Here is a 72,089-nt window from a genome sequence, read left to right on the forward strand (position 1 = left end):
CAAGGAAACAGTCCAACGCAGCCAAAATCCAAAGAATTGATTCAAGGCATCAAAATGAAGCAACTTTCAAGAATGTATGACAAGAAGTGTGGAAACATAGAATTGAGTAATTGAACCCTCACTAGGTGTGTATATACTCTAATCACTTGGTGTCTAGGGTTTAATCACTCAAATCTCTTCCTAATCATGCTTTCAAGGATTTGTTTTTCATCTAACAATCAACAAACAAGTGATGCATAAATGCAATTATCATGAGGACTTCATATGGTTGTAATGGGGCTAGGGTTAAGGTGGGATAGATATGGCTAAGTGGACTAAATTGAATTGAATCCTTGATTAGTTTAAGTATCCAACTCAACCTTCATCAACCAATAACAAAAACATTCTAATCATCCATTACTTCTTTTCATACACGCCTTAGTTTCCATTCCAAACGCATATGCATTTCTTATTCATTCTTTTTTCTTTTCATTTTCTTTGGGATAAATTTTGTCCCATCCTATTTTTTTCTTCATTTCATTTTTTTTTCTATTTCTTTTTTCTTTTTCCATGACAAATGTATATGGTTAAAGCGAATTGATACATAAATGTGCACCCATTTTCCAAATTTTCAATGAAATACCCAAATTAAACACTTTCCTTTACTACCAATATTTCCCAAAATTCTCCCACACTTAAATGAAACACACTCCTCAACCTAAGCTAATCAAGGATACAAATCATGGTAAATCATGGTTTTTTGCTTAAGGTTGTAATGTGCTAATATCAAGAACAATGGGGTAAATAAAGCTCAAATGGGTTAACAATGATAAATACAAATGGTAGGCTATATGGGTAAAGTGAGCTTTTAACAAAGATGGCCTCAATCATGCTCAATGCAATTCAAAACATCAATCTTTGGAAATAAAGAATCAAGCAAAACCAAGATTACAATCATAGAATAGATATAACACACAATGAACAAAATTAGTGGTCAAAATGTGTAACCACTCAATATAGCTCAAAAACTCACAAGGTATTTGTTCTTTCCTCTTCTATATTCCATGAAAATCGCTCAAGCAAGTTTTTGAAAACAATTTTTCAAATCAATTCAATAGAATGCCCTATAACAAAAAAATTTTGGAAAATCCTTGTTGTTTTTCACCAAAGTTATTTCCTATATGTATGTATGTTGTGATGGACGCAAATTTTTCAAAATTTCATAGTTCTTTTCCCAATTTTCAACAAACAAAAATTAACATGAACAATTGGGATCAAAGTGAACTAAGCATATGCTATTCACATCATCCAATCACAATCCATATCTATACTATATACAATCCATATATATACCAAAATACCAAATAATAAACCCTAAACCATATATATACCAAAATACCAAACAATAGTGCATAAGTCAAAGTACTAAAATATCCACAATAGCATAATAAAGTTTAAAAAGAAGTAAACTAAATAAGAGTGTTCGAGAGAGAATGTTTACACCCAAAAAATAGTAGATCCTCCCCCATACTTAATTGAAGCACGGTCCTCCGTGCCAAGGAATCGGACCGGGGGGATCAACTCTGAGAAGCTCCATCGGCGGGCGGTGGTGGGTGGTGATGACGATGATACACAATGATGACGCAAAAAGTCTCTGTGGTGGTCTCAGCTACCGGCTCCTGAACTACCTGGTCAGCTGGCTCTGCTGCCATCTCAACGATCTGCTTGGCTTCAGCTGTCGGCTCCTCAACTCTCTGAACTAATGCCTGCTCCGCCCTCTCCTCGGCTCTCTGCTCAGAGGGCTCGACTGTCGGCTCCTCCTCAGCAGGTTCAGTCTCAGGCTCGGGCTCTGGTGTGTCCGGAGGAGGCGGCGCAGGGTCTCTACCCTCAAACTTTGCCACTATTCACTGAAAGCAGTGAGCATTGCGCCGCTCGTAATGGTGGAGGGTCTGAAGAATCTCCTGACCCAGCTCATATGGTGTCTGAAGTCGGAGTGTGGGTGCAGGAGGTGCAAGAAGTGCTGAGGGCTCTGCTGATGATGATGGTGGCTCTGTGGTCTTCCTCTTCTTCTGCGACAGTCCCTCATACTCACCGTATGGCAGGAATGGCTGGGTGCTGATGTAAACAGAATTTCGATCTATAGGACGTTTCTCCACCCCAGATAAGGTAGCCAATCTGGTGATCATGGAAGGGAAGAGAATATTGTACTTCTGCTGTTGGGTCACCTTCCACATCGAGTCTCTGATAAGGGGAAGAACAGAGACCCTCTTCCCCTCCAGAATAGCCCATAGTAGAACGGCCACGCGGAAGCAGATATGAGTGGCATGCGTGCTCGGCAAGATGTAGTCGGCAATGATCTGCTGCCAGATCTTTGCCTCTGGATTTAGGTCAGTGCACGCGATGCTCTGTGGGACTGCATTCTCCCTCCTGCTGTACTCCCATTTGGCCTCAGGCAGACCAGTCTTCTTCAGAACGACATCCAATGAAAGCTTGCCCGATGTCAAGTCCTTCACTATCTGAGGGTAAGCATCACGGGCCGGAGGAATATGCAAAATCTGCAAGAGGGCCTCTAAAGCATGGTCAGAGGTGTCCAGTGTGACACCTCTCAGAAAAACATTTGTGGCCTCCCTCTTTAGCAGATTTTCATAGAATTCTTTGACCTGGTGTTCATTAACTTCCACCGGGTCAAATTCTACGAATTTCCAATGGTAGAAATTAAGTCTGTTATAAATTAGGTTCGCATGTTTCTCAGGTATGTTCAGCTTTGGTGCGGAATTTACAACCACAAACTAACCGACAAGTACACCGGGTCGTACCAAATAATACCTTACGTGAGTAAGGATCGATCCCATGAGGATTGATGGATTAAGCAACAATAATTGAGTGATGGGCTTAGTTAGACAAACAGAAAATAGTGTTTTGAAGTTCGAAAGCATTAAAAAGTAAATTCAAAGTTGAAGACAGGCAGGTGAATAGGTGAGGAATAAAATATGGAGAAAGCAGTTAAGGCTTCAGAGTTATCTATTTTTCCGGATTTACTTTCCTTACTAACTATTTTAATCAAAACACACGTAAAACAAGGAAAAACAATAAAAACTCAATAAAAATAAAATAAATATGAAAATCATTACTACAAAAAATAACTAAGGATACGAAATTATCGGGTTGCCTCCCGACAAGCGCTTCTTTACTGTGACTAGCTTGACACTTGATTATTGAAGTTTCTTCCTCTTCTTCCAGTTGGTTAAAAGAAATGTCTCCAAGGGGGGAAAGGTGGAGATTAGTGCCCCCTGATATAAATTTCTCCTAACAAGCTTTCTTTTATTGTGATTAGCTTGATTCACCTTGCTTGTTGGGGTAGAGGTTGGATTGCTTTTTGCTGACCTTTTTTTCTTCATGTTTATTTTCTTCTGTTTCTTGGTCACAATCCCCCTTTCAGTGCTTTCCTTGGTTATCTTCACTTCTTTGATTTCAACATGTGGGTGTTATGTGATGGTTAGAGTGTACCCTTCTTCAAAAATTTCTTGAATTGGTGGTTCAATAAACTCACCCTCCATGCCACTCTCTACTTCATTGGAGTGTAGATTCCCATAATTGTCTTCATCCCTTGCAACCTCCTTTGTTTGTGCATCTTCCTTCTTTGTTGGTGCATCAACCTCTTTTGTTTTTGCATCTTCCTCTTCTTCCATGTGTGAGGGTGGAAAGTTCTCTAATTCACTGGAGTATAAACTCCTTTGATTGATTTCCTCACTTTCTTCCATAGGATCTTGCATTATATCTCTTGGGAAGAAATTTGCTTGCTCCTCTTCCTGTGACTTGATAATCGACTGCACATGTTTCTCTACATTTTTGACACTTGTCTTTATATCATGTATGCATTCTTTCATGAGAAGCTCAAGATCTGATGGTATTTGAAATGAATAAGGAGATGGTGGCTCTTGATATGAATAAGAAGGAGGTGATGGGTGTTGATAAGAGTAAAAAGATGATGGTTCTTGGTATGGATAGGGAGATAGTGTCTCTTGATATGGGTAGAAAGATGATGGTTCTTGATATGGATAGAGAGGTGGTGGTTCTTGGTATGAGTATGGAGATGATGATTCTTGATATGAATATGGAGATGGTGGTTCTTGATAGTTAGAACATGGAGCACCGAAGTTTCTTTAGTTTTGACTTTGCAAACTAAAATTTGGGTAGTTCCACATCCACAATAATATGAATCACTACTTGGGTGTGAGTAGTAATCCATATGATCTTTCTCCATTATTTTTCCTTAGCACAAAACACCAAAAAGTATTAAACGCACCATGTGATAAACAGGAAAGTAAAGAAGAAATAACAGAATTCTAAAATTAAAATAAGAAAAACTAAAATAAAACTAACTAGGAAACACCAAACTTAATTTCAGAAATTAAGAAAAATATTAGTACTATTTATTTATTTAAATTTTTTTTAAAAATTAAAGACAGAAATAAAATAAAACTAATAAAATATAGAAAAATAAAAAAATGTAATAATGAACGGAAACAAAACGAAATTAAAAAAATAAAAATAGAAAGGAAAATAAAATAAAAAAACGACGTAAAGTTTTGAAAAGAAAAAAATATTAAAAGGAAGTGAAACCAAACCCAGGGAGAGGGGAAACAAAACGAAAAGTAAGAGAAAAAAAAAACAAAGAAAAAAAATTTGAAAATAGAAATTAATAATATTAAAATAAAACTAATTAAAAGAAAAAGTATCTAATCTAAGCAATCAAACAATGAGTAGTTGTCAATCACAATCAATCCCCGGCAACGGCTCCAAAAACTTGGTGTGAAATTTACAACCATAAACTAACCGCCAAGTGCACCGGGTCGTACCAAATAATACCTTACGTGAGTAAGGGTCGATCCCACGAGGATTGATGGATTAAGCAATAATAATTGAGTGATAGGCTTAGTTAGACAAACAGAAAATAGTGTTTGGAAGTTCAAAAGCATTAAAAAGTAAATTCAAAGTTGAAGACAGGTAGGTGAATAGGTGAGGAATAAAATATGGAGAAAGCAGTTAAGTCTTCAGAGTTATCTATTTTTCCGGATTTACTTTCCTTACTAACTATTTTAATTATGTAGGATTTAATTTATAGCAAACTATATGTGACTAGACCCTAATTCCTTAGACCTTTCTAGTCTCCTCTAAAATTCATTAACTGCCAATTCCTTGGTCAATTAATTCCAATTAGAAGCTACATGATCAAATTCCCGTTTATATGCCACAAAAACTCTAATTACCCAAAAATAAAAGGATTATATGTCACGTATCCCGTTAAATCCAGATAATTAAAATTTAGGAGAATATATTTTCAAGCTGTTGTTCAAGAGCTTTTCCAAGTTATACAAGAACTCAAATAGAAAGAGGGTCATACTTCCGTTCCACCCAAATTCATAAGATAAAGAGCGAAAACAATTCTTAAATTATAAATCCATACATGAATTAAAATAGAAAAAGCAATAAAGTCAATCCATACAAATAGACAGAGCTCCTAACCTTAACAATGGAGGTTTAGTTGCTCATGGTTCAGAGTAGGAAACTAGGATTGTAAATTGGAATGGAATAATGTTGCCCGGAACCTCTCAAAAGAGAGGTTTCTTCTCCCTTTTATATCTAATCCTAATAAATTTAAAATCTAATTTTTAAAATTGAAATAATATCTTTTCCTAAAATTAATATTTGAATTTAAATTTGAACTAATTAACAAGTCTTTAGTTGATGGGTGGGGACCACTTGTTTAGCCCATTCTGCAGCTTCTAATCTGTGTTTTTCTGGGCTGAAAACTGGGTCAAAACAGCCCAGAAATCGCCCCCAGCATTTTTCTGCGTTTTCTGCACATGGCATATGTCACGCGTACGCGTCGATGGTATTTTCTGCGAGTCACGCAGACGCGTCAGGTACACGCATACGTCGTTCTGCAAATCTTCAAATCACGCGTACGCGTCAGTCACGCGCACGCGTCGCTCCTTGCTGCCATCTCCTTTGATTCTTATGCTGCAAAAACTCCATCAAATTCTGCCGAATGCTACCTAAAATAAACAAAATTGCAAAAGACTCAAAGTAGCATCCATATTGGCTAAAAGATAATTAATTCTTTATTAAACTCAACAAATTAGATGCAAATTCACTAGGAAAAGATAGGAAAGATGCTCACGCATCAAGCTTCCTTTCATAGTGAAAGGCTTTATTTTCTAACTTTTTGTACTGCTCCTGGGCTATTTCATTAATGAACGTGTTCGGTTGGGTGCTCGGACGTGCAGGAGGAGGAGCCAAAGGGTTGGCTTTCTCCTTACCTTTACGACGCATCCTGAAAAAGATAAAAACAGAATACAACTCAGGAGAAGCAGATAAAAATCACAGAGACTAAGAGAAAATAGTCAAATGAAGGATATTAGAGCCAATAAGGTAAACAAACACTCAATTGGGAAAAACATGTTCAAAACAAGTGACAAGCTCAAAAGGAAATCTATTTTTTCACAATCAAGCAACCTAAGAAATCAACAAAAGAGAATGAATAACAATTAAAACATATGTGACTTAGGTGTAACAATACAAGTGAATTGAATTCAAAGGAATTGATTAATTGCAATTTTGCATTTGAATTGAAAAGATTAGCAAAAATTGGCACAAAAAGGCAATAATCAATTTGACAATAAAAGCATGCACTTACTCATGTTAAGAAGGTGATAAATAATCACATGCACATGACTTCTTGTTTAAAACAATACTCGATTGAAAACAGATTGTATTGCTCAAAAACTTTAAGGAACAAGTGGCTATGTGTGTGGTTATCTATTTTTTTTTTTTTAAATTTCATGAGTAAGCAACAACATCAATTCACTAAACAAACCATTTTACGCACTTATAATGCACCAACAAGTAATCAAGATTGGAATTTCAAACCATGTTGGTGTTTAAGCAAAAATTGGTAATAAGTACATAACTCAGCAAATTACCAAGCTAAAGGAAAATATGCACAGCTAAGGTAACACCAAACAGAATAATCATACAGCTATAGATTCAAGTTCAGTTGGTGTTCAAGCAAAAATAATACAAGGTGCATAATCAAGATTTAAATTCAATCATCATCAAAATTAACAGAAAACTGCACAAGCATGAGTGACAATGCATAATGGAAGGAAAAGCCAAAACCTATACTGATCAGACACAGAAATTGAATAAAAAATCCATTCAGGCATTAAGCATGTTATGTGCAGAAGATTCAGACAGCATTCTTAGTACAATATAGCAGTAAAGCAACCCAGAAAATTCAACAATAATCAGCCAACAATCAACATTCAATCCAGAAAACCAGAAATAAACTAACCTAAGACCTTCTAATCACTAAAACAGAATTGAAAAGCAGTGAAAATAAAGGAAATGAAACAGAAACAGGGGGCAGCAGGTTACAGGGAAGGGAATGGAACCTGTGTTGGTGGGAAAGAGAAATAGACGGAGAAGGAGGGTGGTGGCGGATGTCGCGGCGGCACAGAAGCTCGCCACCGCTGGTGGTGTTTCTGCACTGAAAGACGTAGACTAGGTTGGCTGGCGCGGGCAGGGTGCAGCGCAGAGAGAAGAGGAATGTGGGAGAAGAAAGAAGAGAGAAAAGAAGAAGGAAGAGAGAGAGGGTTGGCGACGGTGGTCGCCGGTGGTGGCGTGGTCGGACGGAGGTGGTGCGGCGGTCGCAGGGTTGAGTGGTGTAGGGTTGGGGTGATAGTGTTCTTCAGAGAAGAAGGGAGAAGAAAGGTTTGGGCGGGTGTTTTGCATCTGAAGCGCGATAGCCCCCTTTTCGAATTAACGTTCGAAAAGTGACATGTGTGTACGCACAATGTAGTGTGCGGACGCACACAAGGGAAAAATGAGGGGTGAGCGCGCGCACAACAGCGTGCGGCCACTGCGAGCAGAAAGGGTAACAACGTCTGTGCGCACGTACAAAGCATGTGTGTGCACACACAAAGGGGAAAAGGGGGTTGTCCCCACGCACAAAGGGTGCGTGTGCTGCTACCAGAAGGGTTGCCCAAGGCTGTGCGTGCGCTCAGTGCTATGCGCATGCACAGATGGTTGTCTCTCCTTTTTTTTTTTAAATGAAAGGGTGAAGTGTGCGTACACACGCAAGGTGTGCGGACGCACAGGGAGAAAAGAAGGCAGTGTACACACGCACAAGCCGTGCGCGTGCTGTGAACAGAGTGGGTGTTTAGGAGTATGCGTGCGCACATTGCTGTGCGTACGCACAGGGACGGAAAAATAGGGGAACTGTGCGCGCGCACAAGGCTGTGCGTACGCACAGGACTCTGTTCCTGCAACAAAAATTATGCCTCTAAGGCATCAATCATGATATCCAAAACAGGTTTTCAAGTCCAAAAACACCATAAAACTCCAAAAACACATTATTCCACTAAAATTACCTAACAAACATTAAAATAAAACTAACCAACCAAGCAAAGCAACTAATTATTCATGAAACAAAACTAAAAGAGAGAAAGTTAGAAGGATATTACCATGGTGGGGTGTCTCCCACCTAACACTTTGGTTTAAAGTCCTTAAGTTGGACTTTTGAGGAGATCCTTGTTAGGGCGGTTTATGTTTTCACTCCTCCTTGAATCTTCAACCAAGTTTGCTCATGATTTGACCTCCGGGGTCCCAAATGAATTGCGTCGAACTCTTAAGAGATTCAAAGCTAGCAACTAGGATCCATGAGTGTTGACTTTTGAAACTAATGCCCGGATCCCATACTTTAGCTTCTTTATCATCTTCTTGTTGATTCTTGCTTTTGCACTTGGATAAACAACCTTCTAAATTTTCCTTGTAGCACTTAAATAAACCTTGCGATCCTTCCGATTGGACTTTGCACTATTTACACCTTGAATTTCTTTTGCAACCAACATCCACTCTTTCACCATGCACCAACCCAAGAAGAACCTTGAGTTGGTAATCCGTTTCCAAGAGAGCAAATTGATGTGGGCCTATGAAGCTCATTGAAGATATTGTTACCCACTCCATTTGTCCTTGAAACGGAATTGCTTCCTCACCAACTTATTCCTCCTCTTCCCCATAACTTAAGTCATAAGAAGGAAGTTGTGAGAATTTTACCTCCTTGTCTCCATCAATCTTAAAGGGAAGAGGAGATTGACCAAGGAGGACAAAAGATCATTAATGATGGAATCCTCATCTTGATCAATCTCCCTCAATTCTCCCTTTCTCTCCTCCAATTCCAACACTCCACTTTCTCCCTCTTGTTCTAATTCAAGCTCTAACCCTTCTTCTTTTCATTGTGGCTCCATGCTCTCCTCTTTACTACATTCCTTCATTGCTCCTCCACATTCCTCAAGGGGAATGTCTTGATTGCTTGAGCATATTGAGGTTAAGCGGTTCACCGTTTCGGCTATGGTGGCCATGAATTCCCCTTACTTCCTTCGGAACCCTTCTTGCTCTTGAAAGAATGCTTGAAGGTCTTGTTCTTCTTGGGGCAAGGGTTGAAAAACTTCACATTTAGGCGGAAAAGAAGATTTAAAGGTTGGAAGGAAGGTTGTATATGTGGGAGGTAGGTCATGTGGGTGGGGATATTGAGGTGGTGTATAAGGGGGTGATGGTTCATATGGTTGGTAACAAGGTGTATAGACATTTTGGTTCCATGGAGGTGTATGGTGTGGTGCTTGAAGGTTTGGTGATTGGGGGTTGTGTATGAGGTATTTCTCATATCCTTGGGGTTGATATTCATATAAGGGAGATCTTAGAGAAGGATTTGACTTGTTGTATGGTGGGGAAGATTGCTCCTCCCTCCATCGCTTCTCCCACTCCTTGATACAATCCCAACTTGAATTCATTATACCCTACAAAACAATCACAACCAAGCTCCAAGCAACAAGGGTGACATCTCATAGAAAAAGTAAGAAATATAAACAAAAGACATCAACAACCAAGAAAAATAAACACCCAAATATTAATAAAAACAACCAAATAATTAAAAAGTGAGATATTTACACCATCAACATATTTACGACAACCTAAGATATAACACCGATTGCATCCCCAGCAACGGCGCCAAATTTGATGAGCGAGGGTTTGTTGTTTGGTCTAGAATCGATTAAGACAAGAATTAATTCGTTAGTAGCATAGTCTAAACTAATAACGAATCCTCGTGATCAAATGTAAAGTTCAAATCAAATATAAACCGAGATCAAGAGTAATTCAACCTCAGGTCGTTCTCTCTAGGGATGCAATTGAAGTGTTATGCTTTCGGTTGTTAGGGCAAAAGAGTGGTTTCCAAATCAAAGAACGAAAGATTAAAAGAACTTAAGAAATAAAAGAACTAAGGGATGATCAAAATTGATGTTAATGCAAGTAAAAAGGAAGCAAGGTCAAAACTAGTGAAAATGCTAAAATGCATAAAAGAGCCTTGACTTGGGAATGAGGATCCAAGGAATCCTATCATTGCCATAACCACAACTATGGTAATTATCATGGGTTAATCTCGCTTAGTTAACCCCAAACATCGAGGAGTAAGTCAAGCAAGCATAATTGACCTTAATCCATAAGTCCTAACCAACTTACCAAACTAGTTGATAAAATGCTAGCTTTAATGGAAACAAGAGTCAACTAACTCCCCAAGAATTACCACTAAATGTCAGACATTATGACTCTAGTATCCTAGGAACTCAAACCCCTAAGCCAAGGTATGAAAATCTATTCAAAATTACCAAGTGACATTTTCACAAACACTTGGTGGGCATAAAACTAAAACATGAGAAATTTGCAAAGAAAAATAGAAAAGTATAACCAATTATCAACAAAACCAAATATAAACAAGCAATCAAGCATAAAGAAAGCATGAAACATAAAATTCATCAATCAAAACTTAAAGAAACTCAAAATTGCAATTATGAACAAGGTAACTTGAACCAAAAGGAAATGAAATTAAAAGTGCTATAATTAAAGAAGAAATTGAGAGTACTTACAATTAAGATGAGCAAAATCAAAGATCAAAACTTCTATAAAATGCTACAATAGAGAATTGAAAAACCCTAAGAAAGCATTCTACTCTACTCCTACTCCTATGGAAGCTTCCTAACTAATGCTACCTAATGAAACTTAGTCTAAAATTGAGCTCTCTTCATATGTGTTGAATTCCCCTTGATATAGCATCCAATTTCAGCCTTCAAGCCTTCCAAAATGGGCCAAAAGCCTTCAAAAATCGTGCAACACGTGTTTCATTAATGAAATCATGTGCAGGGTTTTGTGCGTACGCACAGATGTGTGCGTATGCACACTTGGCTGAACGTTCTTCTGTGCGTACGCACGGGTGCTTGTGTGCACGCACACTTCGCTGTGTGTACTTTTCCTTGTTTTCTTCATGTGTTCTCCCTTCTATATGCTTTCTTCCACTTTTGCTTTGCCAATCTTGCCTAAATGACCTAAAAATCACTCGCAAAACATATCACGGTATCGAATGGAAATAAAGTGGAATTAAATTGCTCAATTTAAGCACAAAAATATATGTTTTCACATTTAGGATCAAATTAGGGAGACATCACAAAAGTATGCTATTTTGGTGCTTAAGTGTGAGTTTATGTGATGAAATCTATCCAAATTCAGTCAAAATATATCATGAAATATAGACTCATCAATGCTACGACAGAGGAGATGGAGGTAGTGCAAGATGAGGTGAGGGAAGGTTAGAGAGGTGAAGATGAGATGGAGGTAGAATGGGAATTTAAAAAGTTGAATAGGGATGTTTTTTGAAAGAAAGATTATTAAAGTTTCAATTTTTGTCCCCCAAAATTTTAGTTTCTTGTATCCCCACTTTCTAAAGTAGGAATTAAAAATTTTGTATCTCGAAATTGAAATTTTATTTAGTCTCTAGCTAGCAAACATAATACTAGGTTTAGTCTTGGTCTCAATGTAGTACCCCATATCAAACGTAGCATAGAAAAGAGAGACTAACCCAGCAACCACTCACCCCCACCTTTTGTCCTTCTCCATCGCCGAACTTCTCTCTGTTGGCCAAAGGGTGCCATTGCCGTTGAATTACCCTTCAAAAAACTCTCTCTCTCTCTCTCTCTCTCTCATGTTACTCTTCTGCTACTACTATAGTTTGTTTACTCTATCATTGTTGCCGGTTCGTTGCCCAAATAGCCTTTTTGCTCGTCTCTCTATTCTCCGCCGCGACTGACATCACTGTTGGTCTCTTTGGCATCGTCGACGATAAGCTTCTCGCCTCTGACCTTGACATTCGTCCTTGACTCCCTGCATCGTTGCTGTGGGTCTTTTCACTCTGTTCTTTACCTGTGTTTTTTTCTTTTGTTTTTTTTATGATTTTATTTATTTTATCTTTTAAAATTATAGGTTAAACTAAACTCAAATAAATTTGTAATATGATTTTTAATATTATTTATTTGATTGCTGATAAAATAAAATTAATAATAAGATTTTGTGATATTTATTGTTGGTTGTTGATAATTGATAATAGTAATAGTAATAGAGTTGAAGTGAAACAAGATAGGTTTATGGTGTTTAACAATGTTCTGAAAATCGGACCGGACCGACCGGTCGAACCGATTTAACTGTGAACCAGTAATATTAACGGTCCGGTTAGGCATGTAAAACCGATAATCAGAAAATCGGTAAAAAAACTGTTGAACCGGACGAGAACCGGTCGGTCGGACCGAACCGGAACCCGGCCGGTTTACACAAAAAAAGGGAAGCTGCTTCGTTTCTTTCTCCCGTTCTCCCTTTCTTTCTTTCATTTAGAAAGAAATCACACAAACCCTAGCACTGTAAGCCTACACCACCGCCGCCGCAAGGAGTGGAATATTGCCGCCGTCCGTCGCACTCAAAGTTCGCCATCCGTCATCTAGCTCCCCTCGTGCTCCAAGTCTTCAACCCCTGTTCGCTGTCACCGATCGCGGCTGCTTCCTCGAGCTCGGCGTCCGTCGTCTTTGTCTGCTCAGCCGTCCTTCCGTCGTCGTTTGTTTGCCGTTCACGTTCACGTATTCGTTCAGCTGTCGTCTTCGTTCGCGTTCTTCGCCGTTCACGTTCGCTCGGCGTTCACCGTTCGCGTTCACTCGCTGTTCACCGTTCGAGTTCGTGTTCGTCTGGAAGCCACGTTGCTCCGCTTCAAACTCTGCGACCAACCCGCGCGCTCCACCCAGCCGTCGAACTACTCTCTTTTGTCACCGTGAGTTCCCTAAACCCGCCACCAGACAATACACTCACACAACACAAATACTCTTCTTCAAACTCTGCATCTTCTGATTTCTATTACAATAAGTAATTATTTGACTTGGAAGTGGTTTGGATTTTTTCATAGACTGAATTAAAGTTACAGTAGTTATGTTCTCTTCTCTGTCACATTGAAATTAAGCTTTGAATTCTCTTATTTCGTTTTAATTTCACCGCACTCAACATGTTTGATGAAATGCTTTAACCATATTTCTGGTTGGTTTTATAATTTCTAGCTCTTAGAAACTTAGTAAATTGATTGCATGTGAAATTAGAATAATTGGATCAACATGTTTGATGAAATGCTTTAACCATATTAGCATGATGATTCCACTTGCATTAATGTTCTTCTGGTAGATTTTAATTGTTATTGTGAACTTGTTAATTTGCTAAGTTCTTGTGTTCTTCTGTTACTTTTAATTTTTTTTGTTTTTGCTGTGATTTTCTGTTCTTGAACTTGTTAAGTTGATAATTTGCTAAATTTTTGGGCTGCTGTTGTTTTAATTTGCCAAATTGTTAGGTTGCTGCAACATAATTTGTTGGATTTTCTATTTAGGTCATGTTCTTGTTTATTTGCTAAATTGTTGTTGTGTATTTATTGTTTATTTGCTGGATATTGGTAATCATTGTCTTTGAGATTATTTATTATGCAGGTTTAGTGTCATCACTGTTTTGGAATGTTTTATAATGTACTAATGTTTGTTGCTGTTTTGTAATTGCTGGTTGCAGGTTTAGTGTGATTATTGGTTAATATTTTGTAATGTTTGGTGCTGAATGCTGATTGTTGAGTTCAGATATGGTTGTTTATTTTGACTTGGGTAAAGAGACTTATGGTCATTTTTTCCTGTCTTATACCAATTCAGATGATTATTTTCAGAGGATGAGCACTTATTTCTGTATCTTGAGAAACTGTCTTTGTGTGTTATGAGCATTTGGTGAAGCTTGTATTGTACCTATTCAAAGTTTAGTTTCACCAAATGGTCTTCAAAGCAACTCATCCAAAATGCTGCTGCACAAACCCAAGTCTGTTGTCTCTTAAAGCCTGTATGCACCTTCATTTGGTGAAAGCCTTTCTAGCACTAGTCCACTACCAACTTTGTTATTAATAATGTTATCAAATTTATTTATCCAAGTACTATGCTTATTTTTTAGTTGGATTTATGATAATTCATTTGATATTCTTTCTATTCTTGTCAGATATTTCTTTTTTGTGTACTGATGAGGAATTGTACTTCATTAGAAAACCTCAACTTAATACTTGCATATTTATAATTTATTATTCTATTCTAAAACGGTTTTTTTGGTTAAAACACTGGTTAGATCGGTTGGACCAATAAACCAGTAAATCAGTGACTAGAACGGTTTAATGACTGGTCCGGTTCTCAGAACCTTGGTGTTTAATAATATAAAAGTGCTGGATTTTGCTTTTAGACAAGTGCAAAATAAATTGTTTGCCCAATTGTTTTTGTTTGGCTTATGCTTAAGATTCTTATGTTGGACGCATGTTTTAGACTAAAATTTTAATTGATTTGTAAAATTTTTTATATATTTTTCTTTTTTATATCTTTATTTTTTGAATAGTTGTGGTAGATAATTATCTATAAAGACAAGCTAATGTTTCTTTGGTTGAATTGATTCAAATATTATGTGTTGATTATTTATGTGTATTTTGATTATTTTTAATTATAAATTTTAATATTTAAATTTATTTATAAATTTTTAATAATAAATTATAGATAAATTATTATGTGAAATTTTAAATTTTATTAATCTAACAATTATCAAATTAAATATTAAAATTTTAATAATTTTATTTTTATATTTAATTTAACGGATTTAATTATGGTTTAATTTTGATTGGACAATTCACTTAACCGGTTTGGTTTTTGCAACCTTGATTGATTCAGGCATTCAGCAACTTTTGTAGCTTCGACCCAGAAGATAAAAAAAGAAAGAAGAAAATCAACTATAGAAGCGGACAGGGCGCCGGAACCTCTCTCTCTCTCTCTCTCTCTCTCTCCGTAAGTCGTAACCATGGCTATGGCTATGCAAAGCGGGATCGGCTTTTCCAAGATTCTCATCATAGCTGGAGCTGGTCTCTCTCTCTCTCTCTCTCTCTCTCTCTCTCTCTCTCTCCTGAATCGGATATGCACCCAACGCAATCAGTTTGTTCTCTATATACCCCTACCTCACGTTATCTGATTCCACTGTGTTCTCACTTTCAGGCTACACCAGTACCGTCCTCATCAAGAACGGTAAACTTTCCGATTTAATTGGCGAGCTCCAGGTATTGCTTACATAATCTCACATCCTTCACTTCATTGTCTGTATCAAGTTTTCTATTTTTATTATTATTTTTATTTTTATTTTTTTTTTCTTTTTTTCTTCTTTGATTTTGAAATTCAATTGCAAATATGCTTTGATTGCAATCTATTTTTTTCTGGTGATGTATTTAGTGCACTGGTATTGAAATTGAGGAGGTTGTGTTTGAATAGGGAAATTAGGGTTTCGAATGATCGCTCTTTTTTTTCTAGGTTAGTGGTAGTTGTAACAGAGTATGGCTTCGGTTTCCGCAAATTTGAACTTTGGAGAGTTCGTGTCATACTAGAGCTATATAGTTATGTACCAGAAAAGGGAAAAAAAGCTAGTATATATAGTTGTTTTATTAGTCTCTGTTTTTTGATAAATTAGTTATAGGACTTGCACTTTGTCGTGCATATTGGTATTTGTTTCTGATTCTATACTAATTTTTTTCCTTTCTTTTTCTCTCCACTTCTAAGTTTTTTTTTCCTTTGTTTATTGTTTTTTTAGTTGTTGGTGAAGGGATGGGAAAAATCTGGCGATCACAGTGAAGGTGAAGGTGAATATGCTGATGCCATTGCTGCGCAGGTAACAGGCTGGTTGATCATGGTATAAATGCCTTTGTTTCCTGAATACACTTGAAAAATTATTTAACTTATTGCTGGATTTCTACACTAGGTGCGTCGATTGGCAAATGAAGTTCGGCAGTTAACATCAAGCAGGCCAATTACAGTACTGAATGGGGGTTCTGGAGAAAGTAATATATATAGTGGCATCTTTTTTCTTTTTTCTTTTTATTTTTATTTTGCCATGTGGTATTTTTTCAGAGTCTCTTATTTTGTCTGCCCCATTCCTTGTTTTTTAAGGGTTTATCCTTTTCTGCAGGTAACTTATCTTCACTTGTGGTTCCAGCAGCTGCATTGGGTGTTGTGGGTTATGGTTACATGTGGTGGAAGGTATGGAATTGGTTTTGGTTTGTTTTTGTCTTAGTTCCATTGGTATGTTGCTGACTTATGAGCATTTATTGTTTCAAAATCTTTTTTCATTTAAGGTTGCAAATTGTAGCTATTTTAATCACCCAGAATTCTTTTGAATAGATTTTTCCATTTTATCATTGTGGCCTCAATGATTATTTGTGATACTGATTCTTTTTCTTTCCCTTTCCAATTTCAGGGAATCTCATTCTCAGATCTTATGTATGTCACTAAACGTAGTATGGAAAAAGCTGTTTCAGATTTGACAAAAAAGCTGCAGCATGCCTCAGATGTCATTGCTGTAGGTTTCTGTTAGCTGCATGTGATTTTATTGTATTTTCATACCATTTAGCACAGCTGAATTGAATACTATGTGCCTTCACTTATGTTTGACTTGATTTCTATTGAAAAATATCATTAATGATTATTATGGTCACAGATAAGGTGTAGTATATGTATATAGGCACAGTGTAGAGTTGGATAGAATATTTAGTCTATGCAAGCTTCAAACTTAGTATAAAATCAAGATAAAATGTCATCAAGAATTTAATAAGTTTGCATGAGTGTTAGGGTGAAAGTTCCTTAAAAACTTGGATGATTTGAAGTTTATGTTATGTAGGATTCCCAACTCCATGAAAGCTTTTAAATCTTTTATGGCCTGATTTCTGGGCAAGGAGCTACCAGGAGGTAGCTATTTTCAAACAATGGTCTAAACCATGTTTAGTCCAAGATCTGTTTGATTCATGAAATACTGGAAAGATAAAAAGGGAGCAGAATAGCTAATTGACCTTAAGGAACAATAGACCATTAGGAAGAAACTGTGTTTCCAGCATAAAGTGTTTTTCCAAATGGCTAGAAATATTTTTGTCACATGTGGCGCCATGACCCAGACATGTTGACATATGTATCAAAGCACCTTTGTTTTAACATGGAAACTAATCTGTGTAAATGTTTTAGAACTCATCCTCTCAATTCTTTTGCTGGCAGGATGCTAAGAAGCATTTGACACAGAGGATCCAACATTTGGATGACAAAATGCTCAAGCAGAATGAATTGGCACGGTCAATTAAGGATGAAGTATGTCTTTCGTTACATGCATATTCTTATATTTTCACATGTTCACAATGCAATCAGTTTTAGATCATAAGTCATAAACATGCTAATTACAATACATGCATACATCTTTAGTTACATATTTAAATAGGCGCAGGTACTCATAACACTGCAAAACAGCAGGATCAGGTTTCCTGTGGAAGTCATTTTGAGAATTCAGTCTATCTGATTTTGAGATGTTACTAGTCTATGTGTGATACATTTTGTCGTTGATTATGAAATATTTTCTCCAAATGATTCACAAGCTCTTTAGGAGCATCGGTTTTGGTTTCTCTTGATGGCCCAAGGATTTCAAGTGTAATTGTTAAGATCAAACTATTGTCTTTATCTTAACATTTCCTAACCAAGTCACCATTTGCTCTTTCAACCTTATTCCTTAAGCTCCATTTATATATCGAATCCCTGCAACAAATTCAGTTTCACAATATTTAACCGTGCAATTATTATTTTTACGTACTATTTGACCTTTGAATCATAAAAGTTCAAACCAAGTAAACATTCTTTTTTAATTCTAAATTCTGAACTTTCAAACCTGACAGCATTTGACTTGGTTACTTTAATCAAATCACTGAAATATTTTCCTGCATTACTCGGAGCATCTAGATATGGTTTAAAATACTTAAAACAGAATATATTTGTAGATGCATATCATTTCTTTTATAACCTACCCTACGATTCTAATGAGCTCATTTAAGTGAGCTGTGTTCCTGTCCCAGACAATGTAGTTTGCCAATGCCATACTCATTTGTGTTGTGTATGCTATAGTTTGTAGATTTTACTAGAGAAAGGAAGATAATAGTAAGTTAATAACAATGGTTAACATCGTGATATGCAGGTTGCTGGGGTTCGAAGTACAATTACTAATTTCCATGATGACTTGGGAATCTTGCATTACACAGTGGGATCATTGGTATGTTTGATTTCGTGCATTGGCTTGTTAGTAGTTGTCATTGTCGCCTTGCTAATGTAGAATTTTGAAGTAGATTTTGGAGTTGAGTGCATTTTAATTTTCATTCAAATTAAAATGATGTATTTAGCGTTATATATCACATTTTATGCGTCTTTATTTTATATGTGCTGTTTCTTATTTTATTCATTGTCTGTATTTCAGGATGAAAGATTGGCTACACTAAGTGGCATGCAGGTAAAACATTTTTTATGTCCTTGTTAAGAAAGCCATCTCTGACTTTTTGTCATAAGCTTTTCCTACGCTTATTTGTATTTAAATGATCTGTACATAATTTTTATTCTAAGTTCACCATGTCACCATGACATGGAAAGAAATTTTAGGTTTTCTCTACTAGAAACACTGCCATGCGGGCTTAGTATGAGATTTTCACCTAAACAAATACTGATCCAGAATTCTGGTTGCTTCAGGATGATGCAAATCAAGGTTTGGCGTACCTCATCGACTTCGTACATGGGAAAACCCGCAAACCACCTGAATTCTTGCAGGTTGGATTCATTTTTGATAATCATGTTCACCTTTGCTGTTTCTTCCTCTCTAATTATGTTTGGATTTCTGAATATGCAAATTGTATAGAATGTGGACTATCATTGATCATCTGAGTATTAAAGTGACAGTGAGAGACATGGACAACTTGAAGTACTCATAGTTGACATTTAAAATTACTATTTCTGACAATTTATGTTCTGTTGGTGGCTTAATCATTGATTAATCTCTCCATTGTCCTGTTTGGATAATCTGATGATGTAAATTAATGAATAATCTGCAGGAGCGGCTGAGGATTTCTGCAAAATCCCGTAGTGTTCTCACATATCAGGGAGCTCCAAGTCTGATGGTATTTTTTAACTCAGTTTTTTCTACTCTTATTTTCTTCCCAGTGGAACATTGACTTTGTATTACTCTGTTAATATGGTTGTGAATCTGAAATTCAATTTATTTATTAATTCCTATTCTCATTGTTAATGGTGAAAATCCTTCACATATTTATTTGCTGAAGTCTCTTCCCGTATGAATTAGATCTTCACAGAAAATTTTTTACTTTTAACTGTTACATTTGTCCAATGAAACAAATAAGTGGTCTGGAGTTATTTCTATTGTGGACAGTTCTCTTCAGTTTTCACTTTAGTTGATGCGCCATTATCCATACTTGTCTCCTATTAATCTTCTATGATTAAGACACTAGTTTTTACAGAAGGTTATGGTATTTGTCTACTTGATAAAAACTAAATTTGAAAGCTGCTGCTTAAAGTATGCTCAATGATCCTGATTTACTTGCAGGGACTCAAAGACATTGCGGAAACAATGCGTAGTGATTTAGACAGGTCAGCCTCTGACGGTATCTTATCAGATGGCATGGATAAGCTAGAGCATCTGCGAAGGCCATTGCTGAGGTTTGTTAATATTGTTCTTTGAATCTTCTTGCCCTTTCTGGGAACCGTGTATTGAATGTTTTGAGATTCTAAATCACAATGGTATTTAAGTTTTTTATGGCACCATTCTCCCCGGTTTACCCTAGGTAGGTATGAAGAGCACCACCAATTTAAGTTGGCGTTGATATGTTAAAGAACTAGTATTTTTACTCGTAATAATAATATTACGGGAATATAAATATTTTAAAACTATGTCGGTTTTGTTCTGACATCATAGATTATGGCACAAATATTTATAGAATTAAACTACTTTTACAAAAATATCGTAGGGGACAAAAGTCCCCGTCAACTAAGAAGACCAAGATCTCCGTAGATAAAAAAAAGTCAAATAATAAGATTTAGTTATTATTTTCATGTGAAAGAGTTTAATTTTTTTACTAATAATTAATTTTAACATACCTTATCTAAAATTTGAAAGAATTTCACGTGTATACTTTTACATTTGATTAGGTGTTAAGTCTATTGTACAAATAAAATAATGAATTTTTCTACTTGCTATTTAAAAATAATATTTTTTCTCTCTATGTATATAAAAATATAATTAGATATTAGCATAAAAAAAATTATATTAATAGTTAGAAGATTAACTCAATTAATTTTTTTTTAATAACTTAATGTTGATTCTAGATTTTAATAACAACATTAGTATTATCTTTAAATTATATATAATAAATATATTTGAGGGAAGAGAAGTGAAAATATAAATTAAAAAGATAAGCAGTAAAAGTTTAAAACTAAAAAAAAATAAAAAAATATGCATATAATAATAATATTTTTTATTTGAATTATATTATTTTATTAATTTTATTTTTTGTAGAACAGAAAGGTAGAGAAAAATAGAAAATGAAAGAAGAGAGAAAAAGATAAAGAAGAATGAGAGAGGAAGTTTGTTAATTTTAAAAGGAAAAATTTTATTTTAATTGTAACGAAAAGATATCTGGTGACATTTTGATTTATCAAATTATTAATATAAATTATATATAGAGTAAAAAGGATAGAGAGAAATAGAAAAAGAGAGGTAGATAAGAGAATGTAGGAAGGGAGTTTATTAATTTTGAAGAGAAATATTTTCTCTCAATTTTAATAAAAAAGTATGTGACACATTTTTGTTATTAAATTAGTTAGTAATATATAATGTATAATATAGTTATATTTCAATTTCAATATTTTAATTTTAATTTAATTTGAATGCAATTAGAAAATGTCATGTTGCACATTTTGATTGTCAAATTTGTAATTGGTCATTGATATATATATATATATAAGAGAGATAGAGTGGATGAAGGAATGAGATAAATAGAGAAAGGGAGAGAGAAGAGAGGAGAATTTTTAAATTTTGAAGGTAAAGATTTGATTTCAATTGCAATTTTGAGGTGACGTGGCACATTTTGGTTGTAAAATTAGTAATAGATAATAGAAATAGATATCTTCCCTTTGCTATGTGCTTAATTGTTGCTTGTTTTAGTGCACCTCTGCATGTGACACAACAAATTGCAGTGTAAAACCCAAAGACTATCTAGCCTGAGACATTGGGGGAGAAACAAAATGGTTGAGATCTTGCCCATATTTAGCAGCCATATATAGGCTATGGATCAAACAACCATGGTGGCTTATCATAGTTCATATCTGTGTGTAGCTCATATACATTAATGTTTTCCCCCCTGAACGTGCTTATTTGATTTTACAGGGCTGCTTCAACCAGGTGATGATGACAAAGTCTTGGTCACCTAACTTCTAAGCGGGCTTTCTTTCACTGCTTGGGCGTAATCGAGCAGCAACTTAAGCTCACTCGCTGATATATACTCCCTCTGAATCTACATAATATTGATACTAGATTAAGTTTTATATTCAAACTAGCGGATGAAGTAATATATTGTAAATAAAGTTTTCTCTTGAAGCTCATGTATTGGTGCAGCCAAGAGCCTATGGTATTCCAGATGTATGTAATTCGTGTCTTAACATAGTATGTTTTTCCTAGGTTGTCATTATGGGTCGCTTTCTTCTAATGTATGAGCTGGATGATCACCATCTTATTATGATATATCTGAAAATGAATTCTTGCAATTCAATAGGCAATTTTTGCAAACGCTTTAAAAGAAAACGTAACATAAAACATTTTACAAAATTAATTTTTGTAAACATCGTTGTTTTGTCATGCAAAAAGGGGGTGAAAAAAAAAAAGAAAAAAGAAAAGAAGATTTGACTGTCTTTCTATTTTCATTCTTATATTCGGTATTTTATGTTTTTAAGATTGTGACTAAACGAGAGTAAATAGAAAAAAAAATTGTTATCTATCTTTCTATATATTTTAACTAAATTCTGGAAATAAAAATATCAAAATAAAATTAGTTAGGTGAAATCTTATAAAGTATGGATAAAATTAAAATTATTTTTTTTATATTTTTGGTAATATTTTTTTATTTTTTAAATTAAAAAATATTGCTAAATAGTAAGAGACATTACTTTAATTTTAACAATACTTTTTAAGACATTATCGTTAGAGATGAACATATAGTAACACCATTCGAACTTGCGGGTATCTATCTCGCTTCTACCTACTCAGGGCGGGTTTTTAGTGGGACTCGCTTCTACCTACTCAGGGCGGGTTTTTAGTGGGACGGGATCCTGGGCGGGGTGGGACAAGGTCGGGTTTAGGACTTTAGGTAATACTTGTCCTGGTATATATATAATTTTAATATATAATATATGTGATATATGTAAAATAATTAGTAAAATAATTAATATTATATTATATGAGTTTTTACTTTAATTTATGTTATGTATGTGATGATGATTATATAAAATTTGAAAATTAATTTTAGGAAAATGGACAAATAGGTTCCTGAACTTTTAATTCGTGGACATTTTACTCCCAGGTTCTTGAACTTTTAATTCGTGGACATTTTACTCCCATGGGACTGGAAAATACAAAACGATCCCTAGCCACTCAAAATGCCGTACAAATGGGTCCCTCCGTTCAATCTGCTTCGCCACATGTTACGGATTCAAATTACGTGGCACTTATGTGGCGTAGGAGTGGGTACGTGTCTCCAAGATGCTGTGAACAGGGCTGACGTGGTCCATTGTAGAAAGTTATGGGACATATTGGTCATTGTGCACTAAGACGACGTCGTTTCGGAAAACGTTGTGCAACGGTTCTTATGAGATATGCCAATGATGCCTATATCAGTCACATACAATTATAGGAAGCCCTAGCATTTACGTTTTCCCTCCAAAAAATGCAATGCTTCGTCTCTGTGTTGTCGTCGTTGCTGTTCCATGAAGCAGTTCCATTGAAAATTCGTTGTTCTACCTGCGTCCACCATGGAGAGTAGTAAGTACATTGTTGTTGAAACTTGTTTTGCTTATGCCCTTTATTTGTTATACATGTTGTAAGATGAGATTTATGGGGACTGTAAGTGAGGGTAGTAGCTAATTAGTTGTGGGGTTAATCATTTTTCGGGTATTGTTTAGTGAGGTTTTGGAGATTTTGTTAATAATGTTTGGCTTTGTGTTGTGTTTTGTATTGAAAGATGTTACAGATGGATGATGTATTATGTGTTCCTTGTTCCATCATGGGGCTACTTTTCAAAGGCATCTACCGGTGAGTTAGTCTATCTGCATGGTCAAGTTGAGAGGTTTCCATCGATGGACTTGACTTTTGTCAATTTCGGAGATCTGGTCACGCTGTTCAAAGGACTGGGGTATCGATCGTATAAGGAGACTTACTGGTATGATCCAAAAAGCAAAGATATAGAGTCAAGGTTGCATGTACTGAGGGGGGATGCATGGATCAACCAAATGCGACAGGCTAAGTTGAGGAACAAAGACACGGATGAGTTTTACATTTTTTTAATCATCCTGTTGATCAGCCTCAGATGGTAGATGGTGCTTGTGAGAAAAATGATGAGGTTGAGGAAGAAGTCAATCCAAATGAGTTGGAGAAGTTGGATGACTTATCTACTGATGATGATAGCGATGATAGTGAGGAAGATGAGCTGTATAAACCACCACCTCCTGGTTATGAAAGTGGGAGTGAGAGTGGTGAAGATGATGATGAGGGCAGAAGGGTTAGAGCTGCCAAAGGGAAGAGGAACTCCATCGTCGAGAAAACACATTGAACCCAAGGAAAAGAAAAAAAGAAATAAGCTACAAATGTGTTTAAAAGGCAGAGATTTAAAGCAAGAAGGGTGTGCTCAGTTGGAGAAGGTTCTTCAAAGTTCATTGGGCTTGCTAAACATCCCAACACAAGTGGGCCAACAAAACAACCCAATAGAGTTAGGCCTTCTAGGGAGCCCAATATGAGGCCAGCCATTGCAGAGTATATCAATGATATAGACTAGAGGATGAGGACATTGTGTATGAGTATGAATCTGAGGAGCTGCATACCTCTGTCTCATCGTAGGATGAAAGGAACGAACCACATTGGCCTAAGTTTGATGAACAGTATGGCTTCGGAGAAGGCAGATTTGAGCTTGGCACAAGATGAAGAAAGTTAATCAGGATGCCTGGTCATACCTAATGAAATTTGATCCTGTAACATGGGTAAGAGCCTACTTCATCCATGGTCTGAAAGTTGACAACCTGACTAACAACATATGCGAGTCTTTCAATTCTAAGATTGTCAAGTACAGGTGCAACCCTATACTCACAATGTGCGAGGAATTGCGATGCTATCTCATGAGGCGTATGGTTCAACATAAGAGACTAATAGAGTGCCATCACGGAAAGCTTGTACCAATTCAAGAGAAAAGGTTGAAGCGGCTTGTCAAGCCAAGTAACAAATGGATTGCGGAGTGGATTGGTGATAACGAGAACAAGCATTTTGAGGTCATCTACAAGGGATCTAAATTGGACGTGGATCTGATCAAGCATACATGCACATGTAATAGGTGGCAACTAACCGGTCAGTGTGGATTTCTATTTTCTTTAGTGGAAATTGTATTTCTACCCTTGTTTTTGCTGTCTTTGCCTTACTGCTGGTATTATTATTACTTGGATACGTTTTTGCTATCTTTGCCTTGCTGCTCGTATTATCATTGTTTGAGTTTGTATTTTGCTGTTATTGTTACTTGCATTGTGGTTACCTTGTTGTTGGGTTTTCTGGAAAAGGAATGCCGTGCACTCATACCGTAGCTGCAATTAGAAAAAGACATGATAACATGGAAGATTATGTGCATCCATAGTTATGCATGGAATCTCTGAAGAAGACTTACGAACACTTCATCCAGCCTGTAACTAGTGAAGAGTTTTGGATACGGACTGATCAAACTAGGCTTGATGCACCTGTCATTAAGAGGATAATTGATCGTCCAAAGGTCCATAATAGGCAGAAAGACCCAACAGAAACTGTAATTGAAGGTGAAAAATTGAAGAGGAGTTTTTATGTGACATGCAACAAGTGTGGTCAGACAGGGCACAACTATAAGACTTGCAAGGGTGTGCCATCGAACCCAAATTGAAAACCTAAGACTAACAAATCAAAGAAGACCACTAATAATCTTTCACTTGTGGTTTTACCACTGTCACAATCAGCCCCAGGCAGAGGTACTTAACAAGGTGAAGGATCTTTATGTCCCCCTGATAAAAAACTAAAGGATTTAGTTGTCCATTTTAAAAGTTCTAAGGCACTTACTTATATCTTCTAAATTTGCTTGATGACTTTAGTGTCTCTCTTCATTTATGACATGAACATAACATGGTGTTTCAAAGTGAAAAGAAAAATTCAGTTGAGGCAACCAACCAAAACTGTTCTGATCTGAACCCCACTGTCCAGTCTTCTATTGGGATAAGACGTGAAAACTGCCTATCGATTTGAAGAAATTGTCTTGAACTTATCTAGAACTTATCTTGAAGTTACAGCCTAGCACAACTCCAAATGTGATCCAACAATAAGCTGCTCCAGAAGCTCCATCAGTGCCTGTTTCTGTAGTCCCTGCAAGGCAAGGCCAAGTACCATTCAAACCTCCAACCAAAGTTTCAGCAAGGCCATCCAATAGAACTTTGAGACCAAAACAACCAATTAAAAGAAAGGCTGTTGGCAAACAACATGTTCAACCACCACAGCAACCAACTACAGAAGTAAGTAAAGGACTATCTGATGAGACTTTGGCTGTAGCAAGCACTGGAACTAAAAGGATTTTTAGGTTCATCTCCATCCCAAGAGTCAACAATTCCAAAAAATGATGTTATTTTAGGAAGTCAGTTGTAGTTGATGTGAAACTTGACATTAAGCCTTTTTTTGGTGTGTTATGCATTCTAGTATATTTTTGGCAAACTTATGTTGCTCAGGTGGTAACCTGTTGTGAGACTGCTTATGATATTTTGTTAGGATTATAATCCTTCAAACTTATCTTATAGTTCAATGTTTAATAAACCAAATTATTTAATGAATTTTACATACTTAGACCATCAACAGGATATTATATATAGCCATTTAAACACATGATATTATAGAAACAAAATATTATCATTCATCAAAGGATAAACACAATACATTCTATCAACTCCAACCATTGTTCCTCACAACAGCAATGCACAACATCTAATAACACCTAATAACAACAACAGCAGCACAAATTACTACCAAACATACAACAATAACCAACAGATTAGATTTTTTTCTTCCTCTCTAGATAAGCAAGCTTCTTCTCCAAGTTAACTAGTCTCTATTCTACTTTATTCTTGCACAAGTACTACTCTAGGTCGTCAATCTCGTTGTCACAAATTGACTTTTCTGTACCCTCAATTTTTGCAACAAGATCATCAAGCCAGACAAAGAAATTGTAGTGGGATAGATTTTTCAACTACAACGTCAAAAATAAAATCAAAATTCAATCAAACACATGAACCTGCTTCAAGCTTCATAGAACCATGTTACCTTAAAGAAGGAGCACCCAAGAAACAACCAATTGGAGTTAGTTGGCATCCTAGACTTGTACAATATAGTATACACGTCACACTTGCACATCGGAGCAATGTCGTCGTCCTTCTTTTCTCCAGCCTCCATGCAATGAATGAGAGACGGTAATTGGACTCGTTGGGTGCTCGAGGAACCTCCTTCACTGGCCATAGAATGGAGCCCTAGACACAACAATTCCCTGACTATACAACTGCGATGGTGTCTGGAATCAATTTGGAGAGTTAGGGAACCTCCTAAAACATCATCGTTTTCGGAGAAGAAGGACCTTCTTGTCCTCTAAATGAATGTCAACATCTCATTCTAAACCGTAACAGACACATCACTCTGTTATCGCCACACGGACGCCACATCAGCCTTATCCGTTTGACATTAGAGAGTAGATTGAACGGAAGGGCCCATTTGTATACTGTTTTGAGTGGTCAGGGATCATTTTGTATTTTCCAGTCTTGAGGGAGTAAATTGTCCACGAATTAAAAGCTCATGAATTTATTGGTCTTTTTCTCTTAATTTTTATTTGTTGAATTTTAATAATTATATGAGCGGGTAGGGACAGGGTAGGGTACCTGTAGGAGCAGGTTAGAGTTCAACATTTAACTACATGCAAATAGGAGTGAGACGGGTTTTGTGTGGGTAATTGTAGAGCGAAACAGAATCAGGTAACACAAAAATCTCTCCCTACCCGTCCTATTGCTACCCCTAATTATAGTTACTATAACCACCATAACATAAACATCATAGCATAGCATACATCACTTAGTTATTTTGAAGTTGTGATTTCAAAAGCTTTTGTAACATGGAACTTTGATTAAAAATATCTAAAATTATAGTATTTATTGAAGTTGATAGAAAATGATGAATGCTAATGTGTTCCCTATATATATATATATATATATATATAAAATAATTAAAGATATTATATTATATTTAAATTTTTACTTTATATTATGTATATGATAATGGTTTATAAAATTTGAAATTTAATTTTATTTATTGGATTTTAACAATTATAGGAACGGATAGGGACATGACGGGGTACCTACAGGAGCAGGTTATGGTTCAACTACCTACAAATAGGAGTATAGCGGTTTAGGGTTATTGTAGAACGAAACGGAATCGGATAACACAAAAATCTTTTCCTATTTGCCCCATTACCACCCCTAATTATAGTTACTATAACTATCATAATATAGACATCATAGCATAGCATGTATCACTTAGTTATTTTGAAGTTCTGTTTTCAAAAGCTTTTGTAACATAGAATTTTGATTAAAAATGTCTAAAATTATAGTATTTATTAAAGTTGAGATAAAATGGTGAATGCTAATGAGTAAGGTATAAATTTAAAATTCTAAACATTAAATTTTGAACCTTAAATCTAAAACTCTAAAAATATAAGCTTTAAAACTATGAACCTTAAACCTTAAACTCTAGGTAAATTATATTCGTCCGGGATCTATTTATTATACAATTTTTCTTTTTTAAAATAATATTTTTAGCATGTATAATATATTAAAAATATATATACAACATTACTTTTTAAAAGTTAAACCTAAAATTCTTTAAAAATGTAAAATATTTATTACCATTTTAATTAATATTATATTTATTATTATTACATGATTTTAATTGTATAATTTTTTATTTATATATTTAAAAAGGAAATAACTACCAATTTGGTACTCCCAAAATTCAAATGCTGACAAAACGAAATTTAAAAGATGTTATGACAAAAAAAAATCCCTAAAAGACAATTAATTTTGACAAAAGTAACTCACTGTCAATTGAGTTAATAGAAATTAATGTTAAACTCTAATGTGAGTACATCACAATTAACATTATTATAATTATAAAAGTTACTCGTACTTTTAACTTTTATAATTTTAAAAATTCTCCATTTTTCAATTTTCTAAAATCTTGATCCTTTTTTTAAAACTTTCTTCTTTTCCAATCTCCTCACACCCCCTTCTTCTTCTTTCCCAATCTCCTCACATCCCCAATCCCTTGAGTCATTGATAAACCTCATTTGTAGGGATTATCTTGTGATGAATTTAGAGCATTTTGATAACCTTTTCTCACATTTATCCAATGAAATATCATGGTTTTATAACTTCTCCTTTAATTGTGCTTAAGAGTGAAAACATACTTTTTAGGACTTAAAATAGCTAAACTTAATTTACCTTGATTCCATTAGGTGCCTTGATGTGTTTGTCAAGTGATTTCAGATTTAGGAGGCAAAGATTGGATCAAGGGAATGAAGGAAAAGCATGTAAAAATGGAGAACTCATGAAGAAATGAAGGAATCGCAAAATCTGTCAAGCCGACCTCTTCGCACTTAAACGACCATAATTTGAGCTACAGAAATTCAAATGATGCGGTTTCAGTTGCATTGGAAAGCTAACATCCGGGGCTTCAAAACGATATAAGATTTTTCATAGTTGCTACACGTATGGTGACGCGTACGCGCACTGTACGCGCACGCGTCGTTGCTGCCATATGATCCACTTAAAGCAATACGTGGCCAGCGATTTTAGAAGCCTTGTGGGTCCAATCCAACTCATTTATGATGCTATTTAAGTCAAGGATTGAAGAAAAATTAACATACTTTTTAATCATTAGTTATAGTTTAAGTTTTAGAAGTAGTTAGAGTTAGTTTCTAGAGAGAGAAGCTCTCACTTCTCTCTAGGATTAGAATTAGGATTAGTTCTTAGATCTAGGTTTCAATTCATGCTCTCTTCTACCTCTTCTTCTTAATTTCTTGTTATTACATTCATCATTCTTCCATTGTTGTTATTACTTTCTCCTATTTTGTTTGTAGATCTACTTTTGTTCATTCTATTTTCTTTTAATGCAATTTGAGGTAATTCATAATAATTGTTTTTTTTCTTTGATTGTTGTTGTTGATTTCTTACATTCTATTGTTGTTAGATTCTATTTTTGTTATCAATTTACTATGCTTCCTTTTATGCCTTCCAAGTATTTGATGAAATGCTTGGTTGGATTTTAGTGTAGATTTTGTTCCTCTTGGCTTTGGTAGAGTAATTAGTGACTCTTGAATTATCTAATTCCTTTGTTGATTGACAATTAGAAGTTGCTAATTGATTTGGATACCACTAACGCTAGTCTTTTCCTAGGGAGTTGGCTAGGACTTGTGGAATCAAGTTGATTCATCCACTTGACTTTTCTCCATGGTTAGAGGTTAACTAAGTGGTAGCAATGGACAATTCTCATCACAATTAAGGAGGATAATGAGGATATGACTTCCAATTCTCATAACCTTGCCAAGAGCTTTTCATAGTTGTTAGTTTATTTTCATTGCATTTTACATTTCTTGTCTCCTATCTCAAAAACTCCCAAAGATATTTCATAACCAATAACAAGACACTTTGTTGCAATTCCTAGGGAGAACGACCCGAGATTCAATACTTCGGTTTATAAATTTAGGGGTTTGTACTTGTGACAAACAAATTTTTGTATGAAAGGACTATTGTTGGTTTAGAAACTATATTGCAACGAGCTTTCATTTGTGAAATTCTAAACCGTCAAAAGTCCAATCATCAGTCATCTGTCTCCTCTTCCTTCACTTACAACCGTCAAATCAAATATGTCTACCCTCTTCATTTCCTTTGTTGCTATTGCCCCCGCTTTTTCCCTTTTTTTCTGATAAACTTTCATCTCCACCTCGCATTAACAACGTCGTCCAACTCCTTAACTGTCACCTTTTTATCCTCAGTTCCGTCCATCCCTTGAGTCATCTGCTTACTCCTCCTTCATTTGCAACTATCAAATCAAATATGTTCACCCTCTTTATTCCTTTTGTTGCTGTTGCCCCCGCTTTTCTCCTTTTCTTTTAATCAACTTCCTTCTCCACTTCGCTTTAACAATATTGTCCAACTCCTTAACCGTTACCTTTTCATCCGTGGTTTCAGCAACATTGTCTTTTTCTATGCCCATGCTAGCTGTTGTTGAATTCTCTATTTCTCAACCGATTAAACTAGAAGCTTCGAGCTCTGTAACCGTTTTAGTAGTAGCAGTGATGCCGTCCTCCTTCTTCCTCCTTATTTTCTCTTCTTTTTTTTTTTCTCTATTTTTTGTTCTTTTTCTCTGATTTTTTTAATGGATATTATAATTTTGATGCTGGAATTTGAATTTGAATTTTTTGCTGTGATTTGAGATTTAAATTTGTTGTTGTGATTTAAAATTTGAATTTGAATTTGTTTTTGTAAGTGAAGAAGGATGAGATGGATTGCTGAGGGAGTTAGGAGTGTGAGAAGATTGAAGAAGAAGAAAAAAAGATTGGATGATGATGATGAAAAAGAAGATATGAGAGTTTTAAAAAAAATTGAAATTAAATATTTTTTAAATTATAAAAATAAAAAATATTGGTAATTTTTATAATGATTATAATTATTATTAACTATCACATCAGCGTTTAATGTTAACTTCAATTAATTTAATTGATGGTAGATCACTTTCTTTAAAATTATTCATCTTTTAGGATTTTTTTTGTCAATAATATTTTTCAGGAATTTTTTGTCATCTTTTAAATTTTTCGAGTTCTAAATTAGTAGTTATCTTTTTGAAAAATTATGCCAAGAACCATTCACTTATTTTCATAATAAATAATATTTTTAAAATTGAATAATTTATTAATTAGGTTATACTTATTATAGCGAGGGTTGTGCAAAAAAAAAAAAAAATTCAAATTTCAAATTTTAAATCCAATCCAAACTAGATTATTTTAAAAAAATTAATATTAAATAAAAAAGTTCAAACCAAATTATATGTATATTTTGTATAATTTATACCGTATATTTAAGAATTTATTATAAAAATATTAATATAATAAATAGGTGAATTCTATTCTACCCTTTCTAAAATAAAGGGTAAATTACCTCTTGTGACATATACAATGATTATTGATAAATTATTCTTCTGCCAAAGCTCCATGATTCACGTTATCTTCTCTTTTCTTTTCAATTGACGATATGTTTCTCTTGAAATTTGATCACAGTGTCATTTCATCATCCCCACCAAAAGGCTATTTTTTTTCGGTAATTATCACTTTATCCCGAATTTTTGTTGAATTTTTTTCTAATAAATTTTAAATATTTAAAATTTATTAATTTTTATATTTTTAAATTAAGCTAGTGTATGTTCTTGTACCTTATACGAGATAATATATAAAACTATATAAAGACTTTTATTAAAGAAAATTAAATAAAAATATATATAATAATAATTATTATAAATATTTTATAAAGTTATTATAATTAAAATCAAAATATAAGGATTTTTAATATTAAAAATAATTAATATTTGTCTTAATTGATTTAGTTTGTTGAGTGACCATCTCACTCATCCGCTTAAGAAAGTATTAGGATGTTCGAATCTCGCTTTGCGTGCCATCAATTGGTAAGTGATTGACCCTTAATAAATGGAATATCAATATGTGGTTAGATTTTGCAAGAGTACTAAAACCCGTGAGTACCCGACCCGTCCCTATCCGGTCAAGACAAATAATAACTCGAGCCGAGGCGAGGCAGGTTTCGTTCAGGGCGAGTGTTCGAGCGGGACAAAATGGGTCAGGTTTAAGGTGTACCCTGTAAGACCCAAGACTTTTGAAAAGTTCTATTTTGAATCAATCTCAAATTATATATTTATTTATGGTTTTAATTTCAGAAATTATTTTTATTGAAAATAATTAAAGGTAATTAATTGGACTTAAAATAAATTAAGGTTTTTATCCAAACTCTATACCTATAGATTATTTTTCTATTTATGATTTAAAGTTCTGGAAATTCGAAAATAATAAGGTTTGACTAATTAAATTAGAATTTTGTCTAATTTTATAATTATTGAATTATTTTCTATATTTAAATTATAAAATTGGTAGTTATGAAATAATAAGAATTTTATATGATTTGATTTTAGATAATTTAATTTATATCATTTAATACTTTAAGTTAAAGAAAAATTAATTATATTATCATGAATTTTTAATTAGAGTAATTTATTAAAAATCAATTAGTATTTTTATATCACAAATAATATTTTTAAAATAATTTTAAAGATCAAATTAGATTTCAAATTAATATTCTATATCCTAATTTGATTAAATTAAACACAAAATCCTAATTCTCTTGTACCCAACCCTAGCCGCCACTAACATTTTCCTTATCACAGACACACGGTAGAAAAAAGAAAAAAAAAGAAACAAAAGAAAGGGAAGAACGAAGTGGGGACAGGGAAATCAGGGAAGAAAAAAAGAAAGAAAGGGAAAGAATAGAAAGGGGGAAAACAGGGGAAGCTTGAAGAAAGAAAGATAGGGAAGGGAGAAAGAGGTATCGAGGGAGAAGAGAGGAGGAACGGCTCCGGCGAGGAGCCCACAGTCGCTGCCGTCGCGTCGCCAAAGGGATCAGAGCCGCGAAGAGAGAGAGCTCAGGAGAGAGAGGAGCGTCACCATCGTTGTCACGGTCGCAGGCGTGAAGGCCGCCGCTGTCGCCGCGCCTTGCCTAGTCGCCGTTGAGATGGCTGAGCGCAAGGAAGAAGTAGCTTTCGTCGTCACCAAGCCGTCACTGCCGGTCCATCCACGAGCCGCCACCAGAGTCGTGAACGAACAGAGGAGGAGAAGAACGCGTGGTGGTGGGTGTTCTCTTAGCCATCGCCGTCGAAGGATGCTCCACCGCCGCCGTTGAAGGAACTATCGCCACGAGAGCCCTAGCCATCGTCGCTGTGGGAGCTCGCCACCACTGTGAAAATGAACCGAGGTAAGCATTTGAAGATTTTGTTGTAAACCTCACCGTCAAGCCTAGAAGGAGTCGCCGCTGTTGTTGTCTCGGGTAGCACTATTCTTCCTATTTTGATTTCAACTCCTTTAATTCTGAAATTTATAATGTTTCTGCCTTTGTTCTACTGCTATTTGGTTTCCTTGTGCTACCTTTACTCTAATTACAGAACTATGTTTTCATTCTAGCCACTGTCGATTTATCTATTGCAAAGTCATAATTGATAATGGAACTGCTAAGATCGTTGCTACGGCCATGAATTGGGGATAAAGGGGATTATTGAGTTAAATTCTACGATTGAGACATTGAGATAGGGGCGCTTTTCTTAAACTTGTTTACTTTCCAGAGTTGTTATAAATCGATATTAATGCGTAGAATACATTTTTGGTGATTTCGTAAGTCTTATGAATTGAATTGAGTTGTTTTGGATGAATGAGGTTATTAGTTATATTGATTGATTGATCGATTGAGAACGTTGAATATTCTGATTAGTTGACTGATGTTGTTAAAGTAGTTTTTCTAGAGTTATTGGAAGAGATTTAATAATGGCATTTAGTTTAATTTTGGAAACGATTCGATTTTAGGAAATGTTTAGTATTGAAATTTGATTTGATATTGAACCCGATTTGATATCGGAATTTGATTTTAAAAACAAATTTAGAAAGGACTTGATATTTGAAAACGGTTTGTTTATTAAGAATAATTTACTATTTTAGAAATGGTTCGAACAGGGTTTGAGGAACGGTTTGGTTTGAAACTGTTTGAGAAAACCGAGAATTCTTAATTATTGACTAATGCTGTTGAATGAGGTTGATTTGGATTGCGATTTATAGGATTGGTTGATTGAATTCTGGATTTTGCAATTTCCTTGTGTTGAGTGTGGTTGTTGTGAAAATTATTATTGGAAGTGATTTGAATGATTAACAGGTGTTTGTTTTGGTTTGGTTGGAACCCGAAAAGGGTGGCAAAGTCCGAGTTTTAGAGGAGATGCTGCCGAAATTTTATAAAATTGAAAGTTTCGTTTGAAGTAATTATCTAAAAAGATTTGGTTTTAAACGTTATATATTTTAAGATTGATTTATTTAAAAGAAGGAATTATGTCTTGAATTGGAATTGTTAATGAACGGAATGGAAAGAAGGATGATGAGGATTTTCTTTGAAACATGGGTTTTGAATGAAATTGGAAATGAGATTTGAGTTGATGAATGATGATGATGTTGAGAATGTTGAAATATGATCTTTGAATTACTCATGTGGCTTATGAATTTGAATTATCTGAGATACGAGGTTCCCTGGATAAAGTACCATGGCTTGCCACCACGTGTACCAGGTTGAAAACTCGATACTCTGATGACCCTACGACGTAAGTGTGACCGGGCACTATATAAATTCCCAGGAATGTTACCCCCATTGAGCAATATTGATTATTTGAGAAAAAAGCTATGCATAGACTCTTGGGGATGCACGTCGGGGGACAGTCTAAGGACAATTCAGACTTGTCGGGTTGGCTGGATAACCGACAGATGAGCCTCATCAGCCATAGGACAGGCATGCATCATATGAATTTGTATGCTTTGCTTGGGTTTGAACTTGTTTTGGTTTGCCTAATTGCTAAACTGTTCTTAACTGCTACTTGAACTATTTGCTGTAACTGCTACCTACTTGTGCTTTCCTTGTCTGTCTTGCCTGTGTTTGTCCTTGCGTGCTACATTTGAGAATGAACCTTGGTGTTGAATTAATGATTGTGTTGTTTGATTGCGTGGTTGGTTTCTGATTGAGATTTTCTTATAAGAAAGGAAAAGTTTCGAATTTCGGAAAGATTAAATCTTGTTGTTTTGAAAAAGTTTTGAACGATTACCTACTGGTTTTTAAAAGATTCATAAGGCAATGATAATCATTGAGCTTGAAAATAGTATTTCTTATTAAATATCTTTCTATGACAACTTTGAAACTCCGGTGGTGAGACCGTGTGGTTAGGTTCTCACCCCCTACAGCTTTACCCTTTTCAGGAACCAAATGAAGAGGCATTAAGGAGAGTTATACTGTGTTTGGTTTATATGTTATTGTATTAATTAGATTATTTTCTTCCCTCGTCTTTGTTATTACAAATTTGTAAGAGGGATAGGAGTTGTATGTTTTATATGTATATTATATTATGAGTTATTATGTAAGGAGTTTTGTATATGAATCTATGCCTGCTTGTATTTTTCTTAAGATAAAGTATTTATTTCCGGTTTTCAAAGAAATCAGCGATACAGTGTCGAGTCACAGGCTCCTATTTTAGTATTTAGTATGTAAAGTAGTCGTAATACTTCTTCCTATTAGAGTGGCGCAGCCGGAAGCGTGACTTCTGATAGTGAGGGTATTACATACCCACCCCAGGGTATATACATATAAACACCTTTTATGGATTAGAATTTGCCTCACATAACAGATTCAATGATTAGTCTGAGTCCATACTCCATAGCCACGCCAGAGAGACTCAGTCATCCTCACCCAGAATCTTCTTCTTCTCGGCTTCTCTACAGAAAACCTCACAGCTCTCATTGTCGTCACGGCTTCTGTCGTCTCACTACTGACCCTGTCACTGCCTACCTTCATAGCTCTCGTCGTTGCCGCTGCTGAGCCTGTCATCGTCGTTGTTGAGCCCATCACTACCTTCCTGACAGGGACGGATGCAAGTGCAGTGGTATGGGGACAAGCGCCCCCACTACAATTTGAAATTTTTTTGAGTAGTATATGATAATATTTATTTGCCCCCATTAGATTATTAAATTTGACCCCACAATAATTTTTTACTCAACTTTTGATACTTAATCATCAATTTAAAAATTTTATATTAGATATTCGTTAGAATGATCACTTCTCAAATTTAAACAAAATTAGTGTTCTTTTTTAAAAATCAAGTCAAAATAATATTATTTATCTTCTTTTCGAATTAGCTTTAATTTTTGCGTAGCAACTATATTAATTGAAAGAACTTTTTTTAACTATGAATATCAATAAGGGTCAGCTTCTAATTGTGTTGGGAAGTGAATTTTTAAATAATTGTTTAGTAATATATATGGAAAGAGAGAAATTTTGATGGTAGTGTTGAGAAAAAAAATACTTAATTTTTTAAAAATATAAAACCTAAAAGAATAGAATTTTAAATTATATATTATTATTATTTAAATTACTATTTTAGTGTTTTAATTTATATATTAGATATTTTGAAGGCTAATCATATTTTACAATAACAAAATATAATCATAACAATAATTATGCTATATGTACATAAAAAATAATTATCTATATAAAATATATATTAAAATATAAAATACACATTGAAAATAAGTTAAACAATACATGTATTTATACATAGATATATAGTGATTAATAGATAATTTAGTATTTAATTTTTTATATATACATATTATTTTTATTATAAAAATTATTATCATGTTATATAAATTTTGCCCCCACTATCAAAATTTTCTGGATCCGTCACTGCTTCCTGATGAGCCCCTTTTTCTCTAGGTAAATTCCTTAAGCCTGTTGCCGCCTTCCTCCTATTGAGACCCTTTTTTTTAGGTAAATTTCTCTCCCCCTCTCCCATCACATTGTGAGTCTGTTAAGTTATTCTTTTCTTCTTCCACAGTCTCATCACTTGGTCGCAGCTTTGTGTGAGTCTGTTACCAGAGGCCCTTCCTCCCGAGCGTGTCGCTGTCTTCCTCCTCTATTTATCTGTCCGCAGATAAGTTCCCCTCTCTCTCTCACACGTTATGAATGACTGAATCTGTATTTCATTGAATCTCTACTTGGTGAAGTTGTGAGTTTGTGTTGTAATTTTATTGATGAAGTTGTGAATTTGTGTTGCAATTTTGTTTATATATGTGCAGTGGGTCTAATCTATATTTCAATGATTTCTGTCCATATTATATACTAATATTTTTCATGATTGATTCTAAGATTATTTTATATAAAAATAAATATGTTTCATGATTGATTCTTTATTGAAGTATGAATGTTCTCATTACATAAAGTTCATTTTGTATTTTTTATTTTAAATCGTTATTAACTTTGGGTTCTAATTACTGATGTTAGTATGTTGCAATAGTTTATATACGTTGATTGAGAATTAGAACTTTTGTGATTTTGGTTGATTTATATATGTGCAATAGATCTAACTACTGATGTTGTAATTGTTTGCTCAATTTTTTCAATAAGTACTTTATATATGGTTTGTTTAGATTTTTTAATTTTTTTTAATATAGGTGCTTTAAGATTATTTCATGGCTAGTAATGTTAGAGAGGACGCACAAAACAACAGTGTTGCTCCTAATGATATTGAGATTGACATTAATAGTAATGCTAATACACTTCATGTTAAATTTGTAATGATCGGACATTAATTTTGTTTATTTCATGTTATTTGACATTATATGAATTTTATGTTTGTAGTTTAATTTATGTATAAATTTTAATTTTTTTTAATCTTAATTTAGGTATGAATATGTAAATTTTAAAGTATTGTTTAATTGTTATAGGATGGGTAAGAGTGGGGAGGATACTTGCAGGGAAAGGATTAGGGTACAACATTTTACTACTCACAGGAAAGGGTTAGGGTACAATATTTTACTATCCGCAGGTATAGGTGGAGCGAGTAGTTGAGAAGTTTAAGGACGGCGGGCAGGGTCGGGTAAGGCAAAAATCCGCATCACTGCCACTATACGCACGTAGTGGATTAGTTCTCGATCTGTCCAGTTAAAAAAACACCATAGAAAATAAATAGATTTTTTAAGTAGAATAATTTCTCATTGATAACAATATTTATGGAGATTTATTTTTGTTAAAATTTATCTGCAATAATTTTATTTGTTAGCATCATATTCATTCTTGAAGTCAAAACAATATCATCAATATTGTTACCTGTTAAAATTTCACATTTTATGATATGATTTTTAAGTTTTCAAACTCAGACTTATGCCATTACAAAAGCAATTAAGTTAGTTAATATTCCTTAATAACATTACTGGAACACCACTGTTGAGTATCAGTTTGTGGGAAGAGAAACTAATAAAAATTTTTGTTATTGGATATATAATTTATTCTATTGTAAAATGAATTATTATTTTACTAAATTACTAAATACATTTTCTTTTAATTTCTTACACCATTTTATTTGACAGTGTTCTCATGCAGTGCACGAAATAATTAATAAAAATATATGAAGCTTTTATTAAAAAATTAAACAAAAAACATATAACAATTATTACTATAAATATTTTATAAAGTTATAATTAAAATCAAAGGTTAACAGTTTTTAATGTTAAAAATATTAAAAATAATTAGTATTTATTTTAATCAATTTGAGTTGGTTGAGTAGTTATCTCACTCATCTATTTATGGAAGTATTTTTGAATCTCGCTTATGTATATAACAACTCATTGGCTAGCAACAGACCCTTGATAAATAGAGTTTCAATCCGTGGTGGATTAATTCTCGACTTGCCGAGTTGAAAAATACGGGGAAAAAAATAGTATTTGTCTTGAAAGTAGAACAATTATCATTGATAGCAATACTTGTGGAGATTTGTCTTTGTCGAAATTTAAATATGACAACTTTATTTATTGGTATCATATTCATTCATGAAGTCAAAACAATATGATCAACGTTGTTATCGGTTAATATTTCATATTTTATGATATGATTTTCAAGTTTTTAAACTTATATATAAACTTATTTCTTTACAAAAGCTATTAGATTGATTAATATTCCTTAGTAATATTACTAAAACACTATCGTTGAGTATTAATTTGTGTGAAAAAATCATAATATGATGAATAAAATAATTTTCCCATTTTTTCTCCCATTTTTATACCAGTTTATTTCGCAATAATTATCGTTAAAAAAAATGAATGACTACACTATCTTATAATATGATGTATAAAATAATTTTTTATTTTAAAATTAATTTTGGTCAATCAAATAAAATAAAAAAATTTTTTTACACAAATTTAAATTTTACTTTAAAATTAATTAACAACTCACCTTTTTTAAATTTTAATAACAAAAATAAAATTAGTTAAGTACAAAATATTCGGTATTTAATAATTTCAATCATTTAAATTTTAATTAACAAAAATTGGGTTAGAAATTAATTATAACTTAATAATTGATAATATATATATATATATATATATATATATATATATATATATATATATATATATATATTAGTACACAAATAATAATATCTAATGTATAATTTATTTATTTTTTGATAAGATTAATGTATAATTTATTGAGGATTGATTTATTATCCAAATTTTTTTTATAAATATTGTAGTATGTGAAAATAGTGGTCTTATTCTTCTATTATTATTTAAAAGATTATTTATAATTTTTTATTACGTAATTAACTTAATTAATAACTTTTATTATTATTTTTCTACAAAAAAAAAATCATATTTCTACTATTTATATATATTTTTTAATACTAATAAATAAGTGGATATTTATATTATATTTATTGTTCTAGCTTAAGTTGTTTATTTCGTATATTAATAATATAAATAGAGAAAAAATTATGTAATAAATCATATGTTATTATAAACATTAGTTAATTTACACATAAATTAACTTTATTAAAATTGTTTTTTTATATATAATAATATTTAATATATATAGTATCATGTATATATTACGATGTCATTTTAATTATTATGTGAGTGATTATTATTATTATTATTATTATTATTATTATTATTATTATTATTATTATTATTATTATTATTATTATTATTATTATTATTATTATTATTACAGTAAAACCCCTCCCCGGTCTCTAACCATTTACGAAATTGACCTGGCGCCTCCTTATCATTAGAAATTAACAACGCGGTCCTTAACCATTCTCTCCATGTGACTAAAAAGACCCTCTTACCGGTACTTCCGGTTACTTTTTACCTGAAAACCGACAAGAGGGTCCTTTCAGTCACACGAGAGAATGGTGTTATTATTTTCTAATAGTCAGGGGGCGCCAAGTCCTTTTCTAGATGATTAGGGACTAAATATTTTAATAATAGGATTACACGTAGAGACTAAATATTCTTTTTAGATTTTTAGAAGTGATATTTGTTTCATTCAAATGTTCGTGATATGACGAATTAATTTTAATTTAATTTTACGTATTTTAATTTTGTCTATTTAGTTACTAATTTGAATTTTATGTCAGAAGATTTAGAGTTTTCTTTATTTAACCTAAAATTGAGTGAGTTTCTTCGATTTAATTCTAAACCAGTGAACAAATTAGATTGAGGTATTTCTTTCTCGTTGCATCAAGAAATTGAATAAAAAATCAACTGATTCTCTTTATATTCAATTTCTTGATGCAACAAGAAAGAAATACCTCAATCTAATTTGTTCACTGGTTTGAAAATTAAATCGAAGAAACTCACTCAACTTTAGGTTAAATAAAGAAAACTCTAAATCTTCTGACATAAAATTCAAATTACTAACTAAATAAACAAAATTAAAATACGTAAAATTAAATTAAAATTAATTCGTCATATCACGAATATTTGAATGAAACAAATATCACTTCTAAAAATTTAAAAAGAATATTTAGTCTCTACGTGTAACCCTACTATTAAATTATGGTTGATGAATTTAATTCCACTAATAAGAAAAGTAGTTTAATTTTTCTAGAAAAAGGTGTATGGAATAATAATCTTGGACTAACTTTTTTTTATTTAGGTTCAACAATATAGAACATAAATGTCATTCTTAAAACCTTGAATCCAAGACATAATAATGTTTAATCAACCCAAATAATTATCACTTTTATGTTAAGTCTCGTTGTTAATGATTTCGTGCTATCTATTAAGTTTAACGTTGTTTGCTCTCCGTCCACATGTAAAATATGGCAGAATGCATTATATGCAAAACTTAAAACAATGCTTTTTTTTATATTTATTTTCTAATTTTAAGTAAAATCTCCCCCGGTCCTCTCACCATTAGAAAATAACAACACGGTCCTTATCCATTCTCTCCGTGTGACCGAAAAGATCCTCTTAACCGAAAGTACCGGTAAGAGGGTCCTTTTGGTCACACGGAGAGAATGGTTAAGGACCGCGTTGTTAATTTCTAATGGTGAGGGAGCGTCATGTCAATTTCGTAAATGGTTAGGGATTGGGGAGGGGTTTTACTCTTATTATTATTATTATTATTTGTTTATTTTATTGCATTAGTAAATAATATTTAGACTAAAAGAGAAAAAATATAATTAAAATGTTTTAGTTTGATTAAAAAATTTTTTGTGAGCATATCTAACCTTTATATATATTAAATATAATAATATTTAATAGTATAGTATGTTTTGCAACAATAACTCAAAACATTAACTCAAGTGAGCAAGATCAACCTAGGTCCATTGTCTGGATTCTAAATCCGAATTAGGTTCATTATCTTGGGACTCAATGCAGATGAAGTCCACATGTCCCATCTCAAATCGGCTCAAATTGAATTTTCGTTGTTAGTTAGAGATGGTAATGGATGCTCGTGTGGACGCGGCAGACTTTCATTCCCGTTCTTTGCTCCTATTTTAAAAAAATATCCTCCATCCCCTCTCCATTTTCGTCGCAAGTTCCTCTTTAATTATCCCCTTAAGAAATGCAGATACCCACAGTTATCTATAGATATTTTTTAAATTTTCTTTTAAATAAAAAAATTATAATATAATAATAATAAAATAATTAATTCAATATAATTCAACACAATTCATAATATATTCATTATAATAAATAACATTTCAAAAAAAAATATAAAAATATCTTCCAACAAATTACATAACATAATTTTTTGCAACGAAACTGAGCGGTGTAGCGACAAATTTAAGAGGCAGAAAAAGTGAGTTAGAGAGAAATGCAAAATCAAGACTAAAGATGTGTCTAAAAAAAGTGTTCGAATTGGAGGCAAGAATTAAGGTTACTAAATTCAAGAATATATATATCTTAGAAAAAATCGGTAATTTTATATTCGCGTTGTTTTAAGAGGTCTTATGGAGAGGGTAACTATGTCCCCGTCCCGTCCATTTCATGTTGATAGGTTCCCACAATCCCACCCATGAACATTTGACATATTTCTATTAAGTCCCAAATCGCGATTAATCTCTACAAATATCTATTTTCTTGTTTTTTTTTTTTTTTTTATATCATTCCAATTGCTAGTATTCGTAGGTTCGTAACGTGGAATTATACCAGCCACTTAGTCAATTCTTAGATAACCAAAGTTCAGGTTATATCATTCTCATAAAATTACATGTATCTTATTATAATAATATTAATAAAAAATAAAATATTTAAATACTAAATGAGTCACATTTTTTATATATATAACAATGGCTAATATCACATTTTATAACTTGTGAAATCATATTATAAACTATTGATAAGTTTGGATTATAAATATAAATTGAAAAAATTTAACTATAAATTTAAATGGCTTTATTTTTAAACTGTATAATTTAATAATTTTTTTTAATTTCTATACTAATAATGTTAATTCTTCTAACTTTTTTTAGTCTATGTTCCTCAATATATTGTTCCTTTAGAAATATTCAATTACATAAATACTATCTACTTTATTATACAACAGTTCAAAATCTTAATTATTTGGCTTTTAAGGCGAGACCTCTACATTTTTAAGAATTTGATGAAATTTCTTTATCTATATCACCATCTCATAACAAAATATACCAACCTCTAAATGGAGATCGAAATCAATAATCAAATGAAAAAAAAAAAGAAAAAAGACAAATACATGAAAGTCTAACTACTATGATACATAGATAAATGTTGAAGTACAATTACATAAGAATTTTTCTAAGCCATAATTCAAATTCACCTATCCATTTTATCAATTAACAACATATTCGAGCGTTACAATCTTTGTAGGCCGTCACGTAGACTTTCAAACACCTAAATTAAAGCCCTCATTTTCTTTAGTGTAAGTCATGCAAATCTCCCAATTCATAGACTTCACCATGCTCTCAAGCTCATTAATTACCTCAGCAGTGTCTCGAACAATAAGCATACTTTCGAGTCTCAGAATTTGATCAAGCTCAGCCACAACAATTTAAAAATTGCACCTAAGAGACCAATAATATATTAGCAAAATGACACAGATAATTATTGTCTGTTGATATGATCTGACAAACTATTGGTTTTGATGAATGAAAAATGAAATAATTATACACACATTTTCTTGAGTCTTGAAAACAGATAATCTGCATGGAGAAAATCGTAGGACCTAGGATAAGTGCTAAATGATTTATACCAATCGTGATACATGCCAAAACGACCGTGTTCATATATAATAGGAAGTGTATCTGGAGTATCTACTGAAAGTCTGAAACCACATTCATGACCTAAATATTCAAATCTTTTATAACTGCAACAAACCTGGAGACCAAAAAATAATTATAAAACAAAGATAGTGACAATGATAGATTTATATAATTTGGATTAACATTTTAAAGATGATTTTTCTTACACTCTGTAGATTGATCTTATATCCATAACATTTTGAATATTTGGCCATTAAATTTCTATCTCAACACATTTTTAGTGTTCATAGTCCACGTTAAAATTGTCAGGAACAGGCTTTTCATAAACTCCAATTTGAGAATTTGTCAACCATGGTCCATGAATACTTCATCGTTAACATATTATATATAGTTCTGAGTGGAAGTTGTAGGGTCTGGTGGCTTGTATCTACGATAAGTCGATAGTTGCCTTCTTGCCACGACATCTCATAGGAAGAAAAAAAATTATTGTAAAAACTACCAAATAAAAGAGTAATTGATAAAAAAATAAGATCCTCTTCTAATATATATGACTTTTTATAAGGATAAAATAAAAAATAGAAAGAATAAAATTTTGTATTTTTATATTAGAAATAGAATTTAAAATTTATCCTAATAAAATTAAATAATGGATTAGTTATAATTAATATATTTAAATAAATAAAACAAATCAAATAAAAATATTTTTAAGAATTAATCAAATCAATTAGTTAATACAAATAATTAGTATATTTGATTTGATTTGATTTAATTTATTGAATTCAAAAAATAAATCAAGAAATAGTTTATTAAATTTAATGAATTAAAAAGACAAATAGAGAAATACTCTCTTAGAAGACAATGATTTTTTTAACTAAATTAATCTATGTTTATTATATATTCAATTAGAATAAATAACAAATTATCTATTTTAATATGCACCTTATAAATTAATAAATTAAAATAATCGATATAATAAATTATAATTAATTAATTGATATAAATTATAATAAATTGTGTGATATTTAAATATCTAATTAAATCAATTAATTGATATAATTAATTTACTGTAATAAATTATATTTAATGAGTTAAAAGAAATAAATTAAAAAATACTTTTAATAATTAATTATTTGATATAAATTATAATAAACTGTGATATTTAAATATATAATCAAATTAATTAGTTGCTATAATTAATTTACCATAATAACTTATATTTAATAAGTTAAAAAAATAAATCAAAAAATACTCTAAAAAATATACCACGTTAACTCCATTATTGTGTACAAAAATCCGATTTTTATATAATAGAATAGATATTAACTATTAAAAAAATTTCAAATGTACTAAAAAATATCAGTATTCCAATTATTTTAATCATTAATTTTAATTAATATATATTATATATATTTTTTATAATTCAAATCAACGATTAAAATAATTAAAACATCAGTATTTCCTATATTTTCCTTAACTATTAACGTATGCGAAAACTTTTGCTCTGCGGGACATATTCTTACTTGCGGGACAGAGAAAGTGCCAGGAAGGCAGGAAAGATTACCTCAGTCCAACACTAGCATTCAAGAAATAACATAAATAGAATAAAATTTAATCATCAATTTAAAAATAATATATTTTGAATATTGTTATACATTATCATCTCTATGCGTCAAAATGGATATATTTACACCAGATGAATTCGCTATAGTAACTATGTAAATAGCAATGCTATATTACCAATAAATATTATTAATTTTTTATCTGTATTTAGTTAGTAATAATTTGTATTTATATTTATAGATATTTTGTACACAAAAAATATACAATTTATATTTATATTTATTAAAATTTTATATGAATCAATATAATTGTATCTATATTTTTTAAAATTTATATTCATAAATTAATAAAATTTATTTGTTAAAGACGATTTAGTCTTTATACTAGCTAAATGATGACCAAAATCACTAAAAATTGTTGGCTCCAAGAATTTCTTATATAAGTATTGTTAAAAAGATAAAATATTATTTTAGTCTTCAACGTTTGAACTAAATCCTAATTTAGACCCTAACGTATTAAACATATGATTTTAATCCCAAAAAGTTTCAAACATCTTATTTTAATCCTAAAAAATTTCAAACGGATGTAATGTTGTTCCACCTTTAAATTTGGTATGAATAATTAATAGAGTAAGAACGTTAACAACATTTTTATTTAATTAAATCTTCTTTTTTTACGTAACCAAACAATTTTTTTTGTAACACTTTTTCTTTTGATTCTCTTTTTTTATAAAATCTCAAACCCTAACAATCAATCAACAATGCTCCAAAATTTAAGAAAAATTATTTATATTGGTGATAATTGGAGTGCCAATTTTATACGTACTAAAATTGAATGTTATTGTATATTCAATATGTTAATTATTCGTGTCAAATTTAATATAAGGACAACATTGAATTCGTTTAAAACTTTTTAAGACTAAAATATGACATTTGAAACATTAGAAACTAAATTACGATTTAGTCTAAACATTGGTAATCAAAATAGAACTTTATCCACGGTTAAAATTAGATTTTTTTTTTAATATTTTGGTAACACTTTTCTCAAGAAACACTATTTAAAAATATTGTTTAATAATACAAAGATATTACTTTAATTTTAAGCATACTTTCTAAAATGCTATAATCAACGTGATCAACTTTAGACTGTGAAGATTAGATATGAGCGGTGAAAAAAGAAAATGTGCAAGCGGAAGAGAGCAGAGCAATGAGAGAGGGAAACATAGTGAGACTTCCGGTCATGCCGGCGAAAATAATAAGGGGGAGAGTGATGGGGTGGGTGCTTCCAGTGTATAGATATGGAGGGGTTAAGGGATCCAAAGTCTCCTTCAAAGATAAAGTAGTAGAAAGTTTACAATCGAAGCCTTTGGTTGTTGATGATTCTTTGGATGGAGACTCACTTGCAGTGGTGTCTGGAAAACAAGGGGATCTTTCTCCTCCGGTCATTACGTTCTCTGAAGAAGGACGGAAGGTCTTGGCAGAGCCATATTAGATTTCATTGTTATCAAAGTTTTCGGCAAACACTTCAATTACATTGCTCTTGTTCATCGGTTGAAAAGCATATGGAGACTAAAAAGGAGGTTATGACATTATGGATGTGGGGTCTAAATACTTCCTTGTGAAGTATGACTTGGTATAAGATAGGGACAAGATCCTGATAGGTGGACCTTGGATAATTGTGGCTATTTTATGGCGGTGAAACCATGGTCCGCTACCTTTTAACCAAATGAAAAATCTTTCGGTTCCACTCCAGTTTGGATACGCATTGCAGACTTGAACATATTGTATTACCAACAAAGAGTTATAAGGAGAATAGCTTCGGGCATAGGGACATCTATCAAAATTGATCTAGCTACAAAGGAAGTGGAAAGAGAAAATTTTGTGCGAGCGTGTTTTTAGATCGATTTGGGTCTTCCAGTGGTCTCTGAAATCATTGTTGATGGAGCCAAAATTCACTGTTGAGTATGAAAATTTAGATCTTATTTGTGAAAAATGCAATTGCTTTGGGCATGTTAAGGGGGATTGCACCAAGGATCGTGGTGTAAAAGAGGATGTGGAGCTGACTGTGACGGCACCGCTCCAACATGTGTCATTGGCAGAGGGTTAAAAAAGTGAACTAGATTAGAACCGAAATTGAGGCTTGTTTAAATTTGTTAAGAATAATAATGGTGAGGCAAATAATCAGGGATTGGAGGCATTGGAAGAGATTATGTTGCATGAAAATCCTCCTAAATCAAAGGAATTGGTTGAGAAGGGAGAGTGGATTCGAATTTCAGATAGAAAAGGCAAAAAGAAAGTGGACCCATCTGCTACAGGTCCATCTTCTAAGGAAGGTAATGGTCTAAAAAGGGTGCACAAAGGTTTTCAAGTATCCAAAAGATATACTGAGCTTGGCCCATATAGCAACAAATCAAAAAACAAGCTTGGTGATATTAAACAACGCCAGACCGAAAAGAAAATGACGTTGTACTTTATAAAGGGACAGGATCCTCAACTCCATCAGTTTTTTATCTTAGGAAAAGAGCAAGGCCCGTGTCTTTGCAAGCTTTTCCGACAACAAAAACAATTATGACAAATAATATGCATGCTGCCAGATTGCCTGAAGCACCTTCTAGCAACCGTAGCAAGGAGCAGCTTCACATGCTCATAGAATGATCTGTGGTTGGTTCTTCTTTATCTTCATTATTTATTTTATGGATATTTTTAGAATTTTTTAAAGTGGAATGTTAGAGGAGCTTCCAATAAAATAGCTCAGGTTCATTACAAAGAGCTTATTAGAAAATATAGTCTGGCTTTTTTAATTTTGTTAAAAACTCATGTCATCTTTGATAGAATTAGATCCTTTTGGTCTGGGCTTGGCTATTGTGTTATTGGTTGCTCTGAAGCTTCAGGTCATAATGGCGGAATTTGGGTCCTAACCAAATTGCCAGTTAATCAATGTTGTGTTCGAAGTATTCATAATCAATGTGTTACCATTGAAGTTCGTTGGGGTTGTAGTAGTTGGTGCTTCAGCGCTGTTTATGACAGTTCTATTGTTGGTCAGAGGACAGAGCTATGGAGCTTTCTCAAATCTTTAGCTGATAACATTTTTTGTCCATAGCTTGTTGCGAGGGATTTTAATGATATTCTACTTCCAAATGAGGTCAAAGGGGGGAATTTCATACCCAAAAAGCTGCTCTCTTTTCCGAAACAGTGGATTATTGTGACTTAATGGACCTAGGTGCTATTGAGAGATCGTTTACCTGGTACAAAAGGGTGCGTAGGGCATGGATATTGCTAAAAAATTAGATCGTATTTTAACCAACGTAGAATGGTGTAACCTTTTTCCAGAAACTCATGTGGAGGTGTATGTTTAATAGATTGCTTTCGGATCATTGTCCCATTTTTATTCAAAACCAGAGAGTTTTTAAAAAGTTGTCTGAACCAAGACTTTTTGGATTCCAAGCTGCTTGGACAACCCATCCTGAGTTTGCTGGTATAGCAAATAATGCTTGGAAAAAAGTGTAAAACCCGGTTAATTAATGACTAAATAACTCATAAATGAGAATTTATTCTAGAAAGCCAAAAAATGTGATCTTTATGGCTTAATATAATAGAGGAGATTGAAACGAGAATTTCGATACCAAAAGTATGGGTTACAAAGAATGGGGGAAGAACACTCTTCCAAAGTTCTATCTCTCATTTGATCTTCAAACCACCATAACTTTTGATCCGGAGCTCTGATTGTCGCACCATTTGCAGCCACACGTTCATCGTGACAAGCTCTACAAAACCCATTACTTTGTTCTTGAGGTAAGCCACGATTTTAGTCCAATTTTCTCAGCCTTAAATTCGAATTTTATGGAGAAAAAGTGTTGATATTTTGGGCTCTTTGATGTTATAGGACCCAACTAGCTTGAAGGAGAGGATTAAACCGTAATGACGTGCCATTTATTTGGACTCCTGAGTGTGAAGAGAGCTTTCAAGTGTTGAAGCAAAAGCTGACCACCGCGCCTGTGTTGGTGTTACCTGAACCAAATGAGTCATTCGAGGTGTACTGTGATGCCTCACTGAAGGGTCTAGGGTGCGTGCTAATGCAGCATCGTAATGTGGTGGCGTATGCCTCACGTCAATTGAGACCTTATGAAGTTAATTACCCTACGCACGATTTGGAGCTTGCTGCAGTTGTGTTTGCACTAAAGGTGTGGAGGCATTACCTCTATGGGGTTAAGTTCCAAGTTTTCTCTAATCACAAGAGCTTGAAATATCTCTTTGATCAGAAAGAGCTTAATATGAGACAGAGGAGGTGGATGGAATTACTGAAGGACTACGACTTTGAGTTGAATTACCATCCGGGGAAAGAAAACGTAGTGGCAGATGCATTAAGTCGAAAGTCGTTGTATGTTGCTTGGATGATGCTTCGAGATGAGGAGTTGCTCAAGGAATTCGAGAGTCTGAAGATTGGTGTTCAAGAAGTGTCTGGAACTCTGTGTTTGAGTCGATTACAGATCTCAAGTGATTTTAAATCCGAACTCCTAAAGGCTCATCGAGACGATGACGTGTTATCGAAGGTGTTACCAGCTATTGAGCAAGAGAAGCAGTAGAGAGTGTCGGAGGATCAAAATGGATTATGGAGATTCAAGGGTAGGATCATTGTGCCAGATGTTGGCACTTTGCGGCAAGATATCTTAAAGGAAGCACACAAAAGCGGATTCTCTATTCACCTGGGGAGTATTAAGATGTACCATGATTTAAAGACGATGTTTTGGTGGCCGGGTATGAAGAATGATGTGACAAAATATGTTTCCAAGTGTTTAACCTATCAGAAGTAAAGATCGAACATCAGAGACCTTCCGGGATGTTACAACCATTAGAGGTTCCGCAATTGAAGTGGGAAAGCATTGCAATGGACTTTGTGTCGGGATTGCCAAGGACTAGGACCGGTTTTGATGTTGTCTGGGTGTATGTGGACCGACTGATGAAGTCAGCTCACTTTTTACCCATTCGGATGACTTACACCCTTGAGAAGCTAGCACAATTATACATAAAGGAGATTGTGAAACTTCATTGTGTACCTGCTACTATAATCTTCGATAGAGATTCTCGTTTCACTTTGAGGTTTTGGGGTGCATTTTAGAAAGCTTTCGGAGCCCGATTAAGCTTGAGCACAGCTTACCATCCTCAAACAGATGGTCAATCCGAGAGGACGATCCAAACCTTAGAAGATATGTTGAGGGCTTGTGTTTTAGATCAGCCGGTGAGCTGTGATCAATATATGCCGCTAGTGGAGTTTGCGTATAATAATAGCTACCATACGAGCATCAGAATGGCTCCGTATGAGGCTCTGTATGGGAGAAAATGCCAATCTTTGCTATGCTGGTATGAAGCTGGAGAGAAAGGCTTGTTGGGGCCGGAGATGATAGCTGAGACCACTGAACAAGTCAAGAAAATCTGAGATAGGATACTTACTGTACAGAGTCGTCAGAAGAGTTACGCCGATCAGAGGAGGAAGCCCTTGGAATTTGAGGAAGGAGACCATGTGTTCCTTAAGGTTACTCCAATGACAGGAATAGGTAGGGAAATTAAAGCGAAGAAGCTGAATCCTCGGTACATCGGTCCATTTATGATCCTAAAGAGGATTGGACCGGTGGCGTATCGGATGGCTCTACCACCCCACCTTTCAAACCTGCATGACGTATTTCACGTGTCGCAACTTCGGAAGTATACTCCTGATGCTAGCCATGTGTTAAAACCTGAATCTGTTCAGTTAATAGAAGATTTGACGCTTCCAGTGGCTCCGGTCAGAATTGACGATACTAGTATGAAACGGTTGCGTGGAAAAGAGGTTTCGTTAGTTAAAGTAGCATGGAGTCGAGCCAGTGTTGAGGAGCACACTTGGGAACTTGAGTCGAAGATGCGAACAGACTACCCACACTTATTTTCAGGTAATTGAATTCGAATTTTGTGGGCAAAATTTCCAATTAGGTGGGTAGAATGTTGAAGGTTGTGGTAGGCTTAGAGAAGGGGGGGTTGAATCTATGCCTTCCTTTTAGTTGCTGTTGTTACCCTTTTAAAACAGATTTGCAATTCTGATTCTGTTTTAACTTAGAAGCGGAAAATTATGAGACAATTTATTTTTGTCTCATGAATATCAGAAAACAGAACACAGCAGAGAAGAGAAAAGCTAACACCAGCATATATCCTGGTTCGGTTGCCTTGTGCTATGCAACCTACATCCAGTCTCCTCCACAACTATGGAAGAATTTCACTATAGTTAACAGTATTACATACACCAATAACTCAGGATTGACCCAATCCTTTCACACTCAAGTTCTAACCTAACTTGACATTGGCTATGCTAATACCTAACTATTCACTCTTAGTGCTAACCCAACTAAGAAAGGGATACCTCACAGGTACAAGATACAAGACATAAACACACCTAAAGAAATCTGAAAATAACTCTAGGCTTTTCTCTCAAGTGTTTCACTCAGCCTTTTTCCACTCATGGCTTTTACTTGAGTTTTCTCACAATGCATTTTCTCACTAGAAATTACAGAATGATAAACATTGAAAAGAACATTACAATCAGTAAAACATGAAGGAGATTGACTTCATCAACAGCCTCTGTGCTATGCGAAAAACCAGATTAGCAAGCCTCTGATTCAGTTCTTCATACTGGCGGAATGCACCTTTTATTAGGTTACACTGTCCAGTTAGTTGAACTTCTTCAAAGAGCTCTCTCAGAACAATAACCTCTATTCACTGGTTTTCTCTCCTTTTTCTTCTGAATGAACAGCAAGCTTCTTTCATCTCCTTGCATGTGGCTTGGTTCTTCCTCCAAGGTCAACACCTTGAGCCTTGAGCTTCACCAACCCACAAGCTCACTTTTTCTTCTCAAACATCAAAGTAGGATCTTTGCTTCTGACTTCTCCAACTTGACCGAAAGCCATGTAGGAGTAACCAATATTGTCTTCCAATGGTCAACCAAATCTGAACCATAGAGATGCAACTTGGTCCCCAAGAATCACTTGTGACCGTAGATGTGGAGCAGAATAAGGCAGAGAACCACTTTCCCTTGAATACCATTTTCGGATATAGCAGAGAGTTGGGAAGAAGGGATGAAGATCTGATTCATGCAAGATGAGATGGATTACCTTTCTTAAGCTTGATTTGGTTTGGATTTTCTGTTCTTTGCTTCTGTGCCTCAAGCTTCAATTTTCTCTTTCTTGCTTCTTTGGTTACTGGCTTATGGAGGAAGCTTTTCTTCTCTTTCTCTTTCTTACTTTACTAAAGTTTTGATGTGACTTGATTAGAGAGGAAAAGGACGTTGCGTTTGGTTAAGCAAAAGAGAGGGATTTGCATTTCTGAAACCAGATCGGGCTTGGATCGGGTATTGGTATGCTTGGCCCGATTTAATTTCTTTGGTTTCTTTCTTTGCTTTTGCTTGGGCTCTTTATTTTGCTTTCAGCCCAATATTCTTTGCTGAATGCCTTTTATTCCATTTGGGCTATTAACATTTGGCCTGCAACAATAAACAATTAGTTAATAAGTAAATATAATTAATCAACACTAATTATTTATTTTGCTCAAAAATAATGTTTGTCATCACTAATTAATTTAGTTAATTTCTTAACTCAACAATCTCCCCCTTGATGACAAACATGATTTAAGCTATCATCAAAAGGAAATGAGTTTGAGTCAGGTTTAGAAAACTCCCTTTGATTTTTGTCATTTTCTTTTATGTTGCTCCCCCTTTCCTTTTCAAGGTTAGCTCCCCCTGAATTTATGCTCTTCTCTTCTTTCCTGTTTACATATACTTATATGGAACTAAACAGATGCTATGTACCAACCAAAAGTATAGCAAACAGTGATAGTTTAAATGGCCAAAATAGAGCTTTAATACATCAGGGTCAGAATCAGATAGCAACATATCATAATCAGCCCAACATCAAGCTATTACCATCAGCAAACAGATTCAGCATGTGAAAACAAGTATTAATGCAGCAAAGATTATTCAACATGCAAACTCAAGTATGGATGCAGCAAAAATCCCAAAAAAATACTAGGGTCCTATTGCTATTACTCCCCCTTTTGTCATCAAGGGCGGATAATAAACAAGATCAACAAAAACAAAGTCTTGTATCTTGCAGAAAAGAGTTAGAGCACAGTTCAAAGTGCTAACTAAACTACCAAAGGTGCAGTAATATCCAGAGTTATTACAGTCATCCAAAATGAAACAGTTTAAAAGTACTAAAGAAGCAGAATTCATGAGACAAAATAGAGAGCAGCAACAACAGTTTTTATGAGACAAATCCTAGGCATCAGAACCATTCCCCTCCGAAGCAGCTTCCTCTTCAACATCAATGGCAACGTCTTCATCATTTTGAAGGTTATCGATGAAGGTCATGAGCACAGCCACCCTATCCCTCGATTTCTTCAGGAAGTTCTCATGCTTGCTAGCCAGCTTCCTTTTCTCTTTGCTCAATTCAATTAAGTGATTCGACTGGGATACAAACTCTTGAGCAACATCCCTGACCACATTCAGCAGAGTGGATTTCTTCCCAGTGGAGATGGAAGTGCCCTCAGTGGAAGGAGCAGTAGAATCATCTGGAATGAACTCTTCATCATCATCATCTAGAACCACTCTCTCAGATCGAGTTGGTCCTTTTTGCTGTTTCACTGAACCACCTCCCTTTAGATATGAATGTCTATTTTCATATTTCTCATTGGTCAAGTCAACACCAAAATACTCAAAATGCAAGTTAGAAACATGCCATAAGGAAGAGCTTTGTCCTTTTCACTTCTAACAGAGTCAAACATGTATCTAACCATCAAATATGCAAATGAAATTTTAGTTTTGGTGAGAAGGGCATATAAAACAAGAGTATCAGTGTAGGAAACCCTTTGATATGAGCCGCTTTGAGGCAGAATAATATGATTGACTATTCGGTGCAGTTGAGCACGCTCATATCCTAGGGCTTTGTGAGTGGGTGTAATGCCATCTATTAAGGAGATATGTTCACAAATACTAGCCAGGGCATCATTGTAAGAAACACCAACTCCTTCCTCTTTGACCAACAAGGGATAAACAGGTTTTTTGATGTCAAAAAGGTGATTCCAGTCCAGAAAAATCAAGTTATCAACAAAAAGAAAACCTTTTCTTTTCAAAGATGGAAAATCAGCGAGAAAAGAGGGACATAGGGTACGATACTGGACAACCTTCTCATAAAAATCATTGTTCATGGCAGATTTGAATCTATAAGGGTTATAGTTCGAATGAGAAGTCAAAAAGTGAGCTTTGTGATCAAAAGGTCCAATGTCTGGTTCTTTAACATTCTGGAGAGGGACTCGAGTGTTACCTCGTTGAGAGCGCATTGGAACCGACCTGGATTTTGGTTGTGTTGGTTCGGGTATGGGTTCCTCAGTCGCCTGACGTTTGCCTTTGGAGGAGCCAGGCTTTGCTGAACTTGGTTTTGAGGAGCCAGGCTTGGAAGGTGTGGCCTTTGGTGGTGGCGTCGGCTTGACAGAGGCAGGAAACCTTGGAGTGTTTTTGGTCCGAGCCATGGGGTCACAGCGATGAGGAGAGGTAGGAGGAGAAGGAGAAGGGGTAAAGGTGCGGTCTTGAGAGCGAGTGGAAGGCTTTGTGGGTAGCTTTAAAACCTTTTCACGAGGAGCCCTTTTTGCAATGATTTTCTTCCTCATTTGGTTAGTTTCAATCTTTTGAGGGAAGAGATGCAGTAAAGTGAGTGGGAAGAAACCGAAGAGTGTGTGGAGAAGTTATGGAGGGAAGAGAGGGAGTGTTGGTAACCGTACCTAAAAAGTGGATTTCCAAAACCATGCAACTGCATCACCATTTGAAAAGACTTGAAAAGACATGACCTCATTCAAGAAAGATTTTATTTGATTTTAAAAAATAAAAGGGAAGTTAATTTTAAAATTTGAGAAAAACAACAAAATTAACCTGAAACACCTTTTTGGGCCAAAATTAAATCCTCTTGAAAACCTTTTGGGCCACAAAACATTTATTGAAAACCTTTCATGAAACACACAAGTCATCAAAAACTAACAAACAATATTGTAACATTCATATTTGGGCCTTGAGGAGATATGAAATTAATGAAACACATTTGGACCACTCTTGATCTGAATATTGAGGTTGGCCCAGATTGAGATTCATTTGAAACAAGCCCAGAACACGTTGACTTGATGGAAACGTTCATCACCTGCCCAGAATTGTCTCATGCCTGTTTATGAGACAAAAAGTTCCAGCAAATACATCAGCATTTTTCAAACAAGGAATCATTACTCAAAATTCCTAGACAAGTCCTAAGCATGCAGAATCTATCCTCAGCTAATGGTTTTGTAAAAATATCTGCTAATTGCTCCTCTGATTTGACAAATTGAATACTAATATCCCCTTTTTGGACATGTTCTCTTATTGAGTGAAATTTCACTTCAATATGTTTAGTCCTAGAGTGCAAAACTGGATTTTTAGAAATATTAATGGCACTCATATTATCACACAGCAGGGGAATATTTTCAGCATTTAATTTGTAATCAGCAAGCTGCGTTTTTAACCATAAAAGCTGAGAACAACAAGAAGAAGCAGCTATATACTCAGCCTCTGCAGTGAAAAGGGCCACCGTTGGTTGCTTCTTACTTGACCATACATTTAAGGACTTCCCAAGGAAGCAACATAAACCAGAAGTGCTCCTTCTATCAACTCTATCACCAGCAAAATCTGCATCACAATAACCAACTGCAGAAAAATCATCAATCTTTGGATACCAAAGACCAAAATTGGATGTGCCATGAACATATCTAATGATCCTTTTAACTGCAGAAAGATGTGACTCTTTTGGTTTGGATTGGAACCTAGAACACAATCCAACACTTTGCACAATATCGAGTCTAGAGGAAGTTAAGTACATAAGAGAGCCAATCATTCCTCTATACCTAGTCTCATCAACATCTTTCTCAGTTTCTCCCTTATCTAATTTAGAATTAGGATGCATGGGAGTTTCCATGGGTTTGGCATTTTCCATACCAAATTTCTTAACTAATTCCTTAGCATACTTCTCTTGATGAATGAAAATACCTTTTTCAGTTTGTTTAATTTGCAGCCCAAGGAAGAAATTAAGTTCACCCATCATACTCATGTCAAATTTACTTGTCATGAGTTTTCCAAATTCAGAACAAAGGGATTCATTTGCTGATCCAAAAATAATGTCATCAACATATATTTGGACTAGAATAAAAGAATCATTAGAGTTCTTAATAAATAGAGTTGTGTCAGTGGTGCCTCTTTGAAAACCATTTTTCAAAAGAAAAGAGCTAAGTCTCTCATACCAAGCTCTAGGAGCTTTGCTTAAACCATAAAGAGCTTTAGATAATTTGAAAACATGGTCAAAATACTCTTTATTTTCAAAACCAGGAGGCTGCTCCACATACACTTCTCTATCTATTACTCCATTCAAAAATGCACATTTCACATCCATTTGATATAATTTAAAACCACAAAATGCAGCATAAGCTAAGAGAAGTCTTATGGCTTCCATTCGGGCAACAGGGGCAAAGGATTCATCAAAGTCTATTCCTTCTTCTTGGTCATATCTTTGTGCCACTAGCCTTGCCTTGTTTCTTGCAATGCTACCATCTTCTCCTAACTTGTTCCGAAAAATCCACTTGGTGCCGGTCACTTTCTTTCCACTAGGCCATGGAACCAAGGTCCATACTTGGTTCTTTTCAAACTCAAGAAGCTCATATTCCATAGCTTTAACCCAAGAAGGGTCACTGAGTGCTTCCTTGACGTTTTGAGGCTCTATTTGTGAGAGAAGGGCAATGTTTGATCCTTCATTTGCCTTTCTAGTGGAAGATCTTGTTTGCACTCCATGAGAGACGTCCCCAATGACAAATTCCTCAGGATAATTCTTCAAGAATCTCCATTCACGAGGTCTGGTGGACTTGGAGGCAGATTCATTCACCAAGGGATTCTGGGCGCTGCTGGCTGCAGAATTTCCTTCAGATTCATGAGACAAAATGGAATTGTCTCTTGAATTTTCAGCATTAGCAGTTTCTGGTTCAGCTTGTCCAGAATTTCCTTTTTCATGATTTTGAGCAGCTTCATCTTCCTTTTGAGCTTGATTTCCTGCATCACAATCTTCCAAAATGCTTTGTACCAAGTTAGTATCACAAAATGTAACATGTATGGACTCCTCAATAATTCTAGCATCTTGATGATAAACCCTATATGCTTTACTAGTTGTGGAATATCCTATAAACAAACACTCATAAGCCTTTGGATCAAATTTTCCCAAATTTTCTTTGTTATTTAAAACAAAACATTTGCATCCAAAGATGTGCAAGTAATCTAAGTTTGGTGGGTAGCCTTTCCAAAGTTCATAAGGGGTTTTCTTCAAAAATTTCCTTATGATTGTTCTATTTAAAATGTGGCAAGCTGTGTTAACCGCTTCAGCCCAAAGGAATTTTGGAACATTATTCTCACAAAGCATGGCTCTTGTCATCTCTTGTATGCTTCTATTTCTTCTTTCCACAACACCATTTTGTTGTGGTGTTCTTGGACAAGAGAAGTTGTGAGATATTCCAAATTCCTCACAAAAGGATTCAAACAAATTATTTTCAAATTCAGTTCCATGATCGCTTCTTATAGAAGAGATTTTCAAATCCTTTTCATTTTGAATTTTCTTGCAAAAAGGTTCAAAGGCCGAAAAGGCTTCATTTTTGTGTGCGAGAAATAAAACCCAACCAAACCTAGTGTAGTCATCCACAATTACTAAACCATAATGTTTACCACCTAGGCTTTGAGTTCTTGTTGGACCAAATAAATCAATGTGTAGCAACTCAAGTGGTCTTTTAGTAGAGATGTCTTCCTTTGGTTTAAAAGAACTTTTTGTTTGCTTTCCCATTTGGCAAGCATCACAAGTGATGTCTTTGTCAAATTTTATCAAAGGAAGACCTCTTACTAATTCTTTCTTTACAAGTTTGTTTATTTGAAACATACTTGCATGGCCCAATCTCTTGTGCCATAACCACTTTTCAGATTCTTTAGAGTGAAGACAAGCTACATTTTGATTCTTTAGTTCATCAAGAGTAAGTCCATACATATTATTGAAACGCTTGGCAACAAACATCACTTCATTTGTTTTTTCATTAACAACACAGCATTCAAGCTTTTTGAAAACAACTAAATATCCTAAATCGCACAGCTGACTTATACTCAAAAGATTGTGCTTTAAACCACAAACCAAAAGCACATCATCAATGAAAGTAGATTGCTCATTACCTACTTTTCCAACAGCAATGATTTTACCTTTACCATCATCTCCAAAGGTCACAAAACCTCCATCATACTTATTTAGTTTGATGAAGTAGGTTGACCTTCCAGTCATGTGCCTTGAACATCCACTATCCATGTACCACATGTCCTTTTTGTTCTTGGATGCTAGGCAAATCTGCATGATGAGTTTCAAGTAGCCTTAGGTATCCAAATTAATTTGGATCCTTTGAAGTTAATCCATCTTGGTTGCCCAAGTGCATTGAAATCACAAACAACATTGTAGACTTTGTTTCCTACAACTCTCTTTTCAATGAAGCATTGTGCATATGAGTGACCAAATTTCTTGCAATTAACACAATGATTTTCTGGTGTGTGTTTCTGAAACTGATGTGAGTTATATTGCTTGAAATGATTAAAGCTTTGAAATTTTCTGGTTCTTGGAGGAGATGCATTTCTTTTAACAAACTGATTTTTATTAAAGTTATTCCTCTTTGCAAAAGCATTTTCACTAGAATTTTTTTGAACATTTTTACCTTTCGAATATGAGGTTTTGTTGTAAAATGGTGGTTTCTTGAAAACAGCCTCATTTTTTGAAACATAACCCAAACCTGGCCGGTTTGAACTCGGTTCAATTTTTGGTGAAGGGTCAGTTTCACTTGTGTATACTTCATCAAATTTTTCTTCAAGTGTTGGAGCATTTTCAATACCAGATTTGTTTGGTATAGTTTTGGTATTTGATGAAGAAGCCACAAACTTTATAGAGGAAATGTTAGAAAATATATCTTCCTTGGCTATGTAGCCTAAACCAGATTTTTCAAACAATGGTCTTTGACTTGCAAGTAATTTGTCCAAGTTACTAGAACCTTGAGCAAATTTTGCTAAGTCACCATTCAGCCTTTTAATCATATCATTTAATCTTTTATTTTCAGCAATTAACTCATGTGAAGGATCCACAATGTGCTTTCCTTTTAATTTTTCAAGTTCAGATTTTAGAAATCTGTTTTCTTCAATGATGTCTAAAGCACATTCAGTTTCCTTCACTTTTTCTTTTAAAAATTCATTTTCAGCTCTTAACACGTCTCTTTCAGATCTGCATTTATTGTATTTATCAAGCAGTTTTGATGTGTTTAAAGTGAGATCATCAATAATAACATGCAAATCCTCAATGGTCAAATCATAATAGTTTACCTCATCAAGATTGTTGTTTCTAGCCATGAAGCAGTCTTTGTCATCTCCTTCAGGTTCTTCTTCTTCATTTGAGTCATTCTCAAGATCCTCCCAAGCTGCCATGAGTACTCTCTTCCTTTTCCTCTTGCCTTTGTCCTCCTTTTTGAGCTTTGGACAGTTTGATTTGAAGTGTCCAACCTCCTTGTAATGATGGCATGTCACCTTGCTCAAGTCCATCTTTTGCTCCTTTGAACTTGAACCCTTGTATTTGCCCTTGCTTTTCATCATCCTTCTAAATCTCCTAGCAAAAAATAAAAGTTCGTCATCTGAAATACCATCACTAGACTCACTCTCTTTTGGTTCTATTTGTGACTTGAGGGCTATTCCCTTTTTCTTTGTGTCTGTGTTTGTGTGTGTGGCTTCATAGGCAAGGAGTTTTCCTCTCAGCTCATCATAGGTTATGGGACTTATGTTGTTACTCTCGGTTAGGACAGTGGCAGTGTTTTCCCACTCTTTTGTGAGGCTTCTAAGGAGTTTTCTCACCAAGGTTTGTTCTGCATAGTTTGTACCCATAGCATCAAGGTTGTTGATTATGATTGAGAATCTCTCAAATGCTTCATCAATGCTTTCTCCATCCTTCATGCTAAACATCTCATACTCTTTTCGCAGCATATCAATCCTCGTTTCTTTGACTTGTTTAGTGCCTTCGTGTGTAACCTGAAGTTTTTCCCAGATTTCTTTGGCTGTCTTGCATCTAGACACCTTCCGGTACTCTTCAAAGCTGATAGCACAGTGAAGAAGGTTGATTGCTTTAGCGTTCAGCTCTATCTTCTTCTTGTCATCTTCATTCCATTCAGCTTCTTCTTTCGGAGTCACCACTCCATCAACACTTGTTTTTGTTGGGATCTTGGGGCCACTCACAACGATCTTCCATAAGTTGTAGTCAATGGATTGGATAAAGATCCTTATTCTTTCTTTCCAGTAGGAATAGTTCTTTCCGTTAAAGAAAGGTGGCCGGTTGTTTGACTGGCCTTCAGTGAGGGTGTAGGCAATTGTGGTTGTGCCCAGATTGTTCGCCATTGGATATTTGCTCCAAGCGGTTAAGTTTGATTCTTGAGACCTTAGCTCCAGATACCAATTGAAGGTTGTGGTAGGCTTAGAGAAGGGGGGTTGAATCTATGCCTTCCTTTTAGTTGCTGTTGTTACCCTTTTAAAACAGATTTGCAATTCTGATTCTATTTTAACTTAGCAGCGGAAAATTATGAGACAATTTATTTTTGTCTCATGAATATCAGAAAACAGAACACAGCAGAGAAGAGAAAAGCTAACACCAGCATATATCCTGGTTCGATTGCCTTGTGCTATGCAACCTACATCCAGTCTCCTCCACAACTATGGAAGAATTTCACTATAGTTAACAGTATTACATACACCAATAACTCAGGATTGACCCAATCCTTTCACACTCAAGTTCTAACCTAACTTGACATTGGCTATGCTAATACCTAACTATTCACTCTTAGTGCTAACCTAACTAAGAAAGGGATACCTCACAGGTACAAGATACAAGACATAAACACACCTAAAGAAATCTGAAAATAACTCTAGGCTTTTCTCTCAAGTGTTTCACTCAGCCTTTTTCCACTCATGGCTTTTACTTGAGTTTTCTCACAATGCATTTTCTCACTAGAAATTACAGAATGATAAACATTGAAAAGAACATTACAATCAGTAAAACATGAAGGAGATTGACTTCATCAACAGCCTCTGTGCTATGCGAAAAACCAGATTAGCAAGCCTCTGATTCAGTTCTTCATACTGGCGGAATGCACCTTTTATTAGGTTACACTGTCCAGTTAGTTGAACTTCTTCAAAGAGCTCTCTCAGAACAATAACCTCTATTCACTGGTTTTCTCTCCTTTTTCTTCTGAATAAACAGCAAGCTTCTTTTATCTCCTTGCATGTGGCTTGGTTCTTCCTCCAAGGTCAACACCTTGAGCCTTGAGCTTCACCAACCCACAAGCTCACTTTTTCTTCTCAAACATCAAAGTAGGATCTTTGCTTCTGACTTCTCCAACTTGACCGAAAGCCATGTAGGAGTAACCGATATTGTCTTCCAATGGTCAACCAAATCTGAACCATAGAGATGCAACTTGGTCCCCAAGAATCACTTGTGACCGTAAATGTGGAGTAGAATAGGGCAGAGAACCACTTTCCCTTGAATACCATTTTCGGATATAGCAGAGAGTTGGGAAGAAGGGATGAAGATCTGATTCATGCAAGATGAGATGGATTACCTTTCTTAAGCTTGATTTAGTTTGGATTTTCTGTTCTTTGCTTCTGTGCCTCAAGCTTCAATTTTCTCTTTCTTGCTTCTTTGGTTACTGGCTTATGGAGAAAGCTTTTCTTCTCTTTCTCTTTCTTACTTTACTGAAGTTTTGATGTGACTTGATTAGAGAGGAAAAGGACGTTGCTTTTGGTTAAGCAAAAGAGAGGGATTTGCATTTCTGAAACCAGATCGGGCTTGGATTGGGTATTGGTATGCTTGGCCCGATTTAATTTCTTTGGTTTCTTTCTTTGCTTTTGCTTGGGCTCTTTATTTTGCTTTCAGCCCAATATTCTTTGCTGAATGCCTTTTATTCCATTTGGGCTATTAACATTTGGCCTGCAACAATAAACAATTAGTTAATAAGTAAATATAATTAATCAATACTAATTATTTATTTTGCTCAAAAATAATGTTTGTCATCACTAATTAATTTAGTTAATTTCTTAACTCAACAAATGTAAAATATGATTAATTAATGACTAATTAACCCATAAATGAGAATTTATTATAGAAAGCCAAAAATGTGATTTTTATGGCTTAATATGATAGAGGAGATTGAAACGAGAATTTCGATACTAATTTTATAGAAATTGGCCCAAGATTGGACCGAACGGGCCAAACCGGGCCAATCAGACCCATATTGGGCCCTTGGCCCAACTAAGCTAAACCTAAAATCCTAAAACAGCACTCTCTCTCCTCCCTTAAACCTCAAACACTCTGGAAATTACAAAGAATGGGGGAAGAACACTCTTCCAAAGTTCTATCTCTCATTTGATCTTCAAACCACCATAACTTTTGATCTGGAGCTCCGATTGTCGCACCGTTTGCAGCCACGCATTCACCACGACAAGCTCTACAAAACCCACTATTTTATTCTTGAGGTAAGCCACGATTTTAGTCCAGTTTTCTCAGCCTTAAATTTGAATTTTATGGAAAAAAAAGTGTTGAGATTTTTGGCTCTTTGATGTTATAGGACCTAACTAGCTTGAAGGAGAGGATTAACCTTGTCTCCTTGATCCTTGGGTGTGGTAGGATTCTCAACCCTAGTGGAATTTGTTGGTTCATGATGTTGGGTATTGAGTTGTTGTGTTTGGTTATGATAATTGTGGCTTAGGTAGTGTGTATGTGAGTATTGAAACTTGATTGAGGTTTTGGAAATCTTGGAAAATGGCTTTGGTGTGCTAAAAATCTGTTCTTGGAGGTGTTGAAGCTTTGAGAACTTGTGAAAAAGTGATTTGGAAGTGCTCTGGTTGAGCGGGGAAATCGGCTAAGGTATAGTCTCGATTTCCTGTATCTAAAAATATAATGTGGTGTGAAAACTTAGGCTAGAGGCTCTAAGATAGGATTTGAATTGTTGGTGTTGTTGAATGGTTGAGATAAATTGTGTGGTTGTATATGTGATTATGAATATTGATGTTTTGATGGTATGATGCATGGGAGATATGCATGTTTTAATATATGTTTAATGATTGGTTGAGTTTAAATTATGGGTGAAACCATGTTGATGGTGAGGATAATATTAACTGTATGTGTTGATGGTTGATTAGAAATGGTGTTGTTGGGAATTGGGATGAGGAAGGATATATGACATGAAAATGTGTTTGAAATTGAGTTATTTGATTGAGATGAGTTAAAATGGTGGGACGGTAGTTTGTGATTTTGATAAAAATGTCATTGTATAAGTTGAGGAGGCTTGAGGTTAATTTTTGGTATATTTTGGTTGGTTTTGAAAATGGTTGAAATTGGTTTGTTTTGAAAATGGAACTTTGTGGTTTTGTATGAAAATGTGGTTTTTGGGCACACTTTGACGGAGCATAACTTGGGCTCCAGATCTCCGATTTATACCAAACTTATTTAGAAATAAAATTGGATTCGAGGTGTTTATGCCGTTCAAAGAACGGGTGAAAAATGATTTGAAACGGAGAAGTTATGCCCGTCGGGAGATTGGGGTTTGAAACTGTGAATCCTATAGCTTTTTAACTTAGTAAAATTTTTTGCAGAACGCACTCCCACGCATAAGCGTGGCCGACGCGCACGCATCATTTTCAAATATTCATTCCCATGCGTGCGCCTGGCCGACGCATACGCGTCGATGTGCTAATTCAATTGCCCAGCCAAATTTCCCGAGAGTTGTGCGGGAATTACGCTGGTTTTGTGTGTGGGACACAAAACGCACCCACGCGTACGCGTGGCTGACGCGCAAGCATCCTTTGGATTTTCACCCATCCACGCGTGCGCGTGGGCGACACATACGCGTCACAATAACATTTGGCTTTTCACGCGTTCGCATGGGTGACGCGCACGCGTGGCCCTGTTTTCACCCCAAGGTTGATTTTTGAGTTTTCAAAGTCAAATTTCATACTTCTAAGCCTCCGATCTCACCCCTTATGTCTTAAACCCTTATGATATGCCTAGCAATTGGAAGGAGCTAGAAAATGTGATAACTTGTGAATGAAGAAGGGGGAGAATTAATGATCAATGATGATCAACGATGATTGCATGAGATACGGAGGATGGTGGTGGAAGTGCTTTATATGCCATGAGGCGAAGGGCTGTAATTGTTAATGAATTGGCTGGTTATGAATTGAATTATGAGCCGGATGATTGAGTTATTGCCGAATTATGGCTGAGCCATTATTGAATTATGGCTAAGTATGATTGCATATATGCTTATTGAATGAAATGTGAATGTTGCACTTCCACTATCTGAGATACGAGTTTTTCTGGGAGAAAGCAGTGGCTAGCCACCACGTGCTCCAAGTGGAGACTCGATACTCTGCTGACCCTATGTCGTAAGTGTGGCTGGACACTGTGAAAGTTCCGGATGAGCTCGCCCCCGTGAATATACACCAGTGAGGGTGTTGGATATGAATTATGATTTATGTTGAGTATAACTCAAGTTGGGGATGCACGACAGAGGGACAGTCCAAAGGTTAGCTACTAGGACTTGTTGGGTTGGCTTTATAACCGACAAATGAGATTCATCAACCATTAGGACAAGCATACATGTGCATATTATGTGAATTGTTTGGAATTGCCTAATTGATTGCATATTACTTGCTAATTGTCTAAATGTCGTATCTGTTTCCTATTTGTATATTTCTTTGTCTGATATAATTGTGCTTGCGATATTATATTACTATTGGCGGTTGGGAGGTCTGAGGGACTTGGAAAGGGAAGTATTAGTTAGACTGAAGATCTTTAGTCAGTTGCCATTTATGGTTTAGTCTGTTTATAAGCTTTGATTTATCTGTTGGAAGTTCTAGGATTACCTTCGGTTTTTCCAGGATATTACATGTTAGATATATATGGGCACTGTTACCATACTAAGAACCTCCGATTCTCACCCATGCGGATTTTTGTGGTTTTCAGATGCAAGTCGTGAGGCTTCTCGCTGAGGTATGCTGGAGACTTCTGGATTAGCGAAGATCCTTGGTTCTCGGGACTTTATTTTTGGTTTTCTGTTTTTGCTTAGATACTTATTATCTCCACTAAATAATACATACTGTGTTGACTCCTCTTAGAGGATATCTTGGAGAACAAGTTTTGTAATTCGTCTTACGGGTTTCTTTTGGGTTCCTTACTTTACATATATGTATATACTTATATGCTCGAACCGGTTATCTTTGCAACCGGATCTTAAGTTTTGATATTCGTGTTTTTGGTATTCTCATGTATATATTCTCGCGTTAGCTTATCCTTTATCTATTACGTTATGTTATCAATTGGAGTGTGGCAATTTTCGATTTTGTTTTACACCTTTTTCTTCAAAGGCTCCTAGTTATAAACATTTTTCACACTACTACGTATACTAAATTTTATTTTTAGAGGTTGTAATACCTTGCCACCTCAGTTTTATGACTTAAGCGTAAGACTCTGTATGGTTGGTTGTTACAGAAAGGCTCTCTGTTGGTGACCTCTAGCCTTTGGAAGGTTCAGCAGGGGCGACCAAGTTCAATAAGGAGATTTTTGGCAATATTTTCGTCAGAAAGAAGAAATTGGAAGAGAAGATTAAGCATGTTTAGTCTCTGTTAAAGAATTCATCCTCTTCAGTATTCTAGAAAGAGGAAATAAGTTTGAATGAGGAATATAATAGAGTTCTTCTTCAAGAAGAGATTCTTTGGTACCAGAAATCTAGGGTGCAGTGGATAAAATTCGATGATAAAAACACAAATTTTTCTATTTGCAAACACTTATAAGGAGAAACAGAATAGGATCAATGTATTTTTTTGGATGATGGAACTTGGATCATTGAGAATGATATAGTCAAAGCCAAAGCAATTAAGTTCTTTCAAGGTCTTTTTTATTCTTAAGAACAAGTTGATATTGATGCTCTGGGGGACATTCCTCTCCCTCAGTTGAGCTCTAATGCTTGCAATCGGCTAACTGAGCCCGTTTCCCTTGTCGATGTGAAGAATGTTGTGATGGGAATGAATTCTTATAAAGCTCCTGAACCTAATGGATTCCAAGCTTTCCTTTTTAAAGAATATTGGGATTTTATTGCTCACTATATTTGGTATATTGTCCAGAGAGCCTTCTCCGGAGAATTTATTGATCGATATGTGTTTAAGACACTGATTTTTCTTATTCCCAAGACTGAGAATGCTAACCACGAGGGACTTTCAGCCTATCAGTTTGTGTAATCTGGTCTATAAGATTATCATAAAGGTGATTGTTAATAGATTTCGTCGGTATCTTGAGGAGATGATAGGCCTTTTACAAGGGGACTTTATACTTGGGAGAGGAACTACAGACAATATCATCATTGCACAAAAAATTTTGCATTTTATGAAGAGAACCAAATCCAAGAAAGGTGCTTTGGCTTTTAAGATTGATTTAGAAAAAGCTTATGACATAATAGATTGGCTGTTTCTTGAGCATTCTCTAAGCAGTTTTGGTTTCCCTCAAAGCACTGCCAGACTTATTATGAACTGTGTTTGCTTGTCATTTCTCTCTCTTCTTTAGAATGGCAGTAGACTTCCTAGTTTTTGCCCTAAGCGTGGTTTAAGGCAATGAGATCCCATGTCCCCTTACCTCTTTCTGCTTTGCATAGAGCGGTTAGCTTACTTGATTGCTCATAAAGTTTCAAATAGAATTTGGTCTCCGATAATTGTTTCTCGAGGGAGCCAGACTATTTCTCACCTTATGTTTGCTGATGACCTCTTTTTTTGCAAGGCCACAAAGTCCCAAGTTGCATTGATTATGGATGTTCTTAACACTTTCTGCAAGGCTTTCAATATGAAGGTTAATTTTCACAAATCAAAGGTTCTATGTTCAAAGAATGTCTCATCTGTTTAGAAGCATATTTACTGATATCTCTAGCATCAAATTTACTCAGAATTTGAAAAAGTATCTTGGAGTAGATCTTAATCATTCTCGTGTCTCTAAAAGAGGGGCACATGATGTTATTAAAAAATTCGAAGTAGACTTTCTAGTTAGAAGGGTCGACTTTTAAATAAAGCTGGTAGGATTTGTTTAATTAAATCAGTTAGTGCTTTTATTCCCACTTCCCAGATGCAAGTATCCCTCTTCCCTTCTTATGCTTGCGAGAAAATTAATTCCGACAATTCTTGTAAAAGGGTCAGAGCAATGGTAAGAGACTTCCTTTAGTTAAATGGAAAACTCTTATTGCTCCCAAGAAATATGGTGGCCTTGGTTTTAGAGATGCTCACTGTGTGAATTTGGCTTTGTTAGGTAAGCTGGTCTGGCAAATTCTTTCTTATAAGGATAAATTATGGGTTAAACACATGTCAAAAAAATACATAGAGCGTTGTTATAGCTTGGATTTTAAGATTTCCACAAACGCTTCTAACTGTTGACATGGTATTGCTTTGGCGCTTAATTTTTGAAGGATGATTTTTCTTGGTGTATAGACTCCCTTCATCAATCAGTTTGGCATCATACTTGGAGTCTTCTTAGGTATATTGGAAAATTTCTCTTTTATGTCCACATTTCAGAACCTAGAAGATATTTGTTTTAATTTTGTTTGGCACTTGGATTCGTTGGCCACTCCTCTTTCCTTGGATATTAAAAATTTCATTCTTGGTATAACTCCTCACGAGTAAATACCCATAGTCGTCCCTGAGAGTCGCGCAAATACTCAATGTAATCCTCAAGATCCCGATTTCCCATTGTAGTCGTCCAGATAGAGCTCCGAGCACTCAAAGTGGTCCCTGGATATATTTCTGGTGATGAGTCATCACCGGAGCACTGACGTGGCCTCTGTTTGCCACGTTGGAGGGGTCCAACGGCTATCTGAGCTGGCCAATTTCCAATTTGTACCCACGTTGGTCCCTCCCTTTATATCTAACCCTAAAACCCCAAATTTTTGTAAACTTCATCTCTTCTTGTTCATCGCTCTCTATCTAACTTTAGAAGCTCTTTAGCAGCATATGTGGTTAAATCCAAATTTCGGTGGGATCTGCAAGCATAAAGCAGAGTCCCTTAAGATATCACAAATTTTCCATTTAACCCTTCTATTTATCCTATATTCCATGCCAACTAATCCAAGAACTAAACAGAAACAACAATACTTTTTGAGGGACTAATCCGAAGCTGCATTGTAAAAATAAATGTTCCATAAACAACATATTTATAATAGATTTGAGCTCATTTTCCAAATAATGCCATTATTCTTTTTTGGCGTGCAAGATCCAAATCTGTTTGCAATGGAATCAGAAAATATTTGTGGCATGAAAGGGTAAAGAAAATCCAATTCAGCAGGGCCTCAAACACACATGACACATCTAATGTTGGCCTATAACCACACTCAATCAGTCTACCACTTCAAAATACATTCATTTGCAAGCCAACTTTTAAAATTAGTTGCAGCTAATCAGAATGGGGTAGAAATTTCAGCACAAAAGAACCTCTTCAATATCTGATCTTTCTATCAAGGGAAAATGAAATGATTTTTCAAGATTAAGTCGCCGATAACTGAATCAGGCATTCGTGATTTGAACACACGTGCTATTTCTTTTTTTTTCAATGAAAACAAACCTCTTCTTGAAGAAATAACTATATCTCCAATGACTTCAGTTTAAAAAAGCCCTCACATAAATTTCAACTTACCAACCTGAGAAAAACAAGTTAATTAGAAAAACTGTGTTAGGTCTAAACAGGGTGAACATTACATTAATAAAAGAATAGATTTTTAACTGTAGTTGTTACTGGCAGCTTCTTTGTCAACGGTTGCTTCTCACCCATGGATACTCCAACACACTTCAAAGTGATACCTACATATCCCTATATCAAGTTAATAAATTTACCAAACTGTAGTTTAGGATTTTTCAATTTATTTATTTATTTCAAAAAAGGATCAAATGCACAATAACTCAATCAAACTACATCCATGTGATGGTAAATTTTTTGTTTATAAATAAATTTCAGCCTCAAGGGTCAGTCTTGGGGTTATGGTAAATTATGATTTCATAATCTGACTACATCCATGTGATGTAAAGAAAGCAGTTCCAGAAGAGTATACACTAAAAAAAAAAATGTATTTACAAGAAGCAAAAGACACAATAACTCAATCAGACATGAGAGACATGTTGAAAAAATATTCGGTACATAGTTTTTACCTTTTAGAGAAATCTTGCAGTGTGATCAAATGGTTCAATTTCTAATGTTTATTCAACTGCTCTCCATAGTTTAACGAGAATAATGAACCAAAAACAAAATGTACTAGTACTCTGCTTATATTGTTTTCAATAAGATGTAGCTCTTCAATAGCTATCAATGATTATCTAAGCCATTCAACCTGCCCAGTTAAACATGAAACATTTAGTGACTCCTAACAAACATGATGGAAATTTAAGCAGCAAATATAAGTTGGGAAAAGATATAGAAAGGAACCTGGCAACTTGCCAATCTACACCAGTATCACTTAAAACTAGAATACGGATGCTAGGGTGGCGAATGGCAGCACGAAGGTCGTTGGAGGTGGAGGGTTGGGCATCGGGGTGGATGTAGGTTTGGAGAGCGTAGAGGAAGAGAATTGGGAGCCTGAAGAATACGATAAAGAACGCGAGGAAGAGGGAGAGCCAAGGGTGCATGACTGGGGCTTTGTACAATAACACCAACTGCGAAGGATCAATGTGGGTATAAATTGAAAATGAGCCAGTTCACGTCAGCGTTCTGGTGATGACTCATCACCAAAAATATGTCCAGGAACCACTTTGAGTGCTCGGAGCTCTATCTGGAGAGTTACAATGAAAAAATCGGGATCTTGAGGATTACATTGAGTATTTGCGCGAATTTCAGGGACTACTATGGGTATTTATTCAACTCCTCACATTGGTGGTAACCCTGGATGGTGGTGGTCTTCATCCTCTACCAAAACCTACTCAACAAAAGAGGGATATATTTGGCCCTTGCAAAGGAATACCATTGGGATACCCACATCAATTGAAACTGGTTGTGGCGCTCAAAAATTCCAGAAAAATTGAAGGTTCTTGTTTGGCTCTGCATCCAAGAAGCCTTGCCCACAGCAGCTTTTCGATTTCGGTGCGGGATAGCGATGTCGGATCTCTACCCTCGCTGCAATGGTCAAAAGAATCAGCTTACCATTGCTTTTTGAGTGTTATCGAGCTCGAAACGTGTGGTCCATTCTGGGTGTGTCCTTGTTTGGCATCGGCAGCTCTATGGCTGGTTTAGTGAACCCCTTGGATATTTTTCGATGCCGGATGGTGCAAGCTGATTTCACTTTCTTCACAGGTATACGATAGATTTGGCGTCATAGAAATTAGTAAATTTTTAATCCCGAAGAGGAATGGTCTGATCATAAAGTTGCCTTTTCTGGCAGGAGGCCTGCTCAGGAGTTGAAAATTTTCAGCCGCTCAAACCACCTCCTTCATGAACTTGATGATAGTGTGATTTGGTCTCCTCCTCCAAACGATATGGTCAAAATAAATTGTGATGCCACTATGCCAGCATTTACCATGAGTAAAATCTTGCGGAATTTGGTTGTCTTCTTCAGAATAAAAATGGAACTTGGAGAAAAGGTTGCTCAGGATATCTCCCTAATTAGGAAATTTTCAGGTGTGAACTTTTTGCTCTATGGAGGAATTTGGTTCTTGCTTAGGAGTGTGAGTTCAAATAAGTCATAATCGAAACTGACTCAATAGAGGTTTATCTAAGACTTCAATTTGATTCTGATTGGCCAACTATAACACTGATGGTGATCTAATGTTGAAAATTAAAAAGTTATTGGCTTTGAATTGGAAAGTTCATTTTAGTCTGGTGAGAAGGGAAGCAAATTCAGCTGCTGACCTGCTAACTAATAGAGGGGCTTAGGATGGGATTGATTTGGTGGAGTGGTTAGAGCCTTGGCAACAGTTGCGAAACGTTCTCAGTAGGGATTTAGTAGTGCCTACTTAATTCTTGTTTTGTGTTTTGTGTTTTTTTTTTCTCGGCCCTTGTGTTCTAGCTTCTTTCAAAGACAAAAAAAAATCAACATGATCACCGAAATATAATTATACTAAAATGACCTTTTATACTGTTATACATTAAGAACCTGAATATCCTACTATGGAAAATATAGCATGTATACAACTCATTTCTTGACTTTTTTTTTTTTTTTGCCCCCAAACACATTCACATTCAGCAAGTTCCAAATAAGCTTGCCAATCTTGCCTTTGGAAGTAATGGACCTTTTTACGCAACCTTCTTGATTGTGTTGCTTAGATGGCTGTGACTAATAGCGTGA

The 72,089-nt window shown here is 34.8% G+C and overlaps 2 protein-coding genes, 1 long non-coding RNA gene and 2 pseudogenes across 6 annotated transcripts in view; 3 read left to right on the top strand and 2 right to left on the bottom strand.

Moving 5' to 3' along the window:
• Window positions 1-1,556: 1,556 nt before the first annotated feature.
• Window positions 1,557-3,536, bottom strand: LOC148563890 (uncharacterized; annotated as a pseudogene).
• Window positions 3,537-12,726: 9,190 nt separating this feature from the next.
• On the top strand, window positions 12,727-22,081 carry LOC107643537 (uncharacterized). 2 transcript variants are annotated; one of them, XM_088486485.1, is made up of 14 exons: window positions 12,727-13,183; window positions 15,135-15,322; window positions 15,453-15,514; window positions 16,039-16,116; window positions 16,207-16,285; window positions 16,414-16,484; window positions 16,702-16,803; window positions 17,490-17,579; window positions 18,451-18,525; window positions 18,727-18,759; window positions 18,993-19,070; window positions 19,352-19,417; window positions 19,861-19,973; window positions 21,700-22,081. In XM_088486485.1, the coding sequence occupies exons 2-14, from the start codon at window positions 15,262-15,264 to the stop codon at window positions 21,716-21,718; spliced, it is 927 nt and encodes a 308-aa protein (XP_088342611.1). In that variant the 5' UTR covers window positions 12,727-13,183; window positions 15,135-15,261; the 3' UTR covers window positions 21,719-22,081. The 2 variants fall into 2 exon arrangements, with proteins under 2 accessions (XP_088342611.1, XP_088342612.1); XM_088486486.1 differs by lacking the exon at window positions 12,727-13,183 and adding an exon at window positions 14,159-14,271.
• An 894-nt stretch (window positions 22,082-22,975) lies between these two features.
• Window positions 22,976-24,501, top strand: LOC148563891 (uncharacterized; annotated as a pseudogene).
• A 46,110-nt stretch (window positions 24,502-70,611) lies between these two features.
• The window catches only part of LOC110271914 (uncharacterized), a 7,167-nt gene continuing 5,689 nt past the window's right edge, over window positions 70,612-72,089 (top strand). Inside the window, exons 1-2 of one of the 2 annotated variants that reach the window (XR_002362773.2) lie at window positions 70,612-71,098; window positions 71,187-72,089. The exon at window positions 71,187-72,089 is cut by the window's right edge and continues 317 nt beyond it. This is a non-coding gene — a long non-coding RNA (uncharacterized LOC110271914). The remainder of the gene's footprint in view (window positions 71,099-71,186) is intronic. The other variant, XR_015883787.1, reaches the window with a different exon arrangement.
• The window catches only part of LOC107640526 (alpha-amylase 3, chloroplastic-like), an 8,797-nt gene continuing 8,550 nt past the window's right edge, over window positions 71,843-72,089 (bottom strand). For both annotated transcript variants that reach the window (XM_021123603.2, XM_021123602.2), the window contains exon 13: window positions 71,843-72,089. This exon is cut by the window's right edge. The gene's annotated coding sequence lies outside the window, so the exon portion shown is untranslated.

Source organism: Arachis ipaensis, chromosome B5, assembly GCF_059453495.1.
Source record: "Arachis ipaensis isolate K30076 ecotype BB chromosome B5, ASM5945349v1, whole genome shotgun sequence".
NCBI classification, from domain to species: Eukaryota; Viridiplantae; Streptophyta; class Magnoliopsida; order Fabales; family Fabaceae; genus Arachis; species Arachis ipaensis.

Coding starts and splice junctions, on each gene's coding strand:
- LOC107643537 (XM_088486485.1), top strand. CDS start 15,262: ATGGCTATGGCTATGCAAAGCGGGATCGGCTTTTCCAAGATTCTCATC. Junction 16,286..16,413: donor GAATGGGGGTTCTGGAGAAA/GTAATATATATA, acceptor CCTTTTCTGCAG/GTAACTTATCTTCACTTGTG. Junction 17,580..18,450: donor CACGGTCAATTAAGGATGAA/GTATGTCTTTCG, acceptor CGTGATATGCAG/GTTGCTGGGGTTCGAAGTAC.